Source organism: Monodon monoceros, unplaced genomic scaffold, assembly GCF_005190385.1.
Source record: "Monodon monoceros isolate NGI ecotype Baffin Bay Population unplaced genomic scaffold, NGI_Narwhal_1 Super_Scaffold_8, whole genome shotgun sequence".
Taxonomy (NCBI): Eukaryota; Metazoa; Chordata; class Mammalia; order Artiodactyla; family Monodontidae; genus Monodon; species Monodon monoceros.
Window position 1 is genome coordinate 15,144,084 of NW_021703785.1, and position 72,089 is coordinate 15,216,172.

General features: G+C 38.1%; 2 protein-coding genes across 2 annotated transcripts; one reads left to right on the plus strand and one right to left on the minus strand.

Annotated features, from left to right (window-relative positions):
• Positions 1-11,408: 11,408 nt before the first annotated feature.
• Positions 11,409-37,469, minus strand: GPR180 (G protein-coupled receptor 180). Its single transcript, XM_029209734.1, has 9 exons — positions 37,251-37,469; positions 34,665-34,823; positions 27,900-28,100; positions 21,311-21,491; positions 21,119-21,168; positions 17,919-18,076; positions 14,807-14,998; positions 12,770-12,847; positions 11,409-11,782 (listed from the first exon to the last, which is right to left on the minus strand). The coding sequence occupies exons 1-9, from the start codon at positions 37,393-37,395 to the stop codon at positions 11,624-11,626; spliced, it is 1,323 nt and encodes a 440-aa protein (XP_029065567.1). The 5' UTR covers positions 37,396-37,469; the 3' UTR covers positions 11,409-11,623.
• A 3,588-nt stretch (positions 37,470-41,057) lies between these two features.
• On the plus strand, positions 41,058-60,446 carry TGDS (TDP-glucose 4,6-dehydratase). The gene is made up of 12 exons (XM_029210360.1): positions 41,058-41,153; positions 43,119-43,185; positions 44,231-44,299; positions 45,505-45,595; positions 48,666-48,808; positions 50,992-51,090; positions 52,053-52,112; positions 53,455-53,498; positions 54,103-54,268; positions 55,691-55,749; positions 56,719-56,816; positions 58,024-60,446. The coding sequence occupies exons 1-12, from the start codon at positions 41,068-41,070 to the stop codon at positions 58,092-58,094; spliced, it is 1,053 nt and encodes a 350-aa protein (XP_029066193.1). The 5' UTR covers positions 41,058-41,067; the 3' UTR covers positions 58,095-60,446.
• Positions 60,447-72,089: the final 11,643 nt, after the last annotated feature.

Sequence of the window (72,089 nt, forward strand, 5' to 3'; positions counted from 1 at the left end):
CTTTTCAGAACACATGACTCTTGTCTTTCAAAGACACTTACAATAGCCAGGACATGGAAGCAACCTAAGTGTCCATCAACAGATGAATGGATAAAGAAGATGTGGCACATATATACGATGGAATATTACTCAGCCATAAAAAGAAACGAAACTGAGTTATTTGTAGTGAGGTGGATGGACCTAGAGTCTGTCATACAGAGTGAAGTAAGCCAGAAAGAGAACAAATACCATATGCTAGCACATATATATGGAATCTAAGAAAAAAAAAAACGGTTCTGAAGAACCTAGGGGCAGGACAGGAATAAAGACGCAGATGTAGAGAATGGACTTGAGGACACGGGGAGGGGGAAGGGTAAGCTGGGACGAAGTGAGAGAGTGGCATGGACATATATACATTACCAAATGTAAAATAGATAGCTAGTGGGAAGCAGCCACATAGCACAGGGAGATCAGCTCGGTGCTTTGTGACCACCTGGAGGGGTGGGTTAGGGAGGATGGGAGGGAGACACAAGAAGGAGGAGATATGGGGATATATGTATACGTATAGCTGATTCACTTTGTTATACAGCAGAAACTAACACACTATTGTAAAGCAATTATACTCCAATAAAGATGTTAAAAAAAATAAGAAAAGACATTCTCAAAGAATGAGAACCTGAATGTTTTCATTCTCTAAACTGCTAAAGTTTATACCCTATTAACTATCCTAGTTTTTAAAAATCTCATTAGTTTGGGATGGTAAGACTTTCGAAAATATATGGTTCTTCATCAGGAAATCTGATACCACTACTCACTAGTTAATAGAACAATAGAGAAAAATCCTATCATCATATTCTTGGATGCTGAAAGGCATTAGACAACATCCAACATCCATTTTTAAAAACTTATTTTATTCTCTAAATTATGACACAAAATTGATTTTTTTAGTGTGCAGCTTTTTGACTTTCGACACACGCATAGATTGATGTAGCCACAACAAGTCAAGATACAGAAAAGTTCCAACACCTCCAAAATCTCCTTGGTGTTACCCCTTCATAGTCTTACCCTTCTCCCACCTGTAATTCCTGGCAAATACTGATCTTTTCTCCATGACTATAGTTTTTGTTTATTTGAAAATGCCATCTAAATGGAATCATGTAGTATATAATCTTTTAAGACTGACTTTTTTATTCAGCATAATGCCTTTGAGACTCATCCAAGTTGTGTGAATTAAGTTTGTTTCTTTTTATTACTGACACTATTCCTTTGCATGGATATATCATACTTTATAAATTCAGGACATGTGGGTTGTTTCCAGTTTTTTATGATTGTGAATAGAGCTGCTATAAACATTTGTGTACAGATTTTTGTGTGAACATAAGTTTTCACTCCTCTAGGGTTATGACCCAGAGGTAGGATTGCTGTGTTATATGGTAATTTATTTAACATTATAAGCAACTGCAAAACAGTTTTTCTGGAGTGGCTGTGCCATTTTGCATTCCCACCAGCAACGTAGGAGAGTTCCAGATGCTCCACACCCCTGGTAGGACTTGGTGTTTTCAGTACTTTTATTTTAGCGTTCTAATAGGGGGTATCTCACCATGATTTTAATTAACATTTCCCTAATGGCTAATTATGTTGAACATATTTTCATGTGTTAATTTGTCATCTATATATGTTCTCTTGGTGAAGTGCCTGTTCAAGATCCTTTTTTTTTGGTCCTTTTTTTTTTTGGCTGCATGTGCAGCTTGTGTAATCTTAGTTCCCCAACCATCAGACCCGGGCCCTCTGCAGAGAAAGTGCTGAGTCCTAACCACTGGACCACCAGGGAATTCCCTGGTCCATTTTTTAATTGGGTTGTCTTCACACTGTAGGGTTTTAAGAGCTCTTTACACATTTTTTAATATAGAGCACTTTATTGCATAAGTGATTTAAAATATTTTCTCCCAGACTGTAACTTGTCTATTCATTCTCTTAACTGTGTCTTTTGCAGAACAAAAGTTTTCAATTCTAATGAAGTCAAATTTATCAATATTTTCTTTTGTAGATTGTGCTTTTGGTATGTCAGAACTCTTTGACTAACTTTAAGTCACAAAGATTTCATCCTATGTATTCTATAAAAGTTTTAGTTTTGTAGTTTTACATTTAAATCAATGATTCATTTTGAGTTCATTTTTGTATAAGGTGTGGGGTTTACGTTGAGGTTCATTTATTTTGCATATGGATGTCCGATAGTTCCAACACTGTTTGTTGGAAAGACATTCATTTCTCCACTGAATTGCCTTGGCATCTTTCTCTCTTTCCTCTTATATTTCTCTGGAAGGGACTGTATAGAATGTGGTATTATTTCTTCTTTAAATGCATGGTAGAATTTACTAGTAAAACCATCTGGGCCTTGAGATTTCTATTTCAGAAGGCTTTTAAACCTTTTAAACAAGAATTCCTTAGTCATTATAGGACAATTTTGGATATTTAGTTCATCTTGAGTAGGTTTTGGTGGTTTGTGGTATTGGAAGATGTAATCCATCATGAGCCCAGTGAATCCCTGCATATGCCTTTGCTGGGTATGTCAAGAATGCAAGGCTCCAAACACTCTGTCTGGGTCTTTCTCAGGATTGTTTGCAGTGAGAAAGGTGAGGTAACTTCTCCCTCTCAACACAAAGCCAGTTACAAAAGAGAGAAATTCCCCAAGTTCAGAGTTCCTTGGGGGCTACACAAATCCACTGCATGTGTAACATCCATCTAGTCTTACCAGTATTGCCCCCATGGACTTAGAGGTATGTGTAACCAATGCAAAACAGCCTGAAGCTCATGGTGCTTACTGTGTTCTGAGTAATAAAGTCCTTTGTCTCTGACCTAGGAGTCTGATGTGTTCTGCAGCCTCCATGAAGCAGTAACAGGTTAACTAGTTAGGTAGTACGTAGGGTAAAATCTCAGACCCTTCATAGTTCTTTACATATGGTTTTCAGGAAATGATTATTTAAACTAAATTGTCATAGTAATGTTAGCAGAGGTTTTGTTTTTGGTTTTGTTTTGCAGTATTTCCTTGTTAGTCTGTAAATGTCTGCCGAGTCTGATATCTCCTCTTTTTTTCCTGATAACAGTAATTTGTGTCTCTTCATATTTTCTTTGTCAATTTTATTAGCAGTTTATCAATTTTACTGATTTTTTTCAAAGAAGCAGTTTTGGTTTTATTGATTTTCTTCATGGTTTTTTGGTGTTCAAGTTCATTGATATCTGTTCTTATCATATTATTTCCTTCCTTTTGATAGCTTTGGGGTTATTTTTCACTTCTTTATTTTCTTCAGTTGGAAGCTGAGATTATTAATTTAAGACTATTCTTCTTTTCTATACAAGCATTATTTTTTAAGTTTTCTTTATGTCTTTTCATGCTTGATAGCTCATTTCTTTCTTTTTAAAATTTTTATTTAATTTTATTTATTTACTTTTATTATTTATGTTGGTTGCGCTGGGTCTTAGTTGCGGCAGGTGGGCTCCTTAGTCGCAGCTCACAGGCTCCTTAGTTGTGGCTCACCGGCTCCTTAGTTGTGGCATATGTGCTCCTTAGTTGTGGCATGTGAACTCTTAGTCGTGGCATGCATGTGGGATCTAGTTCCCTGACCAGGGATTGAACCCACGTCCCCTGCACTGGAAGGCGGATTCTTAACCACTGTGCCACCAGGGAAGTCCCTATACAAGCATTTGGTGCTATAAACTTCCTTCTAAGAAATACTTTTGCTTCCTCCCACAAATTTTCATATGCTGTGTTTTCATTTTCTGCCAATTCAAAATATATTTGGTAAGCCATGGTTCATTTAAAAAGTGTTTGGTTTTCAAGTGTTTGTAGATTTCCCAGTTATCTTTCTGCTCCTGATTATGATCAGAGAGCATATTTTGTATAAATTCAATTCTTTTAGATTTGTTATGGTTTATGACCCAGGATATAGTCTATCTTAATGAATGGTCCATGTGCCCCTGAAAAGAATGTATATTTTTCTGCTGTTGGGTTGAGTGATCTGTAAATATCAACTAGATCTGGTTGATTGGTCGTGGTGTTCAATTCTATATTCTAGCTGATTTTTTACTAGTTCTGTTGATCACTAAGAGAAGAGTACTCAGGTCTCCAACTATAATTATGAGCTTGTCTATTTCTTCTTTCAGTTCTGTCAGTTTTTGATGTATGTATTTTGAAGATCTATTGTTTGATGTATACATTTAGGATTGCAATGTTGTCTTAGTGAATTGTCCCTTTTATCTTTTAATCCTTTCTTTATCCATGGTAATTTTCATTACTCTGAAGTCTATTTTGATCTTAATATAGTCATTCCAGCTTTTAGTTGATTATTGTCTGCATGTGTATATCTTTCCCATTATTTTATTTCAACTTACTTATATCATTATATTTGAAGTGAGCTTCTTACAGATAGCATATAGTTGGGACATTCAAAAAAATCTGTTCTGACAATCTCTGTCTTTTAACTGGTGAATTAGAACACTTACAGTTAATGTAATTATTGATGTGTCTGGATATAGGTCTATCATTTTGTTGCTTTCTGCTTTTCTATTTTTATCTGTTTTTAATTCCTTCGTTTCCCCTTTCCTCTTTTTTTCTTTTTGAACATTTTTTATTATTCCATTTTAATTTTCCGTTGCATTTTCGAAAAAAATGTATAGTTTGTTTTTTTCTTAGTTCTTATTCTAGGGATTACACTATAAATATTTAACTTTTCAAAGTCTACTTGGAACCACTTCATGTAGAATGTAGAACTCTTACCACCATGTTACCAAAACTAATTAACCTTGTTCTGGAGATACTAGCAATAAGGAGTAAAAATGAGAGGTATAAAAGAGAAGAAGAGAAGTTAAATGATCGTTATTTGCAGATGACATGACTGTTTATCTAGAAAGTACAAAAGAACCAACTAGAAAGTTATTACAACTGTTAGGAGATTTCAGTTGGGTGATTGAAAGCAAAACTAAAATACAGAAACCAACAGTCTTCATATGTAAAACAATAGCCATATACAACACATAATGAAAGAAAACATTAAAATATCTAGGCATTATCAAGAAATGTATAAGTTCTATATAAAGAAGTCTTTAAAAAGTGACTGACAAACACACACTCATATTAAAAAAATAGAAAGGTATTTCATACCAGTTTCATGAATCACTATGGAAGCAACCACAGTTCAGACAGTTGATGACATGCTTGGCTAAGGAGCCAAGAGGACAAGCTACCATCTGTGAAATTAACATCCAACATGTTAAGTTAAGAAGTCAAATCCCTAAGTTGATATGGAAATTTAATACATTCCACTAAAAACAGTAAACAGGATTTGTTTTTCTTTTTAAAAAAATCAGAAAAAAAAGGATTCTAAAGCTCATATGAAAAAATTGGCAAGAATAATTTTAAAAATTATGAAAAAGGAGAGTATTAACAGGAAATTATCCCTATCAGACAGTAAGGCATATTTTAAAGCTATAATAATTAAAAGTGTGGTATTAGACCATGAATCAACAGTTTATTGAAAAGGCTTAAAAGTCCCCAAATAGATTAGCTACAAATCAATAAATAAAAGGTGGATTATACAATATATGATGTTGCAATAAGGGGGCAACCATCTCAAAAAAATTAAGTTGTATCCCTAGTTCACATTTTACAGCAAAGCTAATTCCAAGTGGATCAAAACTTTAAACATATTTTTAAAAAAAGACTGTTAGAAGAAAATATGAGGGGTTTAAACATAATCTCCAAGAGGTAAGGTTTTTCTACCTATGACACAGGTAAAACACAGTGAACATTAAAAAAAAAAAAAACTTTTAATTCTACCTGTATTTTAAAAATCTATAAGCTCAACTGAGCTTCAGTGTGCAGAGTCTCTGTTGGGGTTTCACTACATGGGCATGATAGAGTCTCTCACTGACCACAGGGTTGAACTTAATCCCCCTCCCCAGAGGTCAGGCTGATATCACTGTGATTCAAAGCCCCAACCCTCTAATCATATGTTTGGTCTTTCTGGTGTGGTCAGCTTTCATACTGAGTCATCTCATTAGCATAAACTATCAGTTTCCACCATGAATAACAAAGACACTTCTAGCACTCTGAAAATTCCAATGATTTAGATCCTAGAAAGTGGGATTGGGGGGGGCGGCGAGCAGGACAGTCTGGGAGTAGGGGAAGAGGGCCAGACAAATTTTTTATTCCAAGAGTTAAGAGGCTACCTGTAATAGCAAAAGGCTGGAAACCAAGTCTAGTAACAGAGGAATGATTAAAAATATTAAGATTCATTCATATAATGGAATTCTAAGCAATCGATGAAAAGACGGGGCAACTCAGTAGTTAGGGATACAAAATAAACTGCTGAATGTGCAAAACAACCTGTATGGGATGCTCCGATCTGTGTGTTTCACATATGTTTATATATACATGGGGCCATCTCTAGAAAAATATACAAGAAACTGGTAACAGAGGTTGAATCCAGGGGAGGGAAATAAGTGGCTGCAAGGACTTACTTTTTTACCCTTTTCAACCTTCTAATTTTTGTACGATCAATGACATATATTACCAATTTAACAAGAATAAAACATTAACAATGTATTTGAACATTTCTATGAGGATACTGAACATAATTTAATCTTTGAATACTAAGGGCTATTGTCATGAGCTATATTGAACAATAAAGCTCTAAGTGTCTATCGAGGCACACAGGGCTGTTCTCACCCACACTAAATGACCCCAGGCTGCTGTGATTTGAGTGTTAGGGTCATTTTTAGTTTTTCTTTCTCCCAGCTGCTTCTGACTACTGTCAACATTCCTTCCTCTAGCTAACTTAAACGTCTTTTAAATTGGTGCTTTTAGTGCGGTAGGCTAAAATGCCAGTCACATGGTCCCAGTACAGTCTATTTAAAACAAAGGGAAACTGGCTCTTTGACAACTTGAGGAATCCTCTTAAAATTGATGAGTTTTAGAGGTTAGACTTTATTTAACAACTACTTGACCACTCAAGATTTTTACACATTCTCAGTTCCATGTAACTTAATAAAGAACAGCAAGGCATTATTGAAGTCACTATATAGGAGGTATTGCTAAATACACGTCTGAAACTTTTCCAGAATTGCTTTTATCCATTCATTCAAAAGTATTTTTGAGCATCTAGTGTGCACCAGAGAATGTTCTAGGTGCTAGGGATACAGCAATGAACAATACAGACCATGGCCAAACTCCCTCAGAATTTACATTCTAGTTGGGGAGAGAGGCAAGAGGCAAAGATAAAGCGGTACTTTAAAGAGAAAAGAAAATACTGTAATAGAGTGATTAGGAAGGGGTGCAGCATTAGACAGGATGGTGTATCTGTAGGGTCTGTTCAGAAAAGGAAAACCACTAGGCTCTCTCTCCCTCTCTCTCTCTCTCTCACACACACACACACACACACACACACACTCCATTTTTAATATATAAAATAAGGCATTTATTATAGGGATTATAGGGGGCTATTCCTTTTGTGTCTGGCAAGTGAGAGGGAAGATGAATGTGAAGTGGGGAAAGCAAAGATGCACTGGGACCTGCCAGGATGAGCAAAACCCATGGGAATTGGGTGGAACTCATGAGAATGGACTGCAAGTCTCCAACCTCGATAGTGGGGTTGTCCTGCACAACCCAGCACCCTTTGTCATAGAGTAATACACACATCTGGCCCAGGAGTCAGAGAAGCTGAAGGAGGTGACCCAGTAGGAGCTGGTGTTCTGTGGACCTGGCTGCTGGCCCACACACCAAGAAGATGAACCAGCAGATAAGCAATAACCTGGGTGAGCAGCAACAGTGCGTGCCTTGCTTGGACCTTTCAGTTTTAAAAACAATCTGGATCTGGCTACTTTACTTCAGCCCACTAAATCTTACTCCAAACATCTCTTTGACCCATGCTATTCTGGAATTATGCAGAGGTAATTCTGAGAAACATATCTCCAGCTTAGCTACATTGGCCTCATATAAATCCACCACCGATGGTCAGAGGTCTCCGAAAGATATCTGAGCTGACAACTTGAAGGATGAGGATTCAACCATACAACCACATCAAGATTTGGAAGAGAATATTCCGGGCAGAAGAAATAGCTAGTGCAAAGGCTCTGAGGCAGTGATATAAATGAGGTATTTTTGGATGATGAGACTGGGGCATAGTGAGAGGGACAGTGGTATGAAATAAGATCAGAGATAGAGGGAGGGACCAGATAATGTGGGGCCTTGTAGAACGTGGTAATGAGCATGAGTCACTCTTTTCTAAGTGCAACGAGAAGCAAGTGGAGAGTTTTTAATAAGACAGCAGTAGTTTGATCTGATTTACATTTCTAAACTATTTTAAAATAATTTCAAATATAAAAGGCATCAGGTTAGCACAAAGAACTCCATCATCCGGGTGATTTCCCTTTGCTTTGTGGAGACTGGGCTGTAGTGGGCAGGACCACCCCTTCCACAACTCCAAGCTTCTTGCTCTTCTATGTAACTGTCACTCCTAGAGCACAATGTGCGTGATGTCCTTGGAGTTGTGCAGAGAAGGCACCCAAGTGTGGAAGCAGCAATATTACAGAACTACTGCACGAGTTCAGTTTTCAGATCTCATTGGAAAACCAATCTCATTATTTTAGTCTCAATTCATAAATACATGTTGGAACAAAAATTGCTATTACCTCTTCAGATCTAGTCTCAAATTTATTGGCTATATCAAATCACTTCTCAAAAACAAAGAACCTTAAAGATTTGACACCACTGAAGCTATTTAAAGTGAACGTGTCACAAATAATTCCAGATTTCCAAAGAATTTCCAGAGAATATGCACAACTGCCTAAAGGAAACATGGTGAAGGGGCCAATGTTTATGCTGATGTATAGATTCTAGTCTCCTTATGTTAGAATTGGTCTTAGACTTGTATATCTCCCATTTTCATCAGACATGGCTTATTTTCCTCAAGATCATGAAAATTTTTCCTAAAGCAAGCTCTTCTGCCTGGATTATCTCTCCCTGCTAGCAATACTGTCTGGCTGAAAGCCAAGTGTTCAAATATTGAGGGTACAGATATTCAAGCTCATTTCTGATTTTCAGCACAATTCCAGGTTTAATGTTAAAAACCAACAGCTAAAATTAACTATGGATAGCCATTCATTCTCACTAAAATTTAACACAACATCTAATAGGTGCTAATTAAATCATGAGGGTAAAGTAGAAAAGTGAAGGAAAGTCAGGTGACTATGGGGAATCATTTATCCTCTCTCGTATACTCAGTTAAAGGGGAGTGTGGTTACAGCACTAGAGCTTAGGGATGAGTGTGAAGGGCCTGATGCACAGTAAGCACTCAATTAAATAGGGGCTAATATTATTATACATGTCAATAAAAATAAACACCACTATATATATACCTTCCTAAAAGAAGAAACACGATGCTTCTGGAAAAAAAAAAAAAGGCTCTAGAGAGACCACTCACCTTCTTTAAGAAAAAATGTAAAAATAGCAATATATTTAAAAAAAAGCATTATCTGACAGAAAAAGAAAAGTAGAAAACTTTTGATCTTTAATTAGCGCTTGCAGTATACACTTATCTTTCTGTAATCTGTGGTGACAAATCTCCATGTAAACATTCAGAAAGAGAAAAAGAGGGGACACTGTGTCATGACTTATGAACTATGAATTTTGAGCTCGGATTACTAACCTTTATTCACAACTGCCTTATATATTTACTAACTGTTTTTCTTCATTTAACAGTGGCTCTTATATAACAAAATAAATTATCAGCAAGTTCAACCATAACTTAAAAAATAGAGTAAAAAAACCCCTGTTCAAGCCTCATAAATGCAAGCACAGCAATATATTTCATATATGTTGATTACAGTTTCCATGTTCTTTGTGTAAATAACACAAAGATTATTCTCTTCCCACTGTTGCAAGTTCACAAAATTTATGAAAAGGCTTCACTCTTTTTCCCTAGCTCAGTTAACTGTATTTCAGTTGAACACAACAGACAATAACTGGGGTTATTAGTGAGATGTGGTAAAAGAAAAGGTCATGACCACTCAGAACAACACGTAAACCTAAGATATACCCCAGATTTTCTAGTCTCAACCTGTAGCTCTCATTTATTAAATAATTTACAAAGAACTGTTGAGGATTTAATGAGCAGGCTGAACTCTGTCATTCTGCCATTTTGCTAGTCATGAACACACGTATTTTCCCTTTAAAATGAAGCAGAATACTATTCATTTCCAATAAGACTAGATGTAAGGGAAAAACAGACAAAATCATAGAGATTTTTAAGTTGTGCTATGTTGCTTTAACTGTTTAATTTTAAAACGGTTAACTACCAGATCAGTGCACCATCTCTTGCTTAAAAACATAATACCTTTGCAAGTAGATAAAAAAATATCTTTAAAATAAGCCAGAGGTAAAAATGTAAAGGCCTGAATGACTTGAAAAACAGAAACAGAATAATTTCTGATCAGTGACTATTAATGGGCATAGTCATTTTATACAGCAAGTAACAACAACAATTTAGCAGTTTTTTAAACAGGCACTTGATAGAGTGTGTACTCAATACTGGGGCATCATACGCAAAAATATGGCTTTATTACAAAGGATTCAATATGGCAACTACTTAGAATCCAGTGCCAACACGGATTATAACAAATCCAGTGAGTATTTTGTTTTTCAATTATTCATAGAAAATTTAATCCTGATTAAGTATCCTTGGGCAGGAATTCATGGGTAGTTGATGACTGAAACCAGCATTTATATGAAATGCTTCTGTTAATTTAATCTGTGTATACAGCTTAATTATGATTGGGGATTCAGTGTAAGAGAAATGAATTATATCAGGATTAAAACTTTAGTACCATATCACAGAGTACTTTCTCCTTCTTTCTTTTTCAACATGTAAATCAGCTTGTCCCTTCACCTAAGTGCTCAGATTTTAAAACCCTTTGTAAAACCAATGCAATGTATCTAAGTTTTTCATAAACTATCTGTCAAAAACGCTTTGCTAATCAAGCTAAAACCTAGCTAGAGCTAAAATAGAAGAAAATGGAGAATAACCCCACCCACAAATAAACAAAAGCTTATTCACTTAACTATGAATATATTTTATACTGATTTTCTGAAGTAACTTCATTTTCAATTTCTTTAACTCCAATACAAAATGCATTTTCCTTAAAGCATAAAAAGAAGCAGTTTTTAACCAGTGAATTACACTGATTTCATAACTGGACTTGGTTTAGACATGTATAAGCAAGTAATCATTTAACTGATTACTTTTTATAAGACTATCAAACCTGAGTTAATTATTGATATAAGATGAGGCATTATAAGTGGTGAATCTCTTACCAAAATATCATATAATTCTTTTCATCTTTATTTCCATATGGAAATTGCATAAATGACCTTATAACAACACTCTTTCTTGAAAGTTTATTAAGTATATTTCAAAACATTTATTACCTTTTTTTCAGTTTGGTACTGCTTAAATGCAGTTGTATAAATAACATGCTCTGCTTTCTCTGTTCAATTTTTCATACCAAAAGTATGAAAAGAAAAGTCACTGTATTTGAATCCTTATTGCACTCTGGTAAATAAATTTACTTTTCCTCTAAAGAAAATCAAGTATCAGAAGTGAGGCCGACTTTTGTGTCCAGATGATATGGTCAGTGGCAGTGTTACTGAGGAAAGTGAAGAAACTTCCCAGTATAGACTGTGGGATAGAAAGAGTCTGTAGAGAATCACCATGGAAACAGACTGGCAAAGGATAACGCCTACTGTAATGACCTGAAAAGAAAAGAAAGAGAATGCTTTACTGCATGCAAAAACAGAAATTATATTCATTTTATCATGGACCTATAAATACTTTATACATACATAAACTTATATATATGTTATATAAATATATATAAATAAAAAACTGTATCTGTCCCATCTTTACTGTGGGTACATTTTGTAAAAGAAATTTTCAATAGGAAAATGAGACTAATGTTCAACTATAATTGTTCAAAAGTAAAATTCCTTTAACAGTTAGTTTATAGATGTCAAAATAAGACACAAAAGAATAATTTGCTAAACCATCTTCTCAGGGTGCATGCACTAAAGAAAGTAATAGGAAAAATCAGACTCCTGGCTAATCTAGTAATAGGAATAAAGCATGCCCCTACCTGAATCCTGGAGAGTGCTCTAAAAGCCCTTTCCGAAATTCTCAAGTCACTTCTCTATTTTTGTAGACTACCTTCCTATCTATTTACCCTTTGTAAATACCTCAGGTTCAAGAAACATTTGTGTGTTCAACCGCACACTGCATTGCTTGTAAAGGGCTCCTGGCAGAACTCCACTTCGAAATGATGGAGTAATTCACCTAAGAAGGTAGGTATCAATACAACCAAAATGTGGCATACTTGAGCATGGCATTCCAGTCTGCAGGCTGTTAAAGCAACTAGACTGACTTTTAGAAAGCTGTCTTGATTTTTAACATTATGTAGCAAAAAATTTTAATCATTTTTTCTTAACTACAAAGATGAGTTATAAATTTTATAATTTAATTTATAAAACAGTATTATGAAATTGGCTAAAATAAGAATAACAAAAGCTATTTTCTATCATTCTGCTTATAAACTAAATTTAAATACTCACTGGTTCAATATTTTGTTTCAAAGTTTTATTTTAAAGAATCCAAGAAACCGCTGAATGGATAAACAGGCCTTTCCTACTTTAATAATTTCCCAATAAAGACTACAAAAAACTATTTTGATCATGTATATTATTTACCTTATCTCTTTGGTAGTCATTAAAAATGATAGAAATGCATGCAAGACCTGGATGGCACAAAAACCACAAGATACAGCCCTGAAACAAATGAAAAATAAGTCAAGTAAGCGCAGCTATGCTTTGTTTTCAGAATGTACCAGATAAATAACATTACTAGCATATTTAGGAGGTCTTGATTGATCTCAATTGGCCTGTACAGTAGAACTTGCAATAAAATGTGGAAATATATTTGCTATTGTTGTGACAATGATATTCTGTTTCTAATCAAATGGGTGTTTTTGGAGTATTTAAAATCTTACATCTTCCTCATACATATATTTTGAGGTTTTGATATATAAGTAACAAATCTGAGAAAAACAAGGTACAAATGTGTAATATTTCTATAAAAAACAAATAAGAATATACATTCATATTTGCATATAGATACACAAAGAAATTCTGTAAGAATACACAAAGACCTGATTAGCAGTGGTTACCTGTTTGAGATTTAGTATAAAAGACACAGAATTAGGCGAGTAGGAATGGGAAACTTTAACACTATACTTTTCAAATATATATGTTCTATTTTTCCTAGAACATGGCAACTTATCCTTTTCCAAAATTAAATTTGAAATAAAATAATAAGTTAACACTAGTAGCTGTTGAAATGCTTGGTATATTGAGGTTATAAGAAAAAAAAACAAGATATAGAAAAATGTGTTCACAATGCTACTATTTGTATAAAAGTGAAGGGAAATATATATATATATTTTTTGAATTTTTGAATTTTATTTATTTTTTTATACAGCAGGTTCTTATTAGTTATCCATTTATACATATTAGTGTATATAGTAATATATTTTAAATTCTCTAAAAAATAAATTAGGAATTAATAGCAGTGATTATATGAGGAGGTGATAACTGCATAGATGGGAGAAAAGAAACACGTTTGCTGCTTTTTAAATACTTTTGGATGTTTGAACCTATTCAAATAGTTATATTAAAACATATAAAAATTAAAGTTTAAGAAAAAATTTTTGTACTGTTTTAAACATAGAAGAAAAGAAGAAATTTAGTTTTTAAATACCTGAAGTATATACTAACTTTTGAAACAATAAGCACTACTGTCTCTGGGAAGAATTCCAAAGTGAAATGGCATATCCTTGCCTGTTTGGTACTCAGAGGCCTGACATGGGTTCCTAGGGCTGCAGCAGCAGCTTTAAAATGCTCCACATCTGGAATAAAGAAGGGATTTGGCCCTCCGTCTGGAATAAACAAGGAATTTGGCCCTCCTCCGTCTCAGCCTCGTTCTACTGAGACTGTCAACTAGGGTGGGCTGACCAAAGAGCTTATCAGAATGATGCTTTGAGTTGCCAAGATGATGGGTTACGGATTCTCTCAATCTGACCAAAAAAATATAACTTTCTAGGAAGGGAGGCTTCTGTAATGTTACTGACTCAACCTGTCTCCTGATCTTTTCCTTTATTAAATGGGTACAGAAAAAAAATCCATTTGCCTTTAGATCTCACTAGCATAAGAAGGACACAACAAGGGGGAATGAAGTCAACATGATCTCATACGGATGACATGAAATGGCTGAAACATAGTATGTACTCAGCCTCCTGGCTCCCTCTGCTTATGCTGAAGGACGGCTCTTCATAGTTTGTTATAAAACATTGCATAATTCTGGGAGTAAGAGTTCATAGTCCATTAATGACTGTTTTTTGAGACATGCAAACCGTATCCTAATTTTTTTATTAAAAAAATTCTGATACTACAGAAAAAATGTAAAATCCCTATTGATAAAGAAATTATAATACAGGCAAAACGGACCTGCCAAAGATTACATGGAAACTACTGTTTCATGAGTTCTGCAAAATGGGGATAATATCATCTATATCTCATAAGTTGTGAAGATTAAATGATTTGAAGCACATAGAGTACCTGGCACGTAATAAAACCTTACTAAATATTAGCATATGGTTGCTCCTTAACTTCCCAAGTAAAGCAAAATGAAGTTGATAATGTGAAGAAGTCATTTTCTAACCAAACCCATACTTTGGCAAAAGTGATATAGAACTCCCTCTTGAGTGTACTTCTTTCCACTGTGATGATCTGGTAGAGTCCACAGCCTAATGACAACGCTAGGCAAATTCTTAAAACAATTAGAAGGATCCCTGCTAAGTTGTGGTGTGAATGGTGGCTGTGAGGACTGGTATCTTCAAACTGTTCCCAAAGTAGCAAAATACTCTGTAAAAAACAATATTTAGAGAAAAAAGTCATGTCTACTTACAATAAGGTACTTTTTTCAACTCTTTTCTATATCCCCTTAACCAGTATATAAACATTCCTAAGAGGCTCTAAGATTTATCAGACTATATAAGGTGTTGATTAATAAAGCACAAGCAGTTTTTCCTTCACTGATACCCTCAGCTGGAGAAAAGGGATTGTAATCAAATGAGACCACATGCAAGAGATAAAAAATGCTACTGTTACCAGGATTCAAGTAAGACAGCTCTAATGATGAAAGTAAGTCGAAAAGATGAAGAGAATAAACATAAAACTTTCTTCTAAATCTCTTTCTTACTTCAACACCTTATTAGGAATCAAACCGTTCTGCATTCAAGCCCATTATCTCAGGATAAACTTTCAAATATCTCAGTATCCTTTGTAATCCAGAAATTAACAAGTCAGAATTGTTGATTTCAGACCTCATTCTTTTCCCACGGTAACTTCCCTTCAATGTCCAACATAGCATCCAGGGCACAGTTACTTATCCTTATTTGTCTGTTCACCTTTTTTACCATATTGTTACTATCCCAGTGTAAAGCTCGCAAGTTCTTCATTAAGCTGTTCTGTTTACTGCTATTCAGTAGAAATCAGTGCCCACATTCCCTCCACCTTTACCAAACAGCAATCACTTCAATTACGATAATTTTCACCATCACACATGTCAGGAGCCCTCTGTGCTCCCTTCATTTGCCAACTCAGCCTTCAGAACTGGGTCTTCAGTGGCTTCCAAAGAATTTAGGTCGAAACTCCATTATTAAATCCAATTTTAGGCTTTATGGGGTTTACCAGCAACCACTTCCTTTCCTCATTCTCAAATCTTCCACCCTAATTTTACTCCAGCTACCATTCTTGCTAGGTGAACTCTTTTCTCATCTTGCACACATAAATTTCCTTCTTGAAACAAAAATTAGATCTTTATTAGAGAAATTCATTCCTCTACGCCAAATTATACCCGTCTGATTCCTTAACTTGCATTTCTAAACGTAACTCTTTACAACAAAGAAGTGCTATTATAGAACTATCATTTCCTGCTATGTGAGGTAATGGATATGTTAACTGGCTTGATTGTGGTGAACATTTCATAATGTATAAATATATCAAAACATCAAGTTGTATACCTTAAATCTATACAATTTCTATTTTTCAATTATAACCCAATAAAGCAAAAAAACCCCACAAACTACTATTTCCCATGATTCACATTTTTACATATTCATACTCCCATATTTTCACATACGTATGCTAATGCAGGACCTGTGGAATACACTGTACACATTTACGTGATCTCTTGTTGCCTGTCTCGTCCACCTAGTCTGGCTGCTGTTGAGAGTCAGGGCCGTGTCTAATACATTCTTCACAAATGCTCACATAAACTCTAGGGTAGTGTTATAATCTCAATTTGTATTTGTTTATGATAATGAATTTAAATTGCAATGAAATAATGAAAATTCAATTTTTAAAACAGTTATTGAGAAATGAGAATTTAACTTGATATTAACACTACTCTCCATAAATCCTGGATCAAAAACATTAAGTTGGCAGAACTTACCCTTATTTTAATCACCTCTAATTCAGTTCTTTCTCACTAGCCCTCCCTTCCTGGCATTATCTCCTTTTTAAATATCAATATCTGTGATATGGTCTCTTTCTAAATCAATCATGTAAATTCAATAAACCTTCACTCAGCACCTAAGGTACTAAAATAAGTACTAGAGGTAGATGGGCACAGGCCTTACCCTTCACTAGTGAGTTTTTCAATTTATTTAATGCATTAAAACTTAGATTATGATTCCTTTACAGAGCCCAGATGTATATTTCATTTTCATCTATAGCTGATGGTCACAAACTCAATACAAATTTTTATGTTTATATCTTTCTTCTTAATTTTTATAAATCCATTGTACATAGGCATATGGAGATCCTAGAATAATGTCTAAAGGTCACTATAGAGAAAAACAAAAAAAAGGCATAGAGGACTCTTCTAAAAGACCAAGTTTGTTTTTACATTTGTTTTCAAAAACAAGATCCTATTCTTTTTTATTCTACGTTTTGTTTTTTCTTTAATCTGATATTCACTTGAATTCTTTCATGTATAAAGTAGATTCTGGCCAATGAGTGAATCTCAAATTCATTAACTGACTCATTTAATATTGAGTACTTACTAAGTGTTAGAAAATATGAAAGAAAGCTCTTAATTAGGAAATGAGAATCTAACTGAATATTAAATATACTGCACTGAAATAATCTGATAGGAAGCTCAGATTCAGGTAAATTACAATGAAATTCTACAATATACATATATCAGCACTCAGAAAATTAACAGGTTATTTATCTATCACTCTTTTTTTTCCCATTTTTTAAAAATTGAAGTATAGGTGATTTACAATGTTGTGTTAGTTTCTGATGTACAATAAAGTAATTCAGTTACACATATATACATATATATTCTTTTTCAGATTCTTTTCCATTATGGTTTATTACAGGATATTGAATATAGTTCCCAGTGCTATACAGTAGGACCCTGTTTATCTATTTTATATATAGTAGTGTGCATCTGCTAATCCCAAACTCCTAATTTATCCCTCCCTGTCCCTCTTTCCCCTTTGGTAACCATAAATTTGTTTTCTATGTCTGATAGTCTGTTTCTGTTTTGTAGATAAATTCATTTGTGTCATATTTTAGATTCTACATAAAACTGACATCATATGGTATTTGTCTTTCTCTTTCCCACTTACTTCATATATGATCTATCACTCTTTAAATTCATAGTTTAAAATGACACAAATTCCTCATGGGTCCCAGGTTTCTTGACATGAGATATGTTCAAATTTGCATTTCTCAATATTGCAAAGCAGAAACATTTAGTATCACTACTAACCTGTGTTATGACAATGAATACAGCAATGCCAGTGGACGCAGGAGTAGAATCCCACTGGAGAGGTCTGCTCTGAGACTTCTTCATTCTGACTATTGTCCAACCCATGCATAGACTCAGAAGTAAGTATAACATTTGAATTTGGGAAGCGATGTCAAAAACTAATGGGAAATGAAAAGCAAAGTCAACTGAGTTTTCACAATACAAAGAATTTTATCCTTTTTTTTTTGGTCACACTGCGCAGCTTGCGGGATCTTATTAGTTCCCCGACCAGGGATTGAACCTGCGTCCTCAGCAGTAAAAGCATGGAGTCCTAACCACTGAACCACCATGGAATTCCCAAATTTTATCCTTTTTGCATTGAGAATATAATTATTTTATTAACCACAAAAGACAGGCATTTTAAAAAAGAAACTGATGAAATTCAGTAAGAGATATTCATGTATAATAATTCTAAAGAATTAAAATTTTGCCATTAAATTTGTAAACTTTCTGAAAATAGTTAAAACAATGGCAATACTCCTATTTTTAAAAATATATATGTGTCCATATCATATCTTTATTAAGGCCAACTTTAAATCTCTTTGTGTTTCTTATTCTTCTTAGTTTTTCTAATTACAATCTATAACTCACTGCTTATGAAAAGAAACAAATTTTAAATATAACTTCTGCAATGTGGAGAATACTTCTGGGTTGTTAATTTTTTTTGGTGGCTGACCTATAATATGAAGAGTATTTTCTAAACCTATTAATAAGAAATAGCATGACAATAAAACGCAGAGCTGCTGTAACATCCAATTATGTTGGCTCTAGTGTCAAGAGTCCTGAAGACGAATGAAGCGCTCCATGCATTAGTGTGATGTGCCACCCGGTGGCCATCGCTTACACTGCAGGGGAAGCTGGCTGCGGTAGAAAAGACGCAACGAAACCGCCTGCACCCAGTTCAGTGCGACAAGAAAATAACAAGCAATAATACTTCAACTGCCATGTGTATTCATTTTAGAAGTTCTATTTACTGATTTTTAAAAAAATTATTACTTTTTCATCAGAGTGTATTTTGATGTGGATTTTGGAATAAACATGTGATCACAATTCAACAAAATAAAACTTTCTTCAAATTGCCATTTATAACTTTGATGTCTATGACTTTTATTTCTTTTATATAAAGATATTCTTAGAGAAACAGATAAAACTAGCTGTAGTATCAAACTTATATTAAAAGTTACAAGCCAAAAACTTAATAATAGACCTTTTCAGCTTTATTTTGCCATATTTTTCTCCAGCTCTGCCACCCAAATTAAAACCGGATACTTTACATTTATGCTTATATACTTGTAATAGCGAATTCTAATACTGAACTGTCACTACACTTTAATGATATAAAGTGTCATGGCCTTTCAGAACAAGCAACAATTTTCTTACACCATAGATTTTAAATGACTGTGATGCTAATTATTTTTATTAAACATTTCACAAATACATATTCAGTTATTTAAAGAAGTTAGCCAAAGGAATATCCCTACATAAGTTGCTAATTAGCAAAAACAAATACTGGGGAGGAGGGAACACTGATTTTCTGGCTCATTTCTTTACACACTAAGTAATGCACATATTGATATAATACCATAACTGTGAGGGTAGGTAGACACTGCTTATCTGTTCTTGAAAAATAACTAATGTAGATAAAATACACAGATGACACAAAAACCCCATTCTGTGGAATTTGATTAAAAATCTTCATTAACCAAACCTGTTGTCAGAACTACCAAAAATGATCAACATTGATTTATTGCAGTTTTTTTAAAAAGACTTTTGCTTTTAACTTACCATGAAGATGCCAGACAGCCTAAAACACTGTTTTGAATACAGTAGACACTCACAAAACTTCAAAAGTCCTTGATTTTAGTAACAGCTTTGCTACTGATGGGCCTCTGTGTGCTTTGCCTCTTTGGACCACAATTTCTTCATCTAAAATGCATAAGCTAAATTATTTCTATGCTCTGTCCAGCTTTAAAACTCTAGGATTCTCTTAAACATCCTGAGTCATCTAAGAGAAAACAGGGGTTGAAACCAGGGTTCTAGTAATGTCAAAAAAGGAGAAGCAACTCTTGTTCATGCCCAAGAGGTAAACAGTATCCATCCTCTTCACAAGGAAAAGGAAAGGTTCTAGAAGTTTTAGAATCTTAAAATAGGCAGCAAGATCAGGATAAGTGGGTCCTGAGATGATTATAGAGATTACCATAAGATACCCTATTAAAGAGTGAGGAGACTAGAAGAGAAATATGGAAATATAAGGAAAGTAAATCCTAGAATGTCTTCGTATTCAGAATCTGCTTTTTTAGAGCAAATCTTAACTTGTTTTTCAGGATTGAGAATGGCATATGACCTGATGTCCCTCTAAAGTTCCCTTTAAAAAGTCATGATTATAGGAACTTTTAGTTTTTCACCATCATATTTAATTGAAAAACTACTTCACAAAAGTTCCTCTTATAAATTAAAGAACAAAGCTGAGAGGTCAGCTCAATTATAGGTATACTCTATGGCTCTGGTTAGAAATTGAGACAAAAGAGTCACAAAAGGGATGAAAAAGGGAAAAAAAAACTTTAGCTTTGTGGTCAGAAAATTTGGGTCTAAATCTTGGCTCTACCATTCACTAGCTGACTGACATTTGGGAATGTATTTTCTGTCACTGAGCCCAGATTCTTTATCTGCAAAATAGGGATAAGCATATCTACTTCACTGAGTTTTTATTGAGGATAAAAATGAGAGAATGTGGGAATCTCCTGGTGGTCCAGTGATTAAGACTTGGCCTTCCAATGCAGGGGGTGCGGGTTTGATCCCTGGTTGGGGAGCTAGGATCCCGCATGCTTTGCAGCCAGAAAACCAAAACATAAAACAGAAGCAATATCGTGACAAATTCAATAAAGACTTTAAAAATGGTCCACATGAAAAAAAAACCGAGAGAATGCATATAAATATGCTCTAAAGACAATGAAGAGCTCTACACATTACCTATGACTAAGAAGAAACTAAATACGATATGTGGAAACTAAATGTATAATCTTGTTTCCAGTTGAGCTGAATCTGACCAACCTTGGATAAAAAAACTGTATTATGACAAAAAATAATTGACAAAAAAGGAAAACATACAAGAAGCAGACAGCAAGTTTATGTTTTAAAAAAATGCTCAGTAAGATACTCACATTCTGCCAAACTTCCCATAAAAGGTACCCCTATTCCATCTTTGGAGTAACTGAAGAATTGAAGAGGAGAATATTAGCATCAATCACAAATGTGAAAAAAATCATTCATAATCAAAGCAAGCACAATTTTGGTGGACTAATTAGGATTAATTAGACGTAATGATGAACACAGTTTTAATGGTTTTGAGTTACCTGGAGAAATGAATGTAATTAGCGAAAGCTGAACCAGCTTGTAACAGCAATGCAGTTGTCAGAACCTTTAAAACCACGTGCATGGGTCCTCCTTTCTTAATAGCCTGCCACAATGACTGTGCATAAATGCAAGCAATCACAAAGTACACTAGGACTAGGAGGAAAAAGAACTCATGTAACCCTGTGAAGAGAAGAAAGGAACAAGCCAATTATAGTGTTGGGTTTTATAGTGTTGTTTTTTAACTGAAGTCATAGCATTTACTTTTGTAAAAGAAAAAAAAGGAAGACTGTTGAAACAAATAATTTTCTACTTTAGGATACAGTCTTAACTATAAGAACACAGATTAAACTGAAGTCAATCTATAAGAAATCATATTGGTCAGGGAATAAGCCCAAAGACTAACAACAAGATCATAGTTTTGGTCGAAACAGTAAATTAAAACAATGATTTCAGCATTCAGTTAGATATGCTTTTTTACCCCCCAAAGTGGATTTCTTTTATAAAACGTTTAAAAATAGATTTAGCCAGTCAATAAGAGTTTTATATACCCTGACAATGATTCTCAAAGTGTGAGCCCTGTGCCAGCAGCACCATCAGCAGGGAAGTAGTTGGAAAGGCAGATTCTTGGGACTCAACCCATATCTACTGAATCAGAGATTCTGGGAGTGGGACCCAGCATTCTGGTTTTAATAAGTCCTTCAGTGATTCTGATACAGCTAAAGCCTAAGAACCAAGCTCTGGAATGTATCGTAACCTTAAATTCCCATTTGGACAAAGCGTCAAAATACCTGTCACGACCAGGCCTCCTTCTGAAGTAAATGGCATTCAGCTCTGTCAAAGAGGAAAACCTATGGAGACCATGGGACTCCACTCCACAGGTGACTGAAACTGAAACACCTGACCAAGTGGCTACCAATCCAAAGACTAGTCACTGGCCAGCAGCATCACTTGGTTCTCAAAGATACGAAGCCAGTCATGTTCTCTTGGGACATCAAACCACAAAACATAGAAAGGATGAGGCAAGAGAAACTGGAGTTGAAAAGAGTTGATGACGGAGCAGGCCAAAGGAGTCAAACCAGGCCATGATGAAATCAAAATTCTGGGCAAGCAGAAATTTTGAATGAGCAGAGGGAGCTGGTTGGTAGAGACAAGAACAGAGCATAGGAATGTGCAGATTTTATATTAAAAATGGCCCCAGTCATTAAGCAGCCTCCAGTTTCTACCAGCAGCTTTTCAGTAGTCTTCACACATCCTCAAGATAAACACCCCTTTTCCTGTGTTACCTGGGATCTTTTGACTGTGTCTTCATTTTTCGGAAATTTCAGAAAATATTATAACGAACGAGGGGCCAGCTTTGAATTTAATGGCTTACATTTACTTGGTTACATCTAAACCTAGTCCCTAATATTAGGGCTTTTATATTCTATCTAAATAACACTGGATATCGTGACAGTGGCTATAGCTGTCTCCATTGAATCTGTGGATAAATGTCTAAACTGTACTCACTTCCATTCCAACTGTGACCCCTGAACCTGCTCTGGCTTCCCATGTGGGATAAACTCCAAACAACAGGCAGAGAAGGGAATATTTACACTGTATGGAAAATAATTTTAGAAAAGTAATCCAGAAGATGCAAACAGTAGGAAAAATACTCAATAAACAGTTCAATCTCAATCATGTTTTTGGCGTTGTTACGAGAAAAAGAGAGAGAGAAAGAAGTATTTCAGCCACTGGGTGTCTCTCTTGCTCTACGTACATAAATGTTGATGGTCCACTTCTCTAGTCTAGGTGAGAAAGTATGTTGACTTCAGGAAGAGAATATCAAATAACAGAATGGGCATATTTTCTTTTAAAATTCCCGATATAGAGACGTATTCTAGCTTTAGAAATAATGGGACAGTAAACCTGGGATTGTTATAGTAATGGAACAAGGCAGAAAATAAGCTAAACATATTATAACTGTGTGTCAGTAAAAGTATGCTATCCTGTGTTCTGAATCTGTTTTTACCTTTTCTTCTTAGTATAAAGAATTAAATATGGCATTCTATTTAAATTTTTATTTATTTATAATACCTTCAAAATATTCATTACAAGATAAGGTTTCAGACTCTATTAGCTTAGAAATGCACCATGAAAAGAAAATCCCAGACTATTGAGAACTAGAATAATACAGGAGGAAGAGACTTTTGAAAATAAGACACATGTCACTAGCAAAAAATGTTTTAGGATTATTCAAGATTAAATGTATCTTCCATAAAAAGCTAACACGGTAACCAAAAACTTATTTCATTGAGATAATATATTAAATAACTTGAACTAGGACATTTGTCCTACGCTTTGCTCACTGCATTTTGCATAAATTATTCCCTTGACCCTGATACTTTAAAGATAAAACTCTGGGTCTGCACTCAAGTGTTCTTTTAAATAAACCACCTCTAGGGAAAAAAGTCTGTTTTTTTTTTTTCTCTTCAATCAACTTTTACTTTTGTTCTGCCACCATCCTTCACAGGAAAGTAATCTACGTTCACCTTGAAATTAAAATCTAATTTTAAAACAGGTGGAGGGCTTCCCTGGTGGCACAGTGGTTGAGAGTCCGCCTGCCAGTGCAGGGGACACGGGTTCACGCCCTGGTCTGGGAAGATCCCACATGCCGCGGAGCGGCTGGGCCTGTGAGCCACGGCCGCTGAGCCTGCGCGTCCAGAGCCTGTGCTCCGCAACGGGAGAGGCCACAGCAGTGAGAGGCCTGCGTATCGCAAAAAAAAAAAAACAAACCAGGTGGATACTAGATATTAAAACTTACCTATACACAAAAGAAGAAAAACACTCTTAAATGAGCATGCAATAGGTGACAAACACTTATGTTATAAGGGAATGAGCAGATTTTAAGGCAAACTTAACCGGAAGCACTGGCAAAATCCAGTAGGAAGAAAACTTCCAGGACAGCTTTAAAAAAATTCAGTTCCGGCTAAATGATGGGAGATGGGAAAAAATAGATTAAGAAAAGGAGAGAGTCAATGGGTCATGGGGCAGCCTCGCCTATCTGTGCTGCTTGCTGTCTCGGAACCCCAATGTCCATCCCACCCTCAAGGGTCTCAAGATAAATCCTGATTAGTCTAAACCAATTAGAGAAATTCCAATATTCCCCTTTCCCAAAGAGGTAAACCTAACCCTTTACTTCGACATGTTGGTTTACCCTTATCACCTTTCTGATACCTTCACTTACATTTCTCTTATGATGTTAGACAACAAGGTCACATGTCGAGTTCTGGCCAATGAAATAAGGGAGCTTCTGGGAAAGGTTTCCTTGCTCTTAAAAAAGAGACATTGAATTTTGCAATTGCCTAGATGTACGGCCCAGACTGCTGCAGTTAACTTTGAATATGAGGGAGCTGACAAAGCTGACAGTCAGAGGATAACAGGGTAGGATAATGTTAAATAAACTACCCTGAAGAAGCCTCAGAAAGTATTGTTATGTAAGAGAATTAATTTCCTTATTGTCTATACCACTTGCATTAGAGTTTTCTGTTACTTTAAGTTACAGAGCCAAAGGTTAAGATCCAACCCATTATCTTTCAGGATAACGGAGGAGAAAAGGGAACAAGAGAAAATAATAAACATATCTGGAATCTTCAGAACAGTGAGATGGCAGGTGTGACAGAGCCTGTAATACCATTCCAATGAAAACCAGTCTACTTCAGACAATAATGCTTTAATTCTCAGGATTCTGAGTACTTCTTCTTTTGGTCTCTACCAATCACAAATACCGTTAACAAGGATTCTAATTTTTTAAGAGGTAGTTTTATTTTATTCTACCTTGAAGCATGATATTCCTATGTAGTATTTTGTCCAGTAGCATCAAACTTGCCTTAGTCTACATTCAAAAAAACCCACCAAAACAAAACAAAAAAACCTAAGTCTGTAAAATACAGGACTAACTAAAGTCTCGTAGATATAAAATACATAGTTGGTTTGAAAGAAAACAAACTGTAAGATTTAACCAGAGTAGCATATAACATTAATTGTAGCTTTCTGCACCAGGTTATTCTAATTCAAACCTCTAAGATAGATGCTTTAGCAGTCAATTCTCAGTAAAAAGCATAGCAAATCAATTTTCTCTACTTAGGGCAGAAAATTAGTCAAATGAGGAAAAGTTTCTAAAATGAACTAACTGGGAATTATTCCCTGGAAACAAATTCTATACCTGAGGCTACAGAATAGGAAGAATCCCTCTTAAGGCTCTACGTTGAAACCAACACATTACCAAAACAATGTGGAATATGGACTTTTAGCTAAGTGGTTCTGCACATTAGAATCAACTTCAGAGCTTTGACCAACTACAAGTGCCTGGCTTCCACTCCAAAACCAAGTCTATCTCTCAGTCTCTGGGGGTGGACATCTGTATTTTTTCCAAAGCTCTCCATATGCATACACAGTGACAGGTTGAGAACCACCGATTTAGACTTCAATGTAGAATTAATCATATTTTAAGGCATTTAAATAATAAAATGATGTGATCCTTGGAAATTATGCCAGACATCTAGCAATGAATACTTTTGAGTACTTATGGCACTTTTTAATAATCAATTCCTACAGATTAGCCTTGCACAGAATCCCATGCTTAATGAAAATCCATGTTATAGTGAAATTTTTTCCCTCATTTAAATACTCTTGGTGACATGACCAAAGTAACACTCCCCATTCTAGTATAAGAAAGACAGATTTTAGACATACTATAAGTATCAAATCAAAATCAGTCACAGGAGAAGACAGGTCAAAAGGAGTCAGGACTAAGAACTGAGTCTGAATGGTTAGTGGGAACCCTAAAGAAAAAGCTAGCCATAATTCAGGGTGTTGAAAAAAACACTAGAAGATATGGGCAAGGTTCAGGATGAGCCAGGGTAAGGATGACTGACATTCAGTAGTCCAAGCACCACACAGGGCACAAATGTCATTGCTTTATGGCCTATGGTCAAAGTTCAGATATCAAACTGGGAATGAGGAAAGAGTCCAGAAATGAGAGCCTAGATAAGGAGGCAAGAAAAAGAATATCAGGATCCAGCGAGTCTCATGGATCCATACAATAAATAAAACAACCTGGAGCCTCCACCCTCCTGCCTGAAGGCAGGAGGGGGAAGGGCTACCAGATGTGGACTCCACTAGAGGCAGTAGGGTTTGCATGTACAGTGACTACAGACGAGCATTACTTCCTGCTGAAGCCTGACCAGTCCTAGAGATAAGTGTCATATGAAATAATAAAGCCTTATGGTTAAAAGAAACCTTAAAAGCAAGTTAATCCAACCACCCATCCAATGCTATCACTAGACCTGGGTTTCATCAATGCCTTTCCAAACTATGTAAAATAAATGTCAATATCTCTTACTAAGATAAAAGAAATGGTAGGACAGAATTAACTTTCAATAATGATCTACATTGATCCAAAATAGTATCAAGTGAAATTTAACCTTTACATTCATTTGCACTCAAAAACAATTATGTCATTTCCTTCACAGTAAAGACTTTTAGAATGAATTATTTTTAAATGTTTAGGACCCCATTCTGTCACTATGTAAGTATTTTCTCAAACTAAAGGACATTTTTAAAAAAGTTTCTTTCTTCATACATTAAGCTACTTGTGACTTATCGTTTATAACACAAGCTCCTTGAGTTGCTTTTCTAGCTGTGGCAATTTACACTTTGAGGTTAACAACTGGTTTAGTCTAATGTGGCCTCAACTCCTGGCCTACCTCCACCCACTCACCTTGATGGCAAATGTAATGCAATGGGATTGAACTTTTCTCTAAGCAGACTGACTCTTCAAGTGGGTAATGAACTCATGAAGAGGTAAACACCTAACCCTTTTCTTTGACAGATGGCCTAGAGATTTTAGTTTTCATTCTGACATGTTAATTTACAAATCCATAATATTTTATAGCATGTCCACCATTAATCACAAGAAGTCATTCATTTCTGTTTGGGCTAGGAATTCACTTCAGTAGGGCAGAACATAAAATTTTGTCAACCTAAAATTTTGATGAAATATTTTATGGGAGTAGATTTAATTTTGGAAAGTTTTATCAATTTTGATCATTTCAAAAATGGTTGCAATCTCCAATAAAGGCAACCCCTAAATATGTTCAAACCTAGTAAAGGACAGCTATACAAAGTAGTGGAGTTTCTATCTCACTTAATCATTGGGTTACTAATTTAGACTGCTCAGTTTCTTAACATTTTTCTGTTTATAAAAATAAAGCTGGCTTATCATAAAAACAAAAAGATTTAGAATGTAGAAACTGAAAATTATCCATAATTCTACCACCCAAAATATGGAAACAATCTGTTACTATTCTTGTACTTCTGTTTATTCTCCGCATTTTTCAACACACTTGAAACCATACAATACAAAATTTCCAGTTCTGCTTTAAACTTAATAGTACAGCTGTTACAATTCTGTAAGATTTATTTAACCATTTGTCTACTGTTGGACACAAGTTGTTTTTAATTTTCAGTATTCTAAAAACACAACATGAAGATACTTGTGCATAAATCTTTTTCTGTATTTAGGACATATATTTAAATACATATTCTTACCAGATTCTCCAGCACTGAAATGATCAAATGGATTCCCTTCAGCATCCGGGTTTAGTAACATCATTTCAAATGGGATATCTTCCACCTGAGAATTCTCATTGTCCTCTTTGCACGTATACTTGTCTGCATAGAACACGTGCCACATTTGTGGATATGGAATCTGAGACACTGTCAGATTATGTTCAGTCTGATTCATGGCTACTTTAAAGAGAAAAAAAATAGCACTTTCAAAGCAAAATTCTCAAATGTATTCATTGTTTTAGTCACATAATCAATTTGAAATGAGAATTCTTTTGTTTAGTTCTTATTGTCTCAGTAGTCCAAGCCCTGATGTAGTATTAGAATAAGTTCTGTAAGTCATAAAGCAGGTAAAAATAATGTATTTTAACCAACCAAAGGAATCACTATAAAAGTTCTATGAGATACCACAAATGACTAGAATAGTTTCACTGAAACTCTGAATTTCAATTTTAAGTATTTTCAAAGTTTTCAAGTGAGTTAGCAACACTAAAAATTTTTTTGTTGTGGTGGTAAAATGTACACAATAAAAAGTTACCATTTTAACCATTTTTAAGTGTACAGTTCTGTATTAAGTATATGCACAGTGCTGTGTAGCCATCACAGTAACATTTCCAAAAATTACTTGAGTTAAATTTAAAATGGAGCATTCAACTTTGGAAATTATTATATCTAAAAACTATGACTGACAAACACCTTCAAAAGATTTCCCCAAATCTCTTCCTGATTGGTTATTCTTTAAAAAGGTACTAAAAGTCGAAAAATAGAAGTTACAGGAATATGAGTTGTTATACTGGGTCACATCTATATAGTGTGTTGGGCTGGGGTGGGAACTCATGAATGTTGGCCTCACACAGACCTGTGCTTGCATCCTGGCTCCAATACTTACCTTCTATATGACTTTGGGCAAGTTACATAAGCAATGACACTCACTTTCTTCATCTGTAAAATGAAGATAATACAGCAAAGAGCTGATGCAAGGACTAAGTTATATGAGTCACTTAACATGGTATCTGTCATATAGTAGTTGCTGAATAAAGGTTAATGGTCCTTTTCCTTTCTTTAAAATATGGTGATTATACCAATAAGTGGTTCTCAATCCAGGGTAATGCTACTCCTCTGCAGGGCATTTGAAAATGTGTAGGGACAGTTCTGTTGTCACAGCAATTGCTCTCAACTTCAAGATACTTGAAGCAGGGCTGTGCTAAACCTCATACAATCCAAGCTTACGTGACAAAGACCCGTTCTGCCCAAAATGCCAGTAGCATCCCCTTTGAGAAACACTAAATGATGTCTAAGATCCCTTCTCCATCTAAAACTATGATTCTGACCTAAGAGGAACTCACTACTACCCTGAATGTTGTAGGAAAGTGGCGTCTCAAACACTATGTGTAATAAAGACAATGGAAGAGTTAGAGAAGCAAGGCTTACGAATCATATTCATTACTTAACCTCTCTAAATTTCTTTCTTCAGTAGTAAACTTAAGATACTTGCCCTATCTGACTCAGAGTTCTTGTGAGGAGCAAATGAGAGTGTATATGAAAGTCCTGTGTGGAGAGTCTGATTCTCTATAAAGTAGAGTATTCTTACAATATATGATTATGTTGGGTGCAATTCCCAAGTCTAGATTGCCCCCACTGCATGCCAGTCAGTCTTGATCTTTTCTTCAACTGAAAAAATGAAAGTTTTTAATAAATAAAATACATTTCTTGAGATAACTGTGGAAATTTGTATATGGAAGAGATTTTAGAGGTTACTATGAAATTATTCATTTTCTTAGATGCAGTAATGGTATTGTTATGGTAATGGTTATGGAGAAGAATGTCCTTACTCTTATAATATGTATGCTGAAATACGTTGAACTGCTCAAGGCACCCACAGCTTACTTTCATTTCAGTTAAAAACAAAAATCACACACATACAAACATAAAGCAAATGTAACAAAATATTGATAAAATTATTAAATCTAAGCCAAGGATATACAGATATTGGTTGTACTATGCTTTCAACTTGTATGTATAATTGAAAATTTTCCTAATAAAAGGCTGGAGAAATATTATTTATACGTTGTCTTTATAAATGAGATACAGATTTATCTTGTCAGAATTCAAATTTTGAGGACTTAAACTTTACATTTGGGAATTTCATTAATAGTAGTTAAACTGGACAAGATGATTTTAAGAATACCACAATATTTTTTTTTGGATAGCTTAATTTAGCTGACATTTATACTGTTTTTCTTACTGCACAGCTTCTAGAAAAAAGTAGCAAAGACTCTAGTTTCTCTAGTTTCTGTTAAATTGATGACCTTTAATAAGAATTCAATATATGATCAATAGCAGCTCAGAAATAAGGCTTTTGAAATGTGCAGCTCGAAATTCTGTAATCTGGACTTCATTATATAAAGGCTTTGCTGTGTTGAGGTTTTATCACTTGCACTTTTTCTCTTAGATAAAACAATATAAAAATTTAACCATTACATTTTCACCAATACACTTTTTGATGTTTCATTTTAAATTAGGTAGATCTACATCAGATAAAAACAAAAGTGTGCTTCATAAAGTGATACTGGCCTTAGTTTTTGTCTTGCTGCCTTTTTCAGTATGCCTAGGAAATAAGCCTCTTGACAAAACTGCATGTTCATTGTTTTTGAAACAAAAGGCTACAGCACAGCACGCTTATTGTATGCTGATGTAATGAGTACCTCAAATATTAACAAAACTTGAATTGCAGAGAATGGTGTTGAAAGGCTAATCGCCCAATATTATTATAGAGGAAATGAATACTGTTAACAAAATTACCCAGAATAATAAAATACTACACCTTTAAGCGATTTATACAATATACCAAATGTACAAGAGGAAATATATGCATATGATGTAAAAAGATAATACTGAAAATGTTTTATATACAAAGTTACATTTAATTCTTATAATTTGACAGCAAATTTTTTTGCATATAAACTCATCATTTTCTGTGCATTTAAATATCTTCTTTGTTTGCTTTAAAAACCTACAAAATAGTTTTTATCATTTAAAAAAATCTGATGTTTTATGAATTACTGAAAGAGAAAAAAGCAAAAAGTAAGACTGAAAAATAATTTCTCAAACATTGATTTGGGAGAATGTATAATCACAAGCAACATTCAACACTGAGATTTTTCAAATCTACTAATCTTTTCTTAGTTTACAGCAGCAATAAGGTTTTACATAGGAGTTAGGCATAGTTAATGGGCTCATCACCAAGGAGGTGAAAGGCTATTAATTCTTAAAAGTCTCATTAATGGTCAGGAAATGAGAATTATTTCTATAAGGGATTATTTTCAAATACGTGATACTACTACACTGTCATGAATTTAAGGATATGCTTTTTGTTTCAATGCATCGAAGCTTCTAAATAACAATATACTATAAATATGAAAATAATATATAAAAGTTGGAGAATACAGATTTTGTTAAGACTTGGCTTTTGTTAAGGGAAAAAGAACTGATTACATATGTAGAAAGTGATATATATGTCATTAGTACTCAACTTATTTCAGACCTCCAAATTTAACAAAAAATCTTCATTCCTCAAAAATTCCAGTTTCCTGAGATCTTCCGTTCCAACAATTCCAAAGAATACCCTTGCACTTAAGAGTAGGGAAGAGGAAGGGAAAACAGAAAAAGAAACGACAGCAAGAGGTTTTATAAATTATAGCTCTCTACATATGCAACTCCACCTAAAGAGTCATAATTAGAATCACAGCATTTTAGGACTTTTAGGAAGCTTAGAGAAAACTAGTCCAACTTCCTTGTTATACAGATAGGTGAAGTGCAGCTCAAAGATAACAAGATCTTATTACAAGTTACTAGCAGTGATTCTCAAGTTTAGCTGTCGTTGCAATGCAGCAAGTCTCTCTATATACGTAAGTTCTGTGACTGAAGGTATTTGACTGATAAAAAAAATTATGCTTTTGCAAGTGTATATAGTATATGGTATAATACTGATCATGTAATATAAGAAAACAAATCGATTCCTATAGCTCAAAGCTTTCAACTGTCTGATAAGTTACTATTTCATTTAATTTCACTTTATTTTATTTGGCTGCGCCGGGTCTTAGTTGCGGCACTTGGGATCTTCCTTGACACATGTGGGATCTTTAGTTGCTGTGTGCAGGCTTCTATCTAGTTGTGGCCTGTGGGTTTTCTTTCTCTAGTTGTGGTGCGCAGCCTCAAGAGAACGTGGGCTCTGTAGTTGAGGCACGCGAGCCTCTAGTTGAGGTGCTCGGGCTTGGTAGTTGTGGCGTGCGGGCTTAGTTGCCCCGCAGCATGTGGGATCTTAGTTCCCTGACCAGGGATCGAACCCACGTCCCCTGCATTGGAAGGTGGATTCTTTACCACTGGACCACCAGGGAAGTCCCTGATAAGTTTTTTTTTTTTTTTTTTTTTGCGGTACACGGGCCTCTTACTGTTGTGGCCTCTCCCGTTGCGGAGCACAGGCTCCGGACGCGCAGGCTCGGCGGCCATGGCTCACGGGCCCAGCCGCTCCGCGGCACGTGGGATCTTCCCGGACCGGGGCATGAACCCGTGTCCCCTGCATCGGCAGGCAGACTCTCAACCACTGCGCCACCAGGGAAGCCCCCTGATAAGTTTTTAATAGAGAAAGAAAAAGACTTTGAGGTGCGAAGTACAAAGCAAATGACCTACTAACCAAAAACCCCTCAATCACTAAGTTCCATGACAATTCATCCTACAAATACTTAGTCAATGCTTAACTGAGCACTAGTGTATCATAAATTCTCACTCATAGTACCATGTAACTAACATTCATAGTCCTTATCACAATAGCAGTTTCACATTTATTCACAGTGAACTTATTTATACCCTCAGCAGCCTTAAGGACTGTGAGAGTGTCAGTATTTTGGTTCCTTGATGTATCTCTAGTGCCTAGCATAGTACTGGAAGTGCTGTGAATGAATGAATGAATGAATGAATAGACCAAAAGAGCCCTGCTGCTCTCACTGATTGATTTTATAACAAATAAAATGTAAACTTGTAACTAAAATAAATGCTGTGGAGGAGAACAACAGGTTCTAAAAACTACAGTGTTAACTTAGTGGATGGACGAGCCAAAGAGGGGAAGGAAGAAAAAGCGGAGGAAAAGCCTGTGCAAAGGCCCAGGGTGGCACTGAAAGAACACCTGCACTACAAATAAAATGAGGCCCAATGGGGCAGTGCTGTGAGATGAAGCTGGGGTCGGGGGTAAGCAACAGCCAGACTCGGACGGCTCTGCTGATCAGATTAAGGAGGGCCGCCTTTGTCCCAGAGCTGTAGGAACCCACTGAAGTACTGAAGGGCGTGGTGAGGATGCCAATGTGACATGATCAAACCTGTCATTCAGAAAAATCACTCTGATTCCAGAGGGGGACCAGCATAGCTGCAGTGGCCAGGTAGGAGCTACTGCAATAGTACAGGCGAGAGATTACGGCAGCCTGGAATAACATGGTGGGGTTAGAGATGAAGAAAAGTAGATGAATTCAAGAGATACTGAGAGGTAACTTACGAAACAAGAAGGGGATAACTGGGAACAGAAGGCCAGAACATTTTATACATATGTGGAACACCTAGATGATTAAATTGGTGTAGAAAGGAAAAGAGAATTGATAATGAGCATTTGTATGAATTTCCCAGATAAGTTCTAAAATTCAGAGTTGAGGTAAATAACTTTATGTAACTGTCTCTTTGATATCTGAATCCAGTCATTCAGGCTTCTTCAGCATACTGTCAATGTCATCTCACAAACCTAGACAAAAGATCCCCACAATGGGTGGCAATGACTGGGGACTTGTACTCTTATCCCTATTCAGGTTATGAGGGAACCAGACAGCTGCTAAGACTAAGAAGACTGGATGTTTAGAAATGGCAGTGCTTTACTGACTAGACTGAAAGAAGAGTCAGAGACTCATCATTATGCAGAACATGGTAGGGGAAATACAGGGGGGAAAGGGGAGAGGGATAATTCCTATTTTTTTCTCATGGATGTCTCATATTCCTAATTAACAACCAGTTAACTTCCAAGGGGTAAAATGGGTAGCATGGCATATGCTCTTCATTTCTATATTAAAAAGATCTGCACTCACTCTGGATGGCAAACACCCTAATGCATGGGACAGCGTTGATGAGAATGGAACAGCTCAAGAATTCAGGCAACTAGAATAATAAAAGTAGAGCCTCTCCAGAGGCAAACCTAGAGGTTTACAAATGATGTGGGGCTGCTATAGTCTAAAATGACACATTGTGTCACCATATGACTTGGTCCTGAGTCCCAATAACATGTTGCAAAACAGCATCACTTGGGCTAAATTATACAATTAACTGAGATAATGCAAGCTTAGTGTTTAGCTCAGTGCTACCAGATAATAAGCATTCAACAAATGTTATCATTCACTCCATGCTGTCACTTGGTCAAAATATATCTGCCATACTGGTATGAATTATGTGACCTGTGAGAAGTCTGAATGTAGGAACGTACACCTTTATAAATTATCTGGATATTTTTTCAAATATTTTGAATAAGAGGGGAAAAAGGCATTCTATCTTTTGATCAAGGAAAAGATTAGTTTCCTTAAACTTTAGCTTAAAATGTACTCAACAGAGTGTGATATGTGCTGTGCCATGAAACATCTAGATATGTAAATACTATACTCCCCACATTAAGGAAGAAAAAAATATACATAACGATCAAAGAAAAAAGGATATACTCACTTGTCAACTGAGCTTTGGATAATTTTTCGCTACAACTATAACCGTGACCGCTTTCCTGCAGCTTTAGCCATTCCTGGGCTTGGAACAGGTAGAGTTTAGCTTCCTTTCCAATGGCTACTGCTATGTCATTGATTCTGACACAGAGAAGAGCATGGTCACCTGGACATTAGAACAAAAATTATCAACTAGTTTGGTCTTGTATGGAACTGAGACGGTAGGACAACTCAATACCTCTAGGTATCAAAATGGGAATTAAAAGAGCACAGTTTTTCTTAAATCTCATTTTAGCTAGGTAGGTCACATTAGAATGACCATCCCATTCAGATGCAAGTCAAGAGATTATTCACATTAATTATTCAAAACAATGTGTGGTGTTTCCTTATACTTCAGCTGATAACGCATGGTTTTTCACTGAATAAACAGCCATTTCTGTATGTAGACATTCACTGTGATAGAATTTTGCCTCATTTTACAACCACTCCACATCTTTAACACTTGCCTATAAACTATCCATAGAAATTTCCTGCCAAAGTTTCTTTTGTTTTTTAAACATAACATGTATGTTAATATTTAATTATTTTTTTAATATAAAAAACAAAAACATCTTATAGGAAGAAAGGTTAAATAAATGAGTTTTGGGGTAGACCTGATACAAAATTTGACATCTGTGACTTTTACAAAGGAATTTTCAGAACGATATACGTTGTAAGACAACTATAGAATGAGCCTTGTTGCTCACAGCAACTACATTTAAGGCCCAGGAGAGAAACAGCAAAAAGTAGTTGCCTCTAGGGAAAGGGACTCTGGGTGAGGAGAAGGGAAACAGAGCTGTTTTTTCATCTGAAGATCTTTTTATTCTCCTGTTTCTGTTGTTTTTACTATTATCACTTTGACTAAACATTTTAAATAAATTTAAAGTTATAGTATGTATCAAAAACTGTCTAAGTCTCTGATATAAACTAATTACGTTATAAATTATCAACAGCCTTAAAAGTGACTCTAAGGCCCTATTAACATCTTAAATCACATTCTGAATTAGAGTTCATATTTCAGTACTGTGTGGTCTTAGTATTATTATTTTCCTGAATTCGAATTCACTGAAAATTGGTAATAGTAAAATACACACACACAAAAGATAGAAAGTGTGTATGTTAATATACTTGGAACACTCTATTCCTCAATCTTACCTGAGAAATCTGGATTTACTACATGTTTCTCCTCTATGTTTATCAGGTAATCACCATGAAATATCAGGGTTGCCTAAACCTGTCTGGGAGTCACGAGTAACAAGCCGCGTCACAGCTTCCATACATGCCAGATTTTCTGGAAGTGTCCAGACTGTACCATTTATTGTAGTGACATTACCATCACTGTCAATAGTCAAAGTATAGTTACAGCCAGTTGATTAAGTAACTGAAAATGTTACCTAAAAAAATAATAAAACCCTCGAGTTTCTTCTTCATTCACCCAAGGTCTACTCCACAATAGATTTTGTTAAATGGATTGCATCTCCTTTTCTGTTATTTTTAAAACTTCAGATTAAAAATAATAAAGATTCCCTTCCCTTCACATCAACAATTCTGTAATTCAATACTTTCAATTTCTTTCCCAACCAATTAGCTTCCTGTTTTTATTATCTTCTTCTAAGAATCCTCTCTAGGACAGTATTGTGATCTTGCATCTTTTAATGCTAAAGACTCTATGAATCAAGGATCCTAACCTCATCAAAGCAAATAATTATTTGAGATATAGTAGTAGTCAAATTAAGTAGTATATACCAAGAAAAACATTCAAATTTTGAGAGTGCAAATAAATAAGGCAAAAATTAGAAGGAATGCAGATTCATTCATTGAAGAATTATGGATTTTTGAGGGAGACCAGAAGAGAAGAATAGAATGCAATCTCATTTCAGAAGGGCCACAGAGGATACAAATTATGAAGCTTCCAGGATACACTTGCACACATTTCTGTAAAGTTAATTCTAGCCCTCGTGGTCCACAGTAAAGCTACTCCTTTCGTAGGGAGGTAACCAAACTGTCCCAGCAATTGTGACAACTAGATTATCAGGTGCTTTTGGGGGAGGGGTCGGTGATTCCAAAACCTCTCTGCTGCAAGTAGGTTTTAGCAAACTGATCTTAAGACAAAAAGAACAAAACCCAGGAAATCTAAGTTCTGGGACTTCACGAATTACGGTGCCTTAGTGTATACAATCAGGCTGAGAACGGAGCGAGCAAAGGATGCTTCTTTAAGCGAAAGATCTCGAAACTGGCAGCAAGAGAGTCATCAGCACATTCGTTAGGACGGGGAGGATTGGGGAAACGGTCTTTTAGGTGCAGAATACAGCCACTAACCGGGGGAGGTACAAGGATCTGGGGAGCAGCAACACAGGGGCTGGCCATAAACGCATCCCACGATTCCGGGAAGCTGCGATGGGGGCGGCTGCCGGCCACGCGGTAAGCGCAGGTGAGCTGGGTGAAGTCCCCAGCCTTGTCGCCGCCGACTCCCGGCTCCCCACGCAAGGCGGGGAGGGAGGGGCCGCGGGATGGGCCCACGAGCCTTCATCCCTCTCCCCGCCCCCACACCTACCGTGGAACTCGAAGTGCCCGATGCTCTGGCCCTGAGCGTCTCGGGCCGCGGCGCTGCTGAAGCTGCCTCGCAGCGTCTTACCCTGGCTGCCGGGTGGCCACCAGCAGCAAGTGAAGGCCACCGCCAGCAGCCGCAGCCCCCCCATCCCCGCCTCCTGCTCGGCACTCACACCCCTGCCCCTAACCGCCTGTGACCGCAGCCCCACGTCTACAGCTTGAGATGGGGAGGTGAGGGGAGAGGGACCGGCGTCGCGGGCCCGCCCCCGAGGGTCTAACAGCCAACGAGGGGGCCCCTCCACCACGAGCCAAGGATACTCACCAATCAGAGGCTGAAATGGGCGGGACTTCAGGTCTGCAAGTCCCATCACTCCCCGGCCTTTTGGCTAGTTCCCGCCTTTTTTATGGAGACTCAGGAGGATGTTGCTTCAGGTTACGGAAAAATTATTGCCCTCCTCTCCTCCGCGCGCGTGGTGCCATTGCGCATGCGCGGGCGCGCGGAACGGGCCCGAAAGGTTTCCAGGGATGTGTGGGATACGAAAAGGACTAAGAAACACACAACAACAACGTTTCTGGTGAGGCGAGGAATACTCCAGCAAAGAAAGCCCTACGTGCCCATGTAACGTACTGGACGTTTCCAATTTAATGTCTCAAAAGCACCTAACTGCCCCTGTCCATTTAACGCCTGGCCTCTCGGCACCTTCAACCGACTTTTACCTCCTAGGTTTCCTGTCTTCTTGAGCTATGCCATCATCCAACAGGCCAGACAGGTGAAAATTATAGCGACACCGCCCCCCGCCCTTACCACCACCCCTCATACCTCTACATCCAATCAATTCAATGAAACAAGTTTGTTAGTGCCTCTTCTGGACGGTTAGGTTAGGAAGTGCCAGCCACTATTCTATGCAGGCCACCATCTTACCATTATTTACTTGGCCTATGGCAACTAACCTGGCAACAGTCTATTTTCTCGAAGTGGTTACACACAGTCTATCTCTAGCCTAGTACCACAGAAAGCTTTGGGAAGCGCAGTATGACTGTATCGCTTTCCTTCAAAGTCTCTCAGTTGCCTTAGGACATAACCCAAACTCTTCAGAGTATGACTTTCAAGTCTCTCGAATTTGCATCTTTCAACAGTTGATGTCCATCCTTACTGAGCCACTGTCAGTTTGCTAAACACACTCCAAGTTCTCCCTTCTGGGCCTATAGCACTTGCAGATTCCTCCTGCTGGAATACTTCACACATTCTACCATTCAGCCTCCACTTCATCTCCTTTTCCTACTTTACTTTCCCAAGGCACGGTAAGAAGCCTTTCTCAAACCCTCACATCTGTGTTAGATACCCCTGGTACCAGAATCCCTTACTGCCCTACCAGGGCAGTTACCACACTATTTTGTAAATGTCTATTGATTTATCTGAATCCCTTACTATATGGTAAGCGCCAGCTGGTCAGTGACTATGTCTGTCTTGATGAGAGTAGAAGCTCAAAAATCATTTCATGAATAAATGTATATAAATTATTTTCACTTGACAACAAGCTTTTATTACATATAATCAAGTTCTCACAACAGACCTCATCATTTAGAAAAAGAAATCTTGAGGGAACATTTCATATATACCCAGCGTTTTCTATATCTCTGGATGACCAGGAATAAACTGAGATATTAATATATGAGATTTTTACTTATTAAAATATTTATTAAAATATTTTATTTATTTTTAATTATAAAAGTAATTATGCAGCTTAGAAAAAAATTCAGTCCGAAAAGTACGGGGAAAAAAAAGTATGAAGTAAAAATTGAAGTCCTCATTTCCTTATTTCCCTGCTCATATGGATACCCAAAGGTAACTCCTTGTTAATAGTTTAGGGTGGATCCTTTAAGATGTGCATTTACAAATTATGTGGTGTTTGCAAACCAGGACAGGAATAAAATTGGTCCTGAAAAAAGTCTGAACATTGGCCTTGAATACTGTGAATATTTCTTCTTCTCTTTCTTCTCTTCATAATCAACTTTGTTTTTCTCTCTCACTGAAGACAGGCTTCTTCTCTTCTTTTTTTTTTGCGGTACGCGGGCCTCTCACTGTTGTGGCCTCTTCCGCTGCGAAGCACAGGCTCCGGACACGCAGGCCCAGCGGCCGTGGCGCACGGGCCCAGTTGCTCCGCGTCATGTGGGATCTTCCCGGACCGGGGCACGAACCCGTGTCCCCTGCATCGGCAGGCGGACTCTCAACCACTGCGCCACCAGGGGAGCCCCCAAAACAGGCTTCTTGATTCGTTTCATTTGAATGAGTATAGCTACCAACAAGTTGCAAGTTTTTATAGGTCCTCAGATTTCAAGAGCAACCGCACTATGCTAAAACCTCAGTCCAATTCCAAATCCCAGGAAGAGGATTCAGCTAGCCTATGGTGAGTCAGATGCACATCCTGTGGTCTGCCTGGGTGGGTCAACTTGGGGAGATGATAAAGGGTAGGGAAGTCTGGTCAGATAGAACAGTAAGTATTCACTACAATATATTTTGGTCCTCATTCCATGTTGGTACATTATTTTTAAAGGCTATATATCAGCCCATTGCATTGAAGAAGTGAGACAATACTAGTAGGCATTTAGATTGTATCCAGTTTTTCATTATAGCAATGAACATACTTATGTTTTTCTGCAATTATCTATATTATACATCATGAAATTTGGGGATCATAGAGTGGTGTGTACATTTGAACTTTTCATTATGTTACCACTTGGCCCCCCAAAATGGTTGTAACAAATGACACATCCACATATACTGGGTATTCCCATTCTTCTTAGACTTCACCAGCACATTATGTGGAAAACAAAAACAAAAAACCAAGATATTTATTCATCTGAATAAACAGTATTTACTGATGGTTTATTCTGTACCTGGCCTGGTCCTGAAGCCTTGGGATTATAGCAGGAAACAAAACAAAGGCCCTACCTTCATGGAACAGTAACAATGAGCAATTCAACATAAATGTTGAAGATGGCTATGGAGAAAAATAAAGAAGGGTAAAGTGGCTCGGCAGGGCTCAGGTACAGCTTGCTATTTTAACTGGAGTGATGATCAAGGAGGGACTCTCCACTAGGGTGGCATTCAAGCTGATACCTGAAAACTAGGAAGACATCTGAGGAAAGTGCACCCAAGCCCAAGAGAAGAAGCATGCCTGGGAAATGCAAGGAAGACCAAAGGAGAGCAGGGAGGCTGAGGCAGGGTGGGCAGTAGGGAGAGAACAGTAGGAAAGGATCTAAGGATAGGATCTAGGGAACATCTTTACCACGACTGCAAGCGGCCTGCACTGTCTGTAAATGGTGCCGACGAGAAAGTAAAAGGCCATTGTGCAATTCCAGCCTCCCATCTCCACAGTTTGCAAGAAGAGAACTAAGAGAACTGGAGTTCTCAGCTCAACCGGTGAGTAATCTGTGGAGATCGCTGTAGTTCAAGAATGAAAAGAAGGTAATCATTCCTAACGCCGACCACATGTGTAGCTAAGTAAAGCCTAATCCACGGTGGTGTCATTTGCCCCGGAACCTCTAAGACCCTACTTTCCCAGCTACCCCAGTCACTCCAATCCTCCGAGCTGTTGGCAGAGCTGCGCCTGCGCAGTGGCGCTGCGCGGACCGCACACCCGGAGGCCCCGCCCAGCCGTCAGTGGGCGGGGACAAGTCAGCCCGAGCTCCGGAAGCGACTGCTGCCTGCCCCGTTAACGTGTCGGGGGAGGGAGACGCGTCGCAAAAAGTCGTAGTGGAACTTCCTTACGATCTACAAACGTGGCGTTTTACGGTTCCAGTCCTTGCTGAGCTGGGAGATGTCGGCTGCGGGACGGCCCGAGCCCTTGCGTCCTCCCAACGGCTTTGCGAAGCGGGTCCTGGTGACCGGGGGTGCTGGTTTCATGTAGGTAACGGCGCCGCTGGCAGAGTAGTGGCTCCCCAGAAACCCCAACCTTTCCCTGCGCCTCTGTTTGCCCTTGGCAATTTGGGATCAGCTTCGGGGATCTGATTGACGGGGGAGGGTCTTAACGCACGACTAGGATCATCCACTTTCTCTCCACTTCCCGGCCTGCGAAGACGTGCGTGGCTCCTTTGAAACGACTTCTTTTAAACGCCTCCCAAACTAAGCAAAAGTGCTGTGGTACTGTCCACCTTTCTACCTGGCCCGAGAGGTACCTGTCACTCTTTTGAGTGCGCCCCCTTTGCAGTAAGCTTCTCACCAACTGCCCCAACCCGAGCCAAGGGCCCACGATACACAGGCCTTGGACGTATAGGCTCCATGAACCGGTTTTGGGATTATGATAAGGGTTTCATTTATTTAGCAGACTTAAAAAAATCCTCTGTCGGTGTTTTGACCTGTACTAGTCGTTTGAAGCCTCTTTCCCTCTCACACCCATATTTAATCAGCAAGTCTTCTCTCCTTCCAAAGAGACCACTTCTCATCCTCCTCCCCTGTTCTACCCTAGCCCCTGTTAATGTCTGCTTTTGCCTAGACTGCTACTGTAGCCTCCTGATTGGTCACACTGCTTCTACTCTTGTTCCCTTAAAGCCTGTTCTCACGCACAAGTCAGTGTTTATTAAGTAAATAAGTGCGTAATTTCACTCCAAAGATTCCTGTCGGACTTAGAATAAAATGTAAACTCTTTACCATATCTGGAAGACTCTCAGGTGTCAAAGCTCAAACCGGATCTCCTATCTTTCCACCTCTTGCTTTTCTGGGCCTCTTGCAGTTCCTGGCACCCAGGAGGCTAGTTTCCCCTATTTTGAGGCCTTTGAAATTGCTTCCTCTTTGCTTAGGCTATTTGCATCACTCAGTTCAGATGTTTACGCAGAGGTCACTTCCCCCCGGCCTTAGCTGAGCACCCTATCTAAAATAGCCCCTCTCCCAACTAACACACTTATCACTACCTGAAACTATATTGCATATTTGTGTTTACTTGCTTATTGCCTGCATCCCAACCCTAGGATGTAAACCGAGTGAGGGCAGAGACTGTGGTTCCCTCAACACCTGGAAGAATGCTTCCCCCCCACCATTAGTATACTAGATCACCTCTTCCAATCTGACAGTGGTTTGGAGGAGGGTACCAGGCAAGTTTCATTTAATGAAAAGGGGAGCATGGGCATAAAAGGGTGGAACAGTGCTGGTCCAGGAAAGGTACGTCCTAGAAAGTTCTGTGAAAGGGCTGTCAAGTTCAAACTCTGAATTTATAATTTGTTCCTAGGAGCCCAACGTTTTGGTGTATATGATAAAAATCTGGTGGATCATCTCACTGAGAGATGCCTCTGGCTCCATTTCAGGGTCCTCTAAAACCCACTGTGCCACTAACTTCAGGATGGTTTCAGCAGTTCTTAGCCTTGGAAACCTAGGTTTACCACTTTACACCACCAAATTCTTATACCAAGAAATAGCAATTGCAATAGGCTACTGTGAACATGGACAACTCCTATGCTCATAACAGCTTAATTTTTACATAGTTTATACCTGCAGTCTCTGAAAAGGCACATTGTTGTTTAAGTCCATCTGCAGTGAACACCACCCACTGTATTTATGATACTGCTTTACTACCACGCTCAAAGTATGCATGGACAGCATCATTTGGTTAATTATTTTCTTATACCCAGGACCAGTAAATTCTCTCTTCACCATAGTGTAAAGGGAGTGTAAGACTTTGTATATCAGTACTGTTGAGAAGATTAATGAAAAGTGTGGATGTGTATATATTCAGCATAGTTATATCATTTCTGTTATCTTGCAACAATTTGAAGGTATCTTTGAATGGATTCCTAATATTCAACAACTTAGGATAACGTTTGAGAATTTAAGGAAAAGGTTAAATTTTCTGCTAACAAGATACGCTTTTTTCTATAGTGCATCACATGTGATTGTCTCCTTAGTAGAAGATTATCCAAACTATATGATCATAAATCTAGACAAGGTAAGTTTTATAAAAATGAGCTCTGTGTTTAAAAAAAAAAGAGCCCTGTGTGCTGGAACTTATTTATATTTTTAAAAAGTATTAGAATCCTGTCCTGCTGATATCTTAGTTTTTTATTTAGTCATTTTAGCAGCTTAGGAGCCTATATAGTCATGTGTTCATACAGTTTGCAATCTTACATAAAGTCTTGAAACTTTTAAATTTGTTATGATAGCCCATAACGTAAAGGTTTTAAGTGCAGTATTTTTACTAAAAGAAAATCTTCACTCTGAATTCAGTATTTAGTGTAATCTTGTGATTATTAACATTTTTTGGCATTGAGATATTCTGATTATTTTATTATATGATTTTATAACTGCCACCTCCTGAAAATTATATATTTTAAAAACTAAAGTGCACGTAAATTAGTTTAGTTTTGAGAATTTTTCTGTAATAATTGGAAGTTCCCTGGAGATTCTGAAAGCCATGATTGGTAATCACTGTGTTGTTGACTTTAAACACAAGATACAATTAGTTACCTTAATTTTATAAAACATAATAGTAAAAAATATATATAGAGAGACAAAAAGTAATCTGTAAGTCTTAATAATTTTTGCCTGCCATAATATCATGGACAGTAATTTTTTCCTCCATCTGTATACACGGATTTACCAACAGTTAACTCAGGAAAAAGCATAATGAGTTACAATATGTGTAACACAGGTGTAATTGTATTCAATCACTAATTCCTTTTCAGTAAGGAATGGTGAACTCTTACAGCCTCCAGTGGCTGAGGGCAAATCTGGGCAGGAAAATTTTTTAAAGGAGAGGCTTATAAAAATTAATTTTTTTGTATTTTGAAAAGGTAACAAAATTACATATTTTTGTTTGGTTTTTACTTTTAAGATATCAGAAACTTCTAAAAACACTGAGAACAAACACTTTAAGAAGACACGTTTTTGTGTTATGATCAGAAATCTATAGTATTTTAAATAAATTGATATTTTATAGGAAAAGCTGTTATCATTTTTTGTGTTGTTTTTCCCCCATCCTTACTTATTTTAAGCTGGATTACTGTGCAAGCCTGAAGAATCTTGAAACCATTTCTAATAAACAAAATTACAAATTTATACAGGTATGGAAGTATTCTTATAGTTATATAATTATTTTTTACTGTGCCTCTTTAGTCATTTAGACATTATATCTTTCTACTTTGTAAACTTGTGGAATATGGGCTTGGAAGCATGCTTATTAAAGACCTTTTTAATTTCCAGAAGTACCATGTGCTATAGAGAATATTACTTGTAGATTGATACTACATATAAAGCTACATGTTATTTTTAGTGCCTTGGCAGATCTATGAGTAGCTGACTGAAATTCCATGGTGTGTGATTTTTAGGTCCTCACTAGCCTTCTTCATAAGGCCTTGCTGGTATTTAAAGAGATTGGTATAAAGTAGGGTATTACTCGGGCCAGTCAGTAGTCAAAAACCCCACCATACAAGCCCATGGTAGTCCAAAGTATAAACCAAGCAGCCAGGTCGCGGTACGCGGGCCTCTCACTGTTGTGGCCTCCCCCGTTGCGGAGCACAGGCTCAGCGGCCATGGCTCACGGGCCCAGCTGCTCCGCGGCATGTGGGATCTTCCCGGACCAGGGCACAAACCCGTGTCCCCTGCATCGGCAGGCGGACTCTCAACCACTGCGCCACCAGGGAAGCCCTGATTTATGTTTTTTAAAGTGATTCTATAAACTCTCTTTTTAACCACAAATCTTAAAGAATATACTAAGCAAACATTTCATAATTTTTTTCTTCTATCTCAAAGTGTCTCCTTTAGTCACTGAAGAATTGTTGAGAATACGTATTTTTAGAACTAACGTACATGTAACATTAAAAATACTCATAAGTTTACTTAGTTGTGGTGAAATCCATCATTCCAGTCGTTATACTTACTTTGAATATATTTCAATAGTGGTTATCTCAAACTTTTAAAAGTATGTTTAAATTTTTTCCTGTTAACATAGTTACCTTAGGTTGGCAAGAATGTTAAGAAAAAAAGCTGGCACAGTCCACAGAAGTAGTTGGTGCTCAGAAAAATACCGTTTTAGACACTTATTTGCAAAAACATATTTTGAATTGAATATCTGGTATCCTAGGATGCTGAAGAAATACCTCATTACTGTATTTGACCCCTCAGTTGAATTTTCAAGATATTCTCTTTTATACCTGGGGGAGGGGATTAATTTTTTTTCTTATCATGTTTTTGTTCATGAAGTAAAATGGGTATTATGGTTGGGAGTGCTCAATGAAACTTAGTTTTTCATGTTTGTTTTTTTATATAGGGTGACATATGTGATTCTCACTTCGTGAAACTACTTTTTGAAACAGAGAAAATAGACATAGTACTACATTTTGCTGCACAAACACATGTAGGTAAGCATTGTTTAATGATGGGCAGATGTTTTTTTCCAGTGGCTAACTAGCCAAAATCAAGGTCCAATAACGGGGTTGAACAAGTAGGTACTTAATGTATGTGAAAGAACATATACCATGTTTTACCAGAAAAGCCCGTAGTCACTCTGTCATCTAGATACTTGGTGCTATTCAGATCCCTTGTGTTAGCGTAGGGTAAAATGTAACCTTGAATGTTATCTTAAAACTGAGTTTAGCCAAATCCAGAATTAGTGATTACTTCTGGGGAAATGGGCCTTCAGCTATATTTTTATGTTGTTTTTCTTAAGGTGGGGGGTAGATACACAGTTGAACATTATATTGTTATCTGTACTGTTTTGTCCTAAGATAATCTTCTAATAATTTGTCTAACATTGTATATTGTGAAATGTAATATATATTCAGAAGAATTTAGAAGTAAGGTTAAATGAATAATGATAATGTGAATACTCATGTAGCCATCACCTAAACAAAAGAATGTTGCTGAACCCTCTTTAGTAGTAGTATTACCACTGCCTTGTTACCTGATTTTTAAGTTATAATTTCCCTTGGTGTTCCCTGCAGTTTTACTGTCTCTGTATTTATCTCTAAACAGTATAGGTTAGTTTTGCCTGTTTTTAGATTTTATAAAGATGCATATATAAAATAACATGAAGGGTTTTTGGTCTTGCTTTTTCATCCTTGGAGATTCATCCATGCAGTTGGGTGTAGGTATAATTCGTTCCTTGTCAGTGACATACAATATTCCATTCTAAGTATACACCACAATTCCTGTGTCTGTTTTACTCTTGATGGACATTTGGATTGTTTGCACATTGGAGCAATTTTGAACCATACTACCATGAGCATTCTTACACATGCATCTTGGTACACATAGATACACATTTCTCTCAATATATAACTGGAATTGTAAGATCTGCACACTTCAACATGGAGATAATTTCCAACTGTATTCCAAAGCAGTTATACCAGTTTCTTCTCCTGCAGGAGTATATGAGGCCTTCTGTTATTCTAGATCTCACCAAAGCTTAGTTGTGTCAGTCTTTTCCATTTTTGTCAATCTGAGTAGTGTGTAGAGTGGCATCTGATTGTGCTTTTAATTTGTATTTCCCTGATTACTGATGAAGCTGTGTACTTTTTATATGTTTATTAATAATTTCAGTTTCTTCTTTTGTGAAATGCTGTTGAAATCTTTTGCCCATTTAAAAAATTTTAAATCAGTTCTCATTGATTTGTTGGAATATATATATATATGTGTGTATATATATATATGTGTGTGTGTGTGTGTGTGTGTATATACACACACACACATTGGATACTAGTCCTTTGTTATGTGTATTATATATATATCTTCTCCCACTCTGTGGCTTATTTTTTCATCATTTTGCTAGTGTGTTTTGATGAACAGATGTTCTTATATAAATTCTCAGTGAATTTATATATCTTTTATGGTATGGTGAATGCTTTTTGGGTCTTAAGAAATTCTCTTTTACCCCAAGGTCATGAAGATATTCTTCTGTGTTATCTTTGAAAAGCTTTATAGTTTTGCCTTTCACATTTAGATTTGTAATCCATCTGAAACTCATTTTTATATGCAGTATTAGATAAGAATCCAATTTCATTTTTTTCTATTTGGATGCCAATTGGACCTCTACCACTTATGGGAAAGTTCACCAGTTTCCACTGCGCTGTCATGTATCAAGCATCTATATGAGTATCTGTTTCTCAACTCCCCGTTTGTCTTATCTGTCTGTGCCTGTGCTGATCACACAGTATATTGACTAATGTAGTGTTTTCATATCTGGTAGAACAAATCCTTTTACTTGGTTAACGATAAAGTGGTTTTCCTTCCAACAGTTTATGAGATGCTTACCAGTACTTCCTGTTGTCAATCTTTGGTGGTTTTATTATATTTTTCCCTGATTATGAATGATGTTAAAAACCTTTGCATTTGTTTACTGGATTATCCTCCTCCCTTTGCTATTTGTATATCTCTTTAGAAGGTTTCTGTGTAAGTCTGTTTACCACTTTCAAGTGGGTTGTCAGTTTTTTCCTTACAGATTTTTATAAGTCCTTTATATATTCTGAATTCAAACCTTTTCCACTACCTTTTTTCCAATCTGTGATTTGCCTTTTCACTTCCTTTCTATTTTATTTTATCTCATCTCACCTCACCCCACCTCAACTCACATCACCTCACCTCACCTCACCTCAGCTGCGTTGTGCGATCTGAGTTCCCCAACCAGGGATTGAACCCAGGCCTTTGGCAGTGAGAGTGCTAAGTCCTAACAAGCAGACTGCCAGGAATTTCCCTGCCTTTTCACTTTCTTAATGATATCTTTTGATGATTTGAAATTCTTCATTTCAGTGTAGTCCAGTTTATCAGCCTTTTCCTTTATGGTCAGTGCTCTTTGCGTTCTGTGTAAGAACTCTTTTCCTACCTCCAAGGTCATGCAGATATTCTCTTATATTCTCTTCATAAAAGTTATTGTTTTGCCTTCTACATTCAGATATTTTCCCCATATGAATATTAGTTTGACCCAGCACCATTTATTGAAAGAATCAACCTTTCCCCATTGCCACCTTTGTTGGAGATCAAGTACCCATATATGCATGGTTCTGTTTCTGGGCTCCTGTTCTGTTCCATTGGTCTTTGTCTATCCTTATGCCATGACCACACTGTAATTACTGTAACTTTATAATAATTCTTGATACCAGCAAAGCAAACCCTCCTACCTTTTAGTTCCAAAATTTTTTAAAATTTAAAAGCATTTAAAATTTTAGATGTATCATTTCTTTTTTGAATTAAAAAAAAGTGTTTCCTGCAGTATAGCACTGATAGTTTTCTGGGTTCTAAGAATTCACATGTACTACGTAATTTGGGTTTAAAGAAATCATAAGTAGCAATGCACCTTATGTTATTTTTAACACCATTGCAGTTGTGGTGAATGAAGAAAAGTGAATAGAGCTTTCCTTAAGCCTGAGTCTACTGTTTAATATTTGCTTTGTCCCTTGAGTGGAATTCTTCTAGCTTTTTCTTCTTTTTTTTTAGATCTTTCATTTGTCCGTGCCTTTGAGTTTACGTATGTTAATGTTTATGGCACTCACGTTTTGCTAAGTGCTGCTTATGAAGCCAGAGTGGAGAAATTTATTTATGTCAGCACAGATGAGGTCTATGGAGGCAGTCTTGATAAGGTGAGCTTAGAAAATGACTGTTTCGGACTTCCCTGGTGGCGCAGTGGTTAGGAGTCCGCCTGCCAATGTAGGGGACATGGGTTCGAGCCCTGGTCCGGCAAGATCCCACATGCCGCAGAGCAGCTAAGCCCGTGTGCCACAACTACTGAGCCCATGCGCCACAACTACTTTTTTTTTTTAAATAATTTTTAATATTTTTTTATTTATGGCTGCATTGGGTCTTTGTTGCTGCACACAGACTTTCTCTAGTTGTGGCAAGCGGGGGCTACTCTTCATTGCGGTGCGCAGGCTTCTCATTGCAGTGGCTTCTCTTGTTGCAGAGCACGGGCTCTAGGCGCGTGGGCGTCAGTAGTTGCAGCACGTGGGCTCAGTAGTTGTGGCTTACGGGCTCTAGAGCACAGGCTCAGTAACTGCAGAGCATGGACTTAGTTGCTCCGCAGCATATGGGATCTTCCCAGACCAGGGCTCGAACCCATGTCCCCTGCATTGGCAGGATTCTTAACCACTGAGCCACTAGGGAAGCCCTGTGCCACAACTACTGAAGCCTGCGCACCTAGAGCCCTTGCTCCGCAACAAGAGAAGCCACCGCAATGAGATGCCTGCGCACCGCAATGAAGAGTAGACCCCGCTCACCGCAACTAGAGAAAGCCCGCGCGCAGCAACGAAGACCCAACGCAGCCAAAAATAAATAAAACAGATATTATAAAAAGAAAATGACTGTTTCACCTACTTGCCCCATACCACCACACAAACCTGTCTTATGAAAACCTACTCTGGACTTTTTTCGTCTTCTGATTATACACTTACGGGATTCCCCAGAATATTATTCCGTTGTGTCTTCTGTTCAAATCAAATAGTACCACCCCAAATGGGGAACGACAGCCTAGTCTGGTACAGATTTATATATGTAATTTGACCGACATATTTTGCAAGCGAACAGCAGCTTTTCCCTGACCACCCAGTCTTACCTCATGAATGTCATTCCCATGGGCCAAAGCATGTGTAAGTTACGCTGCAGCATAAGGCCTGTCTCCCTTCTCTTCCACTCAGCAAAGCATATTGTACTGTCAAGGAGTGAGTGTGAATTGTTGTAGAAACTGGAATCTGTTCTCCTTTGTTAATCATTTGTAAACATTACACTTTTTATGCAAAGAGAGGCTCCATTCTCCAGTCTGTATTTTTCATAGTCAGTGTTTACAATGACCTCATTTTGTTTTGTTTTATTTTTTAAATGCACTTATTTACCAAAACACGTACATAGTGGGAAAAAAACCAAGTAGTTTGAAAAGACTTATAATGAGTAAAAGCAGACCCTGACCACTTCTCCTCAGTGCCCAATCCCACTTCTGAGGAACAACCATTTGCAAACTCTCTTTGCAGCTTTTATCAGGTAAGCTTGTACTCCTGTCAGCCTACATCAGATCTGACACAGTAGCCAGAATGCTTTTTAAAATATAAGTCAGATCATGATATTACTGTCATCAAAACCCATCAGTGTTTTGACAGTGGCCTTCAAGGTTCCACATGCTCTGGCCTCTGGCTTTCAGACCTCATCTCACATTGCTCTTCCCTCACACTAGCCTCCTTGTAGTTCCATTGGACACAGTCTGTCTCAGGGCCTTTGCACTTGCTGTTCTGTCTGCCTGCCTTACAGGGTTGTTATGAACTTTAAAGAAGTTACTGCATGTAAAGTGCTTAGAAAAATGCCAGGCACATAGTTGGGTTTCAATAAATTTTTTTTTTTTTTTTGGCTGCGTTGGGTCTTTGTTGCTCTGCGGGCTTTCTCTAGTTGCGGCGAGTGGGGGCTACTCTTCCTTGCGGTACGTGGGCTTCTCAGTGCGATGGCTTCTCTTGTTGCGGAGCGTGGGCTCTAGGTGCGCAGGCCTCAGTAGTTGCAGCGCGTGGGCTCAGCAGTTGTGGCTCGCGGGATCTAGAGCGCAGGCTCAGTAGTCATGGCGCACTGGCTTAGTTGCTCCACGACATGTGGGATCTTCCTGGACCAGGGATCGAACCCGTATCCCCTGCATTGGCAGGATTCTTAACCACTGCACCACCAGGGACGTCCTCAATAAATGTTTTTTAAATGTACTGATTTACATTTCAAGTTTGTAATATGTTCTCCGATTTTTCTACTTAGAAAGTATACCTTATACTTATTTTTTAATATGTCTTTTTAAAATTAGGAATTTGATGAATCTTCTCCCAAACAACCTACAAATCCTTATGCATCATCTAAAGCAGCTGCTGAGTGTTTTGTACAGTCTTACTGGGAACGATACAGGGTAAGAACTGACCTCAGAAACTCCAGAATCATTTTTCTTTGGACTTAGGTGTTAAAACTCCAAGTTAGCATTAGCAACATTTCATTTTTAGGATGGCAGACATAGATTAAGAAAAGTTATATATTAAGGAATTTTAAAAACTGATTTCCAATATTGTGTGGACAAAGCAGGGACCTGCTTCTTATCCAGTTCATCATTTAAAGGAATAATTTATGTATATATTTTTTTCTGCTTCACTAATAGGTAGAGTGTTACAGCTAGAGTGAAGAGCCCTGTTGGAATGTCCTGATTCCCAGGAGTCCTCTGAGTGAAGGAAGACAGTGGGAGGGCAGATTCCCTTACCAGCCACTGCTCCTCTCGGCCCCTCATGAAAAGGAGATAGATTTACCCCAGTGGCTGTGTCAGTGTCCGTGCAGGAGCCCTGCCCACTATGAATCATCAGCTGGAACCCCTGCACTTGGCTTCCCACCGATCTTCCAGAATTATTAGGGACTGGGTCAGAAAGGCGAACCAAGGGATTGCTTCAGCTTCTCTAGCCTTTTGTGTTCCAGTAGCACTGGTCTTTTCCCTCCACGGATGCTCTTTTTATTTGTAAGGGTTGGTCCAACAGAGAAAGCCAACTTGAAGTTTAACATCTCAGGTGGTCTCTGAAAGAATCAGGTAGAAATGTCCTTAATTTCCTGCTATCAGACCTACAAACCCGCCTCCATCTGTATTCATCCTTCCCTTGTCTCAGTGAAGACACTATTCCTCTTCTTCCTTTTGGAACCTCTGCCTTTATCTGAGTCCCGTCCTCTCCTGTCTTTTCAGGAACCTTACATTAGAAAAAAAATCCCTTTGCTTCTGTCCTTAAGGTGTGTGGAATTATTCAGTCAAAAGTGCCCATATGTTAAAACTGCTTATCTTTAGATAATCATTATTATTGGACCCTTCCATTACCTTAATGTCGAACTCTCTTTAAGTTTCCAGTTGTCATCACACGAAGCAGTAATGTTTATGGACCACATCAATATCCAGAAAAGGTACATTTTACTTTTGAATTCCTGATGTGTTTTAGTGATTGTAACTTCTCATTATTTAAAATAATCCCTCTTCAGTTATTTGTCCAAAGAATTTATGTTGCAATTAACCGTAATTATAAATACTTTATAGGCCACATACAAATCTCATCATGTTTAGAGTTTGAAAACTTGAGTTTAAGTCTCAACTTGATACTCACCAGCTGGGATGACCTTAGGTCCTTTGAGCATTGTCTTTAAATCAACGGGTAATGATAATACTTAGGAAGGATTTTGAAGAGTCCAGTGAGATGATGTATGTGAAATGCCTTGTACTTTGCAGGATTCTAAAACACTATAGAGTACTCCCATCACTGCTGTCACACCAGTGAAGACTCCTTCCTAGTATGCAGTCAGACCATATGTCAGGCTGTACAGAAACGTAGACACTAGTTAGAGAGTGATGCAGGAAGCTTGTACATAAACTTGTCTTAAAGGCAGCCGATTAGCTGTTCCCCAACTCCTCTGTATTGTTGCAGGCCTGAATGTCATCCAGAAAGTAGTTTAGCAAATAAAGAAATGTAGTTAAAAGGCGGAAAATGTGTGTGGTTGATTCTGTATCATTAAGCCCAATGTTAAGTAACTACTAGTCTCACTGCCTAAATTTACTTATTTATTTATTTATTAAAATTTGTATCGGAGTATAGTTGATTTACAATGTTGTGTTAGTTTCAGGTGTACAGCAGAGTGAATCAGTTATACATATATCTCACTGCCTAAATTTAGAGCTGGGTTTTCTCACTTCTTAGCCGCTGGTTGCCTTGATCTGTCTGCCCAAAGGAAAGGGCCAGATCATGATCTGCTGATATTAATATATATTTGGCTTAATTTTTTAACACTTATTATAAATTTAATAATTTCTTATCACCGTGTTTGACACAAATTTTCTTTGAATCCAGTGGCACTGGAATTACTTTTTATTAATTTCACAAGCACTTATTGAATAAGTACTGTATGTAAAGTAAAAAGTATATGATTCCTGCTCGTATGAAATCAACACAAAAGTGAGCTTGCAGTGAGAGAAAACTGTTCAGGAAGATTTCTTCTGAACTTTTTCACTATTTATATCATTTTATCTTCATTTTTATCTAGCAAATAACTCGTATTTGTGAAATAGGAAATGATCTTACAGTTCTTTTACTTATCAAAATTATAATAAGTGTTTCTTGAACTCCTGATAAGAATTAGAATTTGCCCATAAGTGTATTTCTTAGCAATAATAATCTTTTAATCTTACGATGAGTTCAGGTTTATATTAATGAATGAATTTCCAAAGTCTGAAATGATAATTTAAATATTCTTTTAGGTTATTCCAAAATTTATATCTTTACTTCAACACAACAGGAAATGGTATGTTATTTACCTTTGTACCCATGTTTTTCTGGTATGCTAGAGTATTTAGTGTCAGTGTTTCTTGAAAATCATAAAGTGTTAGAGTTGGAGGCCTTAGGATTTAATGTCCCAACAAATTTAAGAATTCCTTCTACAGTCAGTGTAATAGTTTAAACAATAATTGTAAAGTATAATTCATCTTTATAATTTGATTACTAAGATAATTTTAATTCTTAAATAATCCATCCTAAAACTTTGAGTTATAGCGTTAAAATTTGTCATCTATCTTTACATAATTTTACTTTTTCAAAAGATTTAATTGAACTGTAGATAGTCTTCAAAGTGACCTTAAGGTATAAAATTGATGAATAAATATTTCTGCAGGGGTCACTTACATGTTTGCCGCTTTCCTAGTGAGCACCCACAGTGGGTTTGGAGGTCAGTTAAGAATTATGGATAAAATCTGGAAGTCATGAGAATTTGTATTTTCAGTAAGAGATGTCTAGGATCTTCATGGGAATTGCCTTCTCTGGAATTGTACCCAATCATTGCCTTACCCTGGTTTGGGAGAGCTTACTTTTTTTTTTACACTTTATGATTCCCTTTCATTTCACCTTTTTAGCTGCATTCATGGATCAGGGCTTCAAACAAGAAACTTCCTTTATGCTACTGATGTAGTAGAAGCATTTCTCACTGTCCTCAAAAAGGGAAAACCCGGTGAAATTTATAACATTGGAACCAATTTTGAAATGTCAGTTCTCCAGCTTGCCAAAGAACTAATACAACTGGTATGTATATATTATAAAAGGGTAGTATTTTCAAAATGGTCACTAAATTAGTGGCAGTAATCACTAATTTTGTCAAAATCAACAATTTACACCTTTGAAAAGTGAACCGGTAAAAAAAAGAACTTCATAATTCCATATGTATGCAGAGATGTGTCATTATTTGAAGCTGCATCACTCATTTAGTCGCAGCTTTTCAGGAAAACAATTCCACAATGTTAAATGTGCATACCCATTGTAAGACATATTCAGTTTCAGAAAATCGAATGTTAAATTGTGTGTCCTAGAATCAAGGAACATTGATATATAGATTAATAGTTATGAGTGTTTTTATGTACTAGTGAGCATCGATTATAAATCTCAGGATTCAGTAAAAAGAGCGACTGAACGAATGGAAAACTTGTTTTCCTTTACACTACTCACAGAACACTCTGTCCTCCAAACGTGTGAGTTTTCCACGCCCAGCAATTCTCAGACACCAGCTCGGTGTCCTACTATTTAACTCAGTTCTGACATTATCTATCTGGAGATGGTGTCAGATCCCACAGGTTAAGGGCTCAGTCTCACAAGACTGCCCTCACTTCACATGTCAACCCCAAGACCTGGCTGTCACCTGTGCTTTTGATCAACGAGGTATAAGTCTGACGTAATTTGCAACAGGGCCTCACAGAATTTAGGAAAACAGTTTACCCACTAGATTACCAGTTTATTACAAAGGATGGAGGAGATGCATAGGGCAAGACGTGAGGGAAAGGGTGTGGAGCTTCCTGCCCTCTCCGGGTGTGCCACCTTCCCAGCACCTCCGTGTGTTCAGCAGCCTGGAAGCTCTCCTCTTGGGTTTTTATGGAGGCTTCATTAAGTAGGCATGATTGATTGAGTCATGGCCACTGACGATTAGTTCCACTTCTGGTCCCCTTCCCCTCCCTGGAGGTGGGGGCAGGGAGGCTGAGTTCCATCTCTCCAATCACATGGTTGGTTCCCTTGGCAAGCAGTCTTCATCCTTAGGTACTTTCCAAAAATCACGTATTAACCTGAACTCTGGTGTGGTTGAAAGGAACTTACGAACAGCAAAAGACACCTTTATCTCTCATCACCAGGAAGTTCCAAAGGTTTTAGGAACTCTGTGCCAGGAGCAGGGATGAACACCAAATATATATTTCTTATTTTAAATCGCAATATCACACTGAGTAATAACCAAAAGCCAAAAAAATTCATTTTCTCCTATAGTTTATATAATGTGTATTCTCTCTGAGCTTCAGATGGAATTCAGGTTATAAAGTATGGAAAGTGTTAATAAAATGCTATTCGTCTTAGCTGTCTTACCCACTTGGAGGAGGTTGTTTTTCTTGTCTTTTGAATCAGTTGTTGAATACCATTTTCTGGTCTCACTTTATAATTTGACTCAAAATTTCTCCATTTTGACAGATCAAAGAGACCAATTCAGAGTCTGAAATGGAAAACTGGGTTGATTATGTTAATGATAGGTGAGTAACAAGTTAAAATATTGGGGAAAGGTTGTGAAATCTAGGTACTTATAAGATTTTAAAATGTATGGACTTAGCCAGAAAAGTTTACCTTTTTTGAGTTTTCTGCTAGAATGTTTTTTCCTGATAATAAATGTCATAACAATAAACTGTAGCATTATTATTAGCTGTGTGACTTAAAGAAAGTTATTTACCCTTTCCAAGTCTGAGATTTCCTTGAGTGTGAAATAGGGATAATAATATCTTGCCTATGGAAGTATTTTAGATGAATTTCTTTTTCTTTTTTTTTGCGGCACACGGGCCTGTCACCGCTGTGGCCTCTCGCGCTGCGGAGCACAGGCTCCGGACGCGCAGGCTCAGCGGCCATGGCTCACGGGCTCAGCCGCTCCGCGGCCTGTGGGATCTTCCCGCACCGGGGCACGAACCCGTGTCCCCTGAATCGGCAGGCAGACTCTTTACCACTGCGCCACCAGGGAAGCCCTGGAAGTATTTTAAAATTTATAATGTATATAAACTACCAGACCCAGGGCATGGAACATGAGTCCTAACAAGTTTATGTGTATTTATTCATTCATTCATCAAACATTTAGGTATGACACATTGCATTCATACCTAGATTGTGGTTGAAATGAGAAAAGGGTAAGCCACAGAGAGGGTTAGGCTTCTGGGTTATAGAGGATTTTTAACATATACTTTATTTTACAAATATATAAGTGTGTCAGCAGGGAGAATTTTTTGAGAGAAAATTTGAATTATGGACACACATTATTTCTCTCAATATTTAAATTTGTAAATAGGGAATTTCCTGGTGGTCCAGTGGTTAGGACTCCACGCTTTCACTGCCGAGGGCCTGAGTTCAATCCCTAGTCTGGGAACGAAGATCCCTCAAGCCATGCAGCAGGGCCAAAAATAAATACATTTGTAAATTTATATCCACAGTATCATTTTAAATCTGTTTTGTTTTCCAAGACCTACCAATGACATGAGATATCCAATGAAATCAGAAAAAATACATGGCTTAGGATGGAGACCTAAAGTGCCTTGGAAAGAAGGAATAAAGAAAACAAGTATGTTATGAATTGATCATTTGCGGGGAGGGGGAGAATCAGAAAAATTTTAAGGCACTAATTTATTTTAGGACGCTACAGACAGTGTTGTGGTGAATCACTTTCACTTTCCAAATTTTTACATTTAATGTATTTCTGACGTTAGTGGTTAAGTATCCTGAATTATAGGCTAACTTCCGATTAGGCGTCCTTTGTCTTGCTAGCATTTATCAGATGCCTATTTCGTTGGATGCTCATTTTCTCACATCCTTGAGAGTTATGTGTTTTACAATCGCTAGTGTCTTATAATTATCATTTCACCTTTTTTTCTTTCTTACTAATATGTAAAGTAATGGTCCATCTTAAGAGCAGGCATCTGAGATTTGGTGAAATAGAGACAGTTGCCATCTTTGAGCGTCTTGAGTCTTTTTATACTGAAACAAATAGGAAGCAAATTTAGTATGTGCAGAAATAGCTATTAAAATAAGTGTATATATAGTCTGTGCATATATGTTAAATTCTGTTTAGAAATGTACTCAAGAGAAAAGATACCCAAGTGTAGGAAAAAGTCTCAGTTCAGAGCTTGACATACAAAATATTTGTGTTGAATTTGAAAAAGCAAATTCAGGGACTTCCCTGGTGGTCCAGTGGTTAGGACTCCGTGCTTTCACTGCTGTGGGCCCCGGTCAGGAAACTAAGATTTTGTAAGCTGCGCACACAGCGCAGCCAAAAAAATAAAAGCAAATTCAAAGATAATTTATTATTTTTCAACTAAAAAAACTTTAATAGGATAGCAACATAAAATAATTTTACATATTAACAAAAGGAAGTTGACATCATCTCACTGTGCCTATCATGCAGTATTGTGATGTTTACATGAACAAAATACTACACTTTTTTTCCTATGACTTTAAACTCAGTACCAGTGACTTATCTCCCTTTCACCCTGAATTCCCTAAAATTCGAATGTTTTAATACTTGTACCAGCAAATTCAGTATTGAAGGACTTTTGAAGTTAAAAAGAAAAAAATTGTTGATTTTTAAATCTGCGTTTTCAGGTGATGAAATAGCTTCTGATTAACATCATTGGTTAGTTCAAAATCAAATTGTTTTCGTCATTAGGCAATACTTGCCTACACGTTAGCTGACGGGCAGGGCTTTTCTTAGCAGGGACTCAGTAAATATTGGTTAACTGATGTTTAGTTTTTTATTTTTGTCTTTTTATCAGTTGAGTGGTACAGAGAGAATTTTCACAACTGGAAGAATGCAGAAAAGGCATTAGAACCCTTTCCAGTATAACCACCGTGTGTATAGTCGGGACAGTTTTCAGAGAAAGAAGAAACTTATCCTACCTCAACAAATGATATGAAATCAAGCGACCAAATGAAGTGTTCTCTTTTCATTTGGAATTAGATTATGACTTTTTGTATAAAATTCAAATGTAAAATGCCTCAGTCTTTAGAAGAGGTTCAGTATTAGCATAGGATTTAAATATCAAAATTCTCTCAGAAACCTTTTCTCCTAAAAAGTAGGAACCAGTAAGCATAGAAAGACTCTTCTGTAGGTGTGGCCAGGAAGGAGGAATCTCCTGGTTCTGAGAACAAGGACAGGTAATAGCTCTGGGCAGATGACAGCCTTCGCTGGCACTGAACTCAGCTTCCCATCCTTTCCCACTGCCTAGACAGTCTCTGAAGTTTTTTAGGCAGTATAGGATGAGCCTTTTGCCCTAATTTATCTTTTTAAGGTCTGATGTGCTACAATTGCTTTAAAAATGGAACAAATGGAAGCATATCTAGCACTTTTTATTTGATAATTTTGTACAATTAAGTTAAATATTTTTTAAAAGAAGGATGTCGTTTTTATATTTTCAAAATTGGTCATTGAACTATGTAAGTAATCTTGTATCAGAGAAATTTTATCATGTATTTACTGTTTAAAATGATTTTATTTATAAAATTATCAACACTTTATTAATGTATTATGTGGCTTTTTTAAAAGTAATGTATGTTTTTGTTTTGCTGTAAAAAATTTTTTTAAATACTTGATTATCATGTATTTTTAGTTCCTCTCTTCCCTAAAGACTTTAAGATGATTTGAAAAGGTAACTGATTGGATATTACATTCAGAAAAGGGAAAGGGTCAAAGACTATGCCCAGCTTTCTGGCCTCAGTGTGTGACTGGTGCCTTGTTTTCTCTGTGGAGTAGGAAGCAAGGTTATTAACTCAGAGGTGGTTGAAGGAGGGCGATAGGAGTGGCATAAGGGCCTGGGGCATGTGGAGACTGGGAAAAGTGTAGTAAGCAGATTGAAAATTAGTAAGGGGATTTGCCAAACAGGAGTGAAACACTAACTGAGGCCGAACACTGTAATTGCAGAATTCTGCTATGTGTCGAAATAGATTGAGCCAGAGCTGGGCTCAGTGTGAGGCCCAGGGACTAGAGTTGAGTGACATTGACTGAAATGATGGTCCCTGGTCTTAGGTGTGTAGGGAAGAAATGCTTCTTGGAGGTAGTCTGTAGCTCTAGAGAAAATGGAGAGGGGAGAGGGCCGAAGGGAGTGGGGGTACGATCTCAGGGAGGCAACTGTAGGAAGTTACAGGCAGAAAATGGGACCAACTGAGAGCAAATAGTCTTTGGTGAAGTTTGGTCATTGAGGGTAGCTGACAAAATAAAAACACTTGTTCTGTGTCATTTGTTCTTGCACATATTTTTGTGATCCTTCAGGCAGTGAAAATACTCTATATGATGATGTCCATATGTCAATTTACATTTATCCAAACCCACAGAATGGATATATAACACCAAGAGTGAACCCTAAGATAAACTGTGTCCTTGGGGTGATTATGGTATGTCAATTTGGATTCATCCTTGGTTAAAAAAAAAAGCACCATTCTGGTGAATGATGTTGATAATGAGGGAGACTATGCATATGTAGGGACAAGGGAGTACATGAGAAATCTCTGTACCTCCCTCTCAATTTTGTGATAAACCTAAAACTCTAAAAAAATTGTCTTAAAATTAAAAAAAAAGAAAAGAACAACCTTAGAAAAGAAATCAGCTAAGTTGAAAGCTTTTGGTCTCCAAGAGCCCTCTGAAAGCTGCCCTTTCCTCCCTGCTCTATACTCAACTTGCCGCCATCTGCTTCCATTCCGCCTCCGCTGCAAGAGTTATCCCTGTAGTCGCCAGCCTCAGAAACCCTCCTGAGAAATGTCATCTACTCTCATCGCTTTAATTACCATCTTTTTTTTTTTTTCTTTTTCCAATTTCAATTCCTTATCTCTATGCCAGGATCTCTTTTCTGAGCTTCTGATCTCCAGTTTGAAATCAGTTTGATAGGGCCTCAAAAATTTAAACATAGAATTACCATATGATCCAGCAATTCTCCTCCTAGGTATATATCCCAAAGACTTGAAAGCCGTATCTCAAACAGGTATACTTGTACACCAATGTTCACTGCAGCATTATTCACAATAGCCAGGTGGAAAGTACCCGTATGTACATCTACAGATGAATGGATAAATAAGATGTGGTCTATACAAACAGTGGAATAGTATGATTCCACTTGTATGAAGAACCTAGAGTAGGCAAATTCATAGACACAGGAAGGATAATAGAGGTTTACCAGGGCCTGCGGGAGAGGGGGAAAGTGGGGAGTTATTGTTTAATGGGTACAGACTTTCTGTTTGGGATGATGAAAAAGTTCTGAAAGTGGATAATGGTGATGGTTGCACAACACTGAATGCACTTAATGCCACAGAATTGTACACTTAAAAATAGTTAACATGGTACATTTTTTAATGTATATTTTAGCATAATAATTTTTAAAAATGTGTACCTAGACCAACAGCATTTTTATCAGTTGCTAGAGCTGCAAGTTCCTGGACTCCATCCCAGACTTACAGAATCAGAAGCTTTGGGGAGAGGGCCCAGTGATTCTGATGCACACTAATGTTTGAGAACCCTGCTCTATAATATGGGGAGATGAAGCCAGAGAGAAATGTGGTGGCCCAGTCATGGATGGCCTTGTCTGCCATGAAAAAAGTGCTTGGACCTCATTCTGCCAGCAAAGAGTTATTTTGGGATCTTAAGGAAGAAATCGGACATCGTTAGATTTGTGAGATTTATCTAATTCCTATCTTCAAAACTAATAACGTGCTCATTACAGAACACTTGGAAAATTAAATCAATAAAAAACGCACACCAGCCGTTGTCTACCACTGGAAGATAACCCCTGCTAGTGTTCAGATGTATGTTCTTCATTTCATTTCTTGGAACATATATATACATTTTAAAAAACCAAAATGGGATCTTAATGGACGTACTGTTTGGGAGCCTGCTCTTTTTCACTAAGCAGTGTATCAGGAACATTTTTACATATTATGAGATCTTTTGCCATTTTTTTTGACTGCAGAATTTTACGTGTTTGATAGCTCATTCTGGCAACAGTATGAAAGATAAATTTAAAGGAAGGCAAGATTGAACTCCTGCAGGGATCCAAGTTATGAAGTTATTGCAGTAAATCAGGCTGGTGATGATAAGGCCGGAAGCACAGCACTGCAAACAGGTAGCATCGGCAGCAGACGTGGGAACTCTTCAGATTAAAAAAACTCGTTGACTGATGATACGTGGGAGGTGCACTTTCTTGGGGGGTATTTTAAGGTTTTGAATATCGAATTGGAAAGAGTGGAGAATGGTAAATCACATCTGGGAGATGGTGAGCTTTAGGGATCTGTGGGATATCCAAATGGAAGTATTTAGCAAACAAACTCATGAATCTGATGTTCAAATTGGTGGGCAGGGTTTGAGATCTACAGATACATATTTGGGAGTTAAATGGCAATTAAAACCCTAAGAGGGGTTTAAATCACCCGAAAGAGAACATACAAAATGACAAAGTTGATGGTGAGCGGCATGATTCATAGGCAAGCCATGAGAAATACCAAGGTTTTAATTGCAGGCAAGGAAGCCAGGGAGAAGATTAAGAGGAAATCGTTTTTAAAAAATAAATAAAAATAGAGGAGTAGAAGAGAACAGGAGGAAATAACACCACAGAAGCCAGTGGGACAGACATATAATAACAAGCAGGTGTCCAGTTGAAGTTCAGTAAGGCAAAGACTTGAAAAGCACCCACTTGCTCAGCCACGCTGCAGGCAAATTTTCTAGGGTCGTTTTAGTGGAGTGTGGGGTGAGGGAGAGGGAGAGCATCTGGGTAATAAAGAATTGAGTAGTGATTAGGATGGAGGAATGGAGAAATGGAATTCAGACCAGTCTCTGCCCTCTCTCTATTTGCTTAAAAGCAGGACATAAAGTTGTAAAGATGTCCCCCCTTCCCTCCCTACCAGGAAGTTAACAGAAGTTAATCCCCAGAGACAACTGTACACCCTGATCAGCCCACAAATGGCACCAGAGAAATCTACGTAACAAACTTTACTAACCAGTTTTTTAAAATTTATTTTTGGCTGTGTTGGGTCTTCGTTGCTGCACGTGGGCTTTCTCTAGTTGCTGTGAGCGGGGGCTACTCTTCATTGCAGTGCAACGGGCCTCTTGTTGTGGAGCATGGGCCCTAGGCACGCAGGCTTCAGTAGTTGCGGCACGCGGACTCAGTAGTTGTGGCTCACGGGCTCTAGAGCACACGCTCAGTAGTTGTGGCACACGGGCTTAGTTGCTCCGCAGCATGTGGGATCTTCCCAGACCAGGGCTCAAACCTGTGTCCCCTGCACTGGCAGGCGGATTCTTAACCACTGCGCCACTGGGGAGGTCCACTAACCCGTCTTATCTATTAAGATAAGTTCCCCTTATCCATTAGTTTCCCTATCTATATATTTACCTTCCCACAATTTGCTACCCTAGAAACTTGGTGTTTTTCTTTTGTCTTGTTACTTCTCTACAAATTTATTGTTCTTCTGTAAGATATAAGCCCCAGTTCCAACCACCTTTTTGAGTTACTCATCACTGGGTACTTCCATGAGTATATGCAATGCACAGGTTAATAAACTTCTGTTTGCTTTTCTTTTGTTAATCTGTCTTTTGTTAGAGTAATTTTCCATCCAGGGAACCTAAAATAATGGGTAAAGGGAAAACAGATTTTTTTCCCCTCTACATCCCCAAAATTCTCTTTATAAGTTGTTTTTTCTTTGTTTTGTTTTGTTTTGTTTTCCCTGTACCGGGCTCCAATAAAGGTCCACACATTACTTTTGGTTATGTCTTTTTAGTCTCTTAAATAGAGGGCTCTATCTCCATCTTTTTGATTTTGTTTTTCATAACATTGGTATGTTAAAGACAGCAGGTCAGATGTCTTAGAGAATGTCTCATACTCTAGATTTGTCTAGTTATTTTTTCATGGTGTCATCTAACTTATTTCACCAGTTTCTGAATTTCTTATAAACTGGAAGTTAGGTCTACCTAGAAGCCTGAGTAGTTTCAGGGCAAACAGTTTTTGGCAAGAAGCCTTCGTAGGTGATTCTATGCACGTTGTATTATAGGACTAGGAGGCCCATAAAAACTGGCTGCAGGAGTTCTATTTACACTGACGTATAAATGATTCCTAGCAGGCCCTTTTCTGAACCCAGAGTTTTATCAGGAGACAGTGAATTGAAAGCAATTAGGCCTCAAGATTCTCAGAGTAACATTGGCATAAGATTTCTTCCTGTGCTGGGGGAATGGGCCAGGTTAGTGTAAGTAGCAAGATTCCGCACTAAGGTCAAGAAGACCATTTGCCTCAAAACCCAACATCCCCAAAGTGCATGTGGACCATAGATTTAAAAGAACTGCCGTATTTCAATAAAGCTGGTCGAATATAGGGACAAGCATGGTGCATTGTGACAGCCCTGGCCTGGGGGCTCAGAACAGGACTCTGGTCCCACCTCTGTCACCAAATGACTGTGTGACACTGGGAATCATTAGCCTCTCTGGGCTTTTATCGACTCACACATAGGATAGAGGCTGCTGTCCCAGGTGATCAAAATGAGGTCATTTTGTAACTATTACATAAGCACCGATGTGATTGCATGGCAGTGTTTATTTCTCGTGGAGACAAGAAAAAAACACTTTGACTTTACTTCTCACATTCCTTACGGGGCAAGCAGGGGAGACTCAGTCACTCCCAAGTCAAAGCATTCTTCTTTTTCCAATCATCCAATCATTATTAAAGGGCAATAGATTAACAGTCTGAACAGGACGCTTCTGTGTGTGGTGCGGTGGGTTCCTTCCCGTCCCTCAGGGAAGCTCTGGACACCGGACCATCTATGTGAGAACACATGGAGCTTCAGCGCCTTCTGAATCCTATGCAACCTTGTGTCGTTGGGGAAAACTGGGTGTAGTCAATTTTCCAATTGCTAATTATGGAAAGGGGCTGGATAGTTGAGTGGGAGAATCTGGGGTCAGGGCCCTGCTTACTGTCCCTGTAACCTAGGAGAGCCCTGGAGACGTGCCCTGACAGCTCCACCTGCAGGACAGAGGAGACATGTCCCAGGAGGCCTCCCACTGGGGGATCCTGAGCACAGGAAGCAGCAAAACTCAGCTCTCCCTCTCACTGCATCCCTCCTGCCCACAAACGTCCTCCAGAGAAACTCCGGCCTGTGTGTGCAAGGAAGACAGGGGAGAAGGGTAGAGAAGAGCTGACTTGTCGCCAAGCGTCCCGAGTAAGGTGCGTCAGGAAGTGGCCAATGCTGGGACACGGAGTTGGGGGTGTAAGGATACAACAAACAGGACTAGAGAAGTGGATGGAAGCAGGGGAGAGTCAAGAGTGCGAGGCACCTGGGAGGTTGGAGGGCCACAGGACCAAATAGCACAGGTGCCTCTGTGGCCTCCTTTTCTGGTCACTTAACACCACCTTGGGCATCTTCAGTGGGGCAGAGGGAGAGACTGATGTACTTCTTGGTTCAGGCTTTTTTTTTTTTTTTTTTTAAATAAGGGATTTGGGAAAGTCCTGACTTAAGTTTATTCTGCCTTATTTCTTTGGGTGAATAACCAGGCCTTACCCCTTAATCACTGGATAGGGGTTGGGGGGGAAGATGGAGCAGGGATGCAGTTGGGAGGCTGGCCCAGTTCATCCGAAACGAGAGACAGGGCTTCCCTGGTGGCGCAGTGGTTGAGAGTCCTCCTGCCAATGCAGGGGACACGGGTTCGTGCCCCGGTCCGGGAAAATCCCACATGCCGCAGAGCGGCTTGGCCCGTGAACCATGGCCGCTGAGCCTGCGCATCCGGAGCCTGTGCTCCGCAACGCGAGAGGCCACAACAGTGAGAGGCCGGCGTACCGCAAAACAAACAAACAAAAAAAACAAAACAAAAAAAACGAGAGACAAGCAATTAAGCCGACAGGTATTTAAAGAACGCCCAAACCTCTGAAACTCAAGCTCTAGAGTCCAAGTTTCCTGGCCTTTAGGGCATTGTTGAAAATCCACATGGTTAGTTAGGCGTTTGCTTGATGGATGTGGGAGGATTGGATTAACACATAGGAAAAGCTCTGTAGGTTGTTCTTGAGTATAATTTACTTAATTGTTTCTGGCCTTGTAAGTATACCCGGAGGCTTAATATTGATGTCTGTGATTCAGCAAAAACAAAAACCAATAAGGTCTTTATCGACTTGTGGTTTAATGGCTTTAAATAAATTAACTTCTTTTGGATCAATTCTGTATTCGGATGATATTTACAATCTATTACCTTTTTTACACTTCTCCCCTAAGTTATAACTTTAATATATATGTTTTGGAGAAATCACTTTCTATCCATCAAGATAGAAATTATTTCTATACGCAGAGAACTTCAAAAGGCATAAACATGCCCATAAAAAAGCATGTATAGTATAGGTCTTCCCTGGTGGCGCAGTGGTTGAGAGTCCGCCTGCCGATGCAGGGGATACCGGTTCGTGCCCGGGGCCGGGAAGATCCCACGTGCCGCGGAGCGGCTGGGCCCGTGAGCCATGGCCGCTGAGCCTGCGCGTCCGGAGCCTGTGCTCCGCAACGGGAGAGGCCACAACCGTGAGAGGCCCGCGTACCGCAAAAAAAAAAAAAAAAGGGGACCTCCCAAGCACACCTACTGAAGGCCAATACTTGCACAGCCTCATAACTCACAAGAATGAATGAGCTCATAATTGGTGGATTAAGTAAAACGTTTCCATTATTAAGACATGTTTCTATTTGTTTGGACCGTTTGTTTTCTTTATATCTCTCAGAACACAAAACCTTTATTTAGCTCTTAATCTGTTACATCTGGAAGGTTTTCTAAAACCTGTTTATCTAGAAAGTTATGTAAATCTTCCACTTAAGAATAGCAGTCAGAACATCTTAAGGGACTTGAAAGATGAAGAGAATGTTATTGTTGTTGTTAAGACATTTATTAAATGTCAACCATGTAATGTGTGACTGTGATCCCAGCTCATGGGTTTATGACCTGCATTAATGCGGGTTAGTGCCCTGGCGGATCCTGGTCCCAAAATGCTTCAACTTGTCTCCGTTAGGCTAAGACAACCCCGTTCTCTTTCTGGAGCACTCACTCAGAGGTCCAGCTTCCTGCTCTCCTATGTTGAAGGAGGTTTAGAGCCCTTTTTTTCATCCTTTTTTAAATAATGCCAGAGGAAAAAAAATTTTAATACATGAACAGAAAAGAAAACACTAAAAATCATCCAGAATTTTAAATTAACTACAAACTCTTTTTAGTCCTTCTGAAAGAGTTGCTTATTGACAAATCAATAGATGTCAAGAAGCATTTCTTGAGAACCCAAAACGTTTCTGGCACAGGGCTGGATGATATAAGGCATAGAAAAGGAACAGGAATCTCAGTCCAGACCCTCAAAATAGTTCATTCTCTTGTTAGCGAACATAATAAAAAGTATAGTCAGAGGCTATGACAGTGGTGATGAGTCACCACTGAGAGGATGAAAAGGGAGGTGTGTTATCATTCATTGGATAAACATGCATTGAGCACCTACTGTGGGCTCTCTGCTTTGCACATGGGTAGTTTTCTTTTTTTAATTGGGGTATAGTTGCTTTACAATGTTGTGTTAGTTTCTGCTGTACAGTGGAGTGAATCAGCTCTATGTATACATAGAATGGATGGAGACCTTAAGGAGGTGACAGCAGCCAGTCGGGAAATATAGATGGATAAACAGATAAGGTGCGGGAAGTACCAAGTGGAAAGAACATGGAAGATTTCCTAGGGAGCCAGGAAAAGCTGATGCTTGAACCCATTCCTGAAGGAAGAGAGCGGCCCGCAGGGGGCGCTAACTGAGCACGAAGTCTATGCCTTGTGCCACAGGCTGAGCACTGTACGTGGATCACCTCATTTAATTCTCACAAGAGCCCTATAACAGAAGTAATTTTTTACCCCCGTCTATTTTACAGACGGGGAAGCTGAAACCTCAGGGTTCTAGAAGCTATGAACATTACACAGCCAACAGATGGAGTCGGAGCTCAGGCCCAGGCAGCCTGCCTGCAGGGGCTGTGCTCTTGGCCACCGCCACGCCTCGTGCGTACACAGAGCAGCGGCCCGCGCCGCGGTTTCAGCCTTCTTCTCCGCCTCCTGCTGGACCACGTTCCTCCTCTACACCCACAGCAGAGGAAAAAGCACATGGCTTTGGTGCACCATCCGTCTGCTTTTACAATGTGAGAGTTCAAGGCTATAAACCGGAAACTGTTGCAGTGACTCTCAGTTCAGATCCTTCAGCCGGGTTGGTTGAGGGTGACGGGCGCTCCACTGCTACCACGAACACGATGGAGAAGTCAGATTTAAAAGGATAAAGCTGCATTCAGGCCCTCCTGACGTTTCTCTCGAGGTCTGGGATAAAAGCCGTCTTCTTAGGATTCCCCGCCTTCAGGGGCGAGATCAACTGTCCCAGCTGCCCGTCCGCCCTCCGCCGTCACTCCCACTGCCACTGGGGGGATTGACATCCCCTACTCCAGCCTGCCTGGTCTTCTCTGTCTTTGCTCTCTTCCTTTTGTTCGGCGAGCCCAGCACTCCTACACCCTGTCCGGGAATCAGTTCACATCCCTCCAGCCATTCCCGGTCGCATGACTTCTTTCAGAGCCCACTCCTCGATAATACTCACATGTTCGCGCTGGAACATGGAGACTCTGAAGTATCTCTTCCTGACGTCCAAACCACCTTTTCTGAGGAGGTGGCATTGTGCCATAAGGAAATGAGCACACGTTCCAAACAGGTAATGGAAGATGGGACAGAATCCCATGCCCAGTGGGTGCAGAGTGCACTGGGCGGTCAAAATGGGGAGATCAACAGTAACTCAGTCTGCGGGGAAAGGTTTCAAGAGGGGGCAAAGCTTGAGAGAGAACTCGAAAGATGGCCATGAACTGAGGAGACACTAACAAAATAAGATGTGGAATAAACAGGCACCTGATATTTTTCTCCGAGCAATTTACCAACTTGACCTAAGAAAACGCTTACAAGGGAGATGTTTCTATGCTGTGCATACCCGTACTTCGTTCTTGCCTACTCAACAGCTGAAACTACTCAACAAATCAGGCCTTCATTTTGTAAAAGGAACAAAACCAAATTTTTCTGTTAATATTTGTTCCTAGCGTAAGAGATCAGACCATTCAAATCCAGATACAGTTTATGGATTTAATATTCAAATCCCTTAGAGTTCGACTCAACTAAGGAATGTAAACATCATTGCTATTGGGTGAGATTATCTGGAATACTTTATAGGATATTAAATATGGTTTGAAAGTTCAGCTCAGCTTTACAGTCGTTTGAGGAAAAAAGAAAAAGAAGAAAGGAAAGTGTGGTGTTATGTGAAAAGGAGAAGTAATGTGCATCTTTAGAAAACAGCTTTACAGTTGTGTGCATAATGATACTGTTGGTGTAAAATGAGATACAGACATACGTGCTTGTATATACAAAAATTATTTACCGAAGGATACACTAGAAGCTACTAATAGTGGCCTCTGCAGAGGGGACTAGGCACAGAGCTAAACCCGAGATGTACTTTTCATTGTGTACCTCCTTTTTTCTTTCAATTCCTCACCACTGACTTCAACAATCGATTCTTTAAAAAAACTAAATTTTTAAAAACATTTTCTCAAATTCCCAACTTTTAAATATGAGAATAGACTCTCTGAGTTGGGAGAGAGATTGAAAAAGAAGATAAGATGGGAAAGAAAAAAGGAAGAAGTTGTAGAATAGATGTGCTGTGCTCCGGAAGGGAAGGGAAGCAGAAAGAGAACAAACTTTTGTTCACGTTGTCCTCGTGTCTGAAAGACATTTTTCTTGGGACTGGGCTCCCCAGTTAGGAGACCACTAGAAAAGTGGAGTCAACGATACGTAGACTTTATGAAGATAAGAAAGACTATGGGAGGATGGGTTTTGAAGAACCACACGCATGTGAAGAGAATGGGGCTCTGCCCTGTCTGCACTCTGGAAGGGATGCCAGAGGCAGATCTCTGGACTTTAGAAAATCACCAACCTCATCATTTACCTTCACACAAGTAAATGTGTGTAACTATATAGTCATCTCCTAGATAATTAACATCGCGGACTACTGCTTACCTATCAAATTTCCCTCCAGGCAGTCATGAAAGAGACTGGCAGGATACAGGCCCCCCACCCCCTCTTTAACAGGGCACCTCAAGGTCATTTAAGTGTGTGCCTTACTATGTAAGCACTTGACACAATAAGACAGGTCTTCACAATGACCACGAATTCTTGGGCACTCCAGCTTTACACTGTCCTGTTCCCTTTATTCAAAGCCATCAAGAATGGGATGGCAATTTTCTTTTCTGAACGCTCACCTCTTACACTTTCGTGCTTCTTGCATTCACCTCCCCATGTTTCGATTTGCCTGAAACTCTATTGAGTTGTTTTTATTTTCTGTTCTAACATTGCTCTGAGAAAAGCATTTAGAGGAAAAGAAAATTAGTTTACTTGCTAAGAAGTTAAATAAGGAAATCCAAGTTTTTAAAAGACAAGCTTAAAAAGAAAACAGAAACAAACAAGAAACTCTGAAATAAACCCAAAAAACATCAAAACACACCCACATCTATATACAAGATGAGCAGTGTTACCAAGTTTATAGTTAGTCTGTTCATAGTGGGAAAACAGTGATTTTGTCAGAGTATTTTATCTACAGAGGTCACCACATACCTTCAGACATCAATACTGAGATTGTCATGGATAAAATTATCTTTGATGCGAGTCAATAACTTTCAGGAAAGGCTCATGGTTTCATGTATTATGAAGACTCTAAACAGACGGTAATTCTCTGGGGGGCTGTCTACCGCAGGATGCAAAGTACTTTTTAAAATTTTGAGGCGGGGACAGGTATTTCTTCTAGACATACTTAGGGTTAAGAGATACGAGCCATCCCATTGAGGCCACCACACTTTTTATCGTCTCTGCCAGCAATGTCCACACCTCATTCCACTCCACCCTCTTCCTTCCTGAACTCAGCAGCAACAATAACAACAAAGAAACCACATCTCAGGAGATTCCTTTTTTAGGAGATTTTTTTTGAAATGCCTGAAGGATAGCAGAATATGCCACCCCAAATATGCCACTTTGGTAAAAGGATTATTTCGAGCTAAAGGCAATTGAGAAGAAGCAGATACAAGAAAAGTTCTCTGCCCTCCTCCCTATTTGCCTAAAAGCAGGATATAAATTTGTAAAGATGTCCCTCCTTCCCCCTCTACCAGGAAGGCCAGAAGTTAATCCCCAGAGACAACTGTACACCCTGATCAGCCCACAACTGGCACCCAAAGAACCTATGTAACAAACTTTACTAACTAGTTTTATTTACCGTTAGTTTCCCCGTATATTTACCTTCCTGCAGTTTGCCACCCTGGAAACTTAGCCTTCTTCCTTCATCTTTTACTTCTCTACAAATTCATTGTTCTTTTGTAAGATGCCATATACGCCCAAGTTCTAGCCACTCTTTTGAGTTACTCATCACTGGGTACTTCCACATGTATGCGCAATACACATGTTAATAATCTGTTTGTTTTTCTCTTGTAAATCTTTCTTCAATCTTATATACAGGTCCCCAGCCCAGAACCTAGGAGGGTAGTGGGGAAAAGTTTTTTTCCTCCCCTACATCCCAAGACTTGGCTAGTAGTCCTCTTAAACGCTGACAAATCTATTCAACAGCAGTTCTCTAGGTTAACCAATCTTGGTCAGACAATTTTCTATCACAAAACTAGATCAAGTATCTTATCACAATTCCTTTTATCTAACAGAAATCTCTCCCACCTTCATCTAAACCCATTTCTTCTTCCGGCATCTCCCTGGAAATTATATATTCTGGAAGAACAATGATGTGAAGACAGTAATCAAGTTACCCTCAGCTTTTCTATCTTGGCAAATCTAATTCGTATCCTTTTATTGTCGCTTTTGAAAGAAATCTCCTCTTCCTTAATCATGTTTTTGTTCTTTGTTAACTCTTTCCTCTTAAACTGAGTTAATCAAAACGGAACAAAATGCTCTAACACAGATCTCAGTAACACAATGTATAAACGAACTACTCTTTTATTATGGCTCACGTTCCATTTTAATACATCTCAGAATTATGCTGGCTTTTCAAACTGCGCTACTATGTAACTTCTAAAAAAAATCACATTCAACTATGCCTCCTACCCGGAAGAGTTATTGACAAGTTTGGTGGGATTATGTATAAAGTGTGCTCATCCAGAATGCCTGGCACATAGACAGCACTCCAGAAATGGCAACTCTGGTCATTCTTTATACTCTGGACTAGAGAGTCAGTGAAGTATGTAGGGGCAGGGGTTGCCCCAAATGTACTGTAGAATATATTTAGGTAGTGAATGGTCAAATATTTGCACAGCCTGCTTTAAGACAACCCATTATATGAAGTTTTCAACTTATGGAACTCATATGAGACCTGGATGTCTGTTATGAAGAGCCTTACCCCTCAGCAAACTGCCCTGCTTCATTTCCCAGGCTGCATGCTGACCCTCTCCCAAACATTACACTCCAAAAGCTAGGGACTGCAAACAACCCTCCAAGAGTTCCAGTTAGATAAGTGAGCTACGCTTAAACAAAGTATTCCTTTCCGACATCACCTATTAAGGATGACTGTGCAGGATTCATATATTCCTGGAACTGGAGGTAAATCCAGCAGGAGTTATATTTCTGACCAACATCAGATAAGTCTGAGATGTGACAAATAATATAACATGAAACTAAACAACTATAAACCACTATACATGTGAACAAGCAGAAATATGACCTAAGACTAATAAAATGGGCATTAATGAACATACACATTGATTATACAAAAGGCCCCAATAAATTATGAAATGCTCATCTAGTATTATATTGTATATAGCAATT

What these genes read in the sequence shown, in the direction of transcription:
- GPR180 (XM_029209734.1), bottom strand. Translation starts at nt 37,395, where the DNA reads ATGGGGGGGCTGCGGCTGCTGGCGGTGGCCTTCACTTGCTGCTGGTGG. An exon ending in CGGGCACTTCGAGTTCCACG is followed by an intron (nt 34,824 to 37,250) that starts GTAGGTGTGGGG and finishes TCTAATGTCCAG; the next exon opens with GTGACCATGCTCTTCTCTGT. An exon ending in ATCCAAAGCTCAGTTGACAA is followed by an intron (nt 28,101 to 34,664) that starts GTGAGTATATCC and finishes TTCTCTTTAAAG; the next exon opens with TAGCCATGAATCAGACTGAA.
- TGDS (XM_029210360.1), top strand. Translation starts at nt 41,068, where the DNA reads ATGTCGGCTGCGGGACGGCCCGAGCCCTTGCGTCCTCCCAACGGCTTT. An exon ending in TGCTGCACAAACACATGTAG is followed by an intron (nt 45,596 to 48,665) that starts GTAAGCATTGTT and finishes CTTTTTTTTTAG; the next exon opens with ATCTTTCATTTGTCCGTGCC. An exon ending in CTTACTGGGAACGATACAGG is followed by an intron (nt 51,091 to 52,052) that starts GTAAGAACTGAC and finishes ACTCTCTTTAAG; the next exon opens with TTTCCAGTTGTCATCACACG.